Raw genomic sequence first — 72,089 nt, 5'->3', positions numbered from 1 at the left:
TAGCAACTGAGTCCCACTCTCTGGCAATATGACAGGCGCCACACTGGATTCCTTCTCCAGCTGTTGACTACTCTGTGGAAGGAGCCACCTCAGAGCAAAGCCCCACACTACTCTTACAGTTCACAACAGCTGTGGGTTGATCCTGAGGCCAGTGCTGACAGACGTGCACAGAAGTGTCTCCCTGGACCTCTTGACCCAGGGCTTATTCTAAAGAAGCAGGTTCCCCTTCCTCAAAGTGGGGTAAGTTTCCAGGATGCTTTGCTCTTTTGTCTGTGTTGTGGTCCATTTCTCCAACTGTACCTTCTAATTATTCTGTTGGTTCCTTCTGGATTCCTGAAGATCTAGAAAAAAAGAGTTCTTTTTTTCCTTTTTGACCAGTTGTTATTTTTTAGGTGTCTGGATTCCAGATTTCTGAGAGACTTCATTTTGCTCCTGAGCATTACTCCACCACTTTGTTTCTCCCCCAATTTTTTAATACTTATCAATTATTTCTGGCCGTGTTTTATAGATTATGATTCCAAGGTCAGCTACGTCAAAATATCTTGGGGAATTATTGAATCCTTCCTGAGTCCCTTCCTAGAATTCTGCATTCAATTTTCTGATGATGGGTTCCTGGCCATTCTTTTCTTAAAAGACTCCCAGATATTTGGGTACACTTAGGAATGAAAACTTCTCCTGTAAATGGCAGTGATATTACACTCAGCTATCACCACAAGCACTTATTAAGAAAAGAAAGCCCCTAGGAAGAAATTTGATGAAGATGAAGATGATTAAGCAGAAGGAAAGTAAAAAAGTTGAGTAGTAAAGCTCCAATCAGTTTAAGTTTTGTAGAGGCTTTGAGGGATTTCTCTACTTTTAACATTGCTTCTTTCTATTCTAGTGCCCTTTTTATTCCTGCTGGCTATGTTTAAGTCATATTATTCTAATCATACTTTGTCAAATAAACACAATTACTAAATTGAAGCTGAACATCTTCCTCTGGTCTTCAAATATGATTCCAATATATATTTCCAGTCATTTTCACTACATTTGTTAGAGTCCTCTCAGATTCATCTACTGACCTACCTTTATCTTATTTATGCATTCTTAAATTCTACTCTGCTTGTAATACACTATCTTATCCTTTCATATCCGTCTTAAAGACTCAGAACTAATATGATCTTTTAATTTCTAGAACTGGCCACTCTAGCCCATGCTCCATTCTTCCAAAAAACTTATAAAGAATTTTATAATCCATTGGTCATGTATATTTTTTGTGGTCTCATATTTGAGTTCTTATTTGTTTCTTCTTTATTACATGTAAGGTCATTCTTATTGTGAACACATCTATTATATAGATTTGTATTCTTCACAGCTTGACTTTATTCTTTCATGGAATCATGCTCAGCAGATAATTATTACAAGAAAAAAAATAGTATTTAGATTCTAGAGCTTGCAAAGGGATTCCAGGATTAGTTTAACTGTTTAACAATTCATTTCTGCCTCACAAGTAAGAAGTTTGTCCTCTCATCTACAGCTATAACCACTCATATACAATTTCAATCAGCCATTCCCCATACCATTCCGTACAAATACATACTTGAACTAAATGCATTCTATTTACCAAGAACAGGTTATTTTAGAAGAAAATAGCCACCAGCCCCAACCTATCACTTTCTTTTAAACATGAGGCTACCCCAAATACTAACTATATTAAATTTAGGGCTTACTACAGTTCTGCCTTAAATGTTGTACTCTCACATCTAGAAAAATTCTGAATACTTTAACAATATTCTCTTGGACAGACTGGCATTTTTTTGTGTTTTAATTATCTACTTTCTCAGCAACCTGAAGTTTATCCCATGGATTCATACTGCACAGAGTCTCACAGAATGTTGAACAAGAGGTGGGTTGGGCTTACTGGACATTGAATAATGAGAAGAACATCTCTTTGTATAAATGAAGGTTCAAGTTTTTTTCATAAACAGTACAGGAATTTGGAAGACATTTCAAGCAAGTTTGCAAGGATCTTTGAAGTTTTTTTCATATGCAATCACAGATAGTTTCTATATCACCTCCATGATATATTAGCTTTGCTGCCTTGTAGGGAGCAATGAATTTTTCTGAGTCTCCGTTTCCTTGTCATTGTTAGGGTTAATGAAATATGGCCTTTTGCTTTCAACACTTGAGCATTTACATTTACTGTATAAATTCTTAGTATTTAATGAAGAATAGTTTGGGAATGTGTTGATGTTTATTCTCATACAGCACACTAGCAGATTATTTGGGACACTGTTAAAAAGTCTTTTTCGAATAAACTATAAGCTTCACGTTTGCCAGTATATGTTATATAATTAAAAATATTATGTCAATTTTAGGAATATGCATACTTTCTACTACCCTGATTTTAAGATAAATAAAATATTAAAATTCAGCAGATTAATGTGCATTACTCTTGTATTTGCTATTTCAATTTTAGTTTCCTTAGTGTGAATAGCTGTAATAGGATATATAATTAAAACATGGTTATTATTTTCTACTTTAGAAGTAACTACTGTCAAAAATAAAAATGTGTTTTTAAAATTTTTTGATTAATTTTATTGATACATTTTAGGTATATAATATGATGACATTCATCATTGGAAATTGGCTCCTTTACATAATGTCTCTTGGTTCTTAATTTTTCCCCATTCCCCTGCCCTCCCTTCAACCCCTTCATCTCTCCTTATTTTTAAAGACTTTGTTTCCATTTTTTTAATTTTCTCATATTAATTCCATTCCTTTCTTTCCTTTCCCCTACTCCTCCCACTTCCCCTTCCCCTTTGCCCCTTTTTTTCCTATTTCACATTATCTATTATATCTTTTAGTCCTTGTTTACACTTTCAGTTTCTCACACTAGAGAAACTATTCAGTATTTACACATGTGTGTCCTATTTATTTCACTTAAGAGTATCACCTCAATGTGCATCCATTTAACTATAAATGTCTCTAATTTATCAAAAATATGTTTTAATATTTGGAAACATGAATAAAAATTGAATTATAGCACATATTTTTAAATATGCAGAAGTTTTCTTGTTAAAGAAGTGAGACTCCCCTAGAGAGTATAAAGTTCAGATTATTGTTTCTGTTTAAATAAATTACATATTTGTTAGAAATATATTGAAGAAAAAATAGTATAATTTTAGCAATGCAATTGTATATATATTCTTCCCTTAGTTCTGAGCAATTTTTATGCTTTTGATGCAGCTTGATTTGGAGAGTTGCCTAAGTTCATTTTTCATTTAGACTTTTAAAGGCTTTTTTTTAAATTTTCAGCTTCATTGATGTATAACTGATAAATCAGAATTGTATAGATATTTAAGGTGTACAACATGATGAGTCACTCTACGAAAACATTGTGAAATGAGAATCACAACAAATGAGTTAACATATTTGACACCTTATATAATGACTACATTAGTCAGGGTTTTCCAGAAGAACAAAACCAATAAAATAGATATAATTACAAGAGAGGATCAATTAGATTGAATTACATGAGCAGAGACTGAATTGTCCCACAATGGCCACTGTTTGCTGCCTGGGAATTTTGAGGAAACTGGTAGCTGCTTAGATCAAGAAGCTGGAAGGCTCAAAACAAGAGGAACAATTGATGCAGCCCCCCTTGGAAGCTTCAGGCCCGAAAGCCTCTTGGAGAGCTGCTGGTGCAAGACCATTTCGAAGGCTGAGGAAACTGGAGTCTGATGTCCATGGGAAGCACTGGAAAATGCTCTTGTTGAAGACGGTCAGTTGTTCATGTACAAGCTTCTCCTCTTCTTTGTTCTGAAATCAGCCTCATGGATGGTGCTGTCCCTGTTCAGGGTGGGCCTTCCCCACTCAGTTCCCTGAGCCACTTGCCAATCTTCTCTGGAAATGCTCTCTCAGACATAGCCACAAGAGTGCTTTACCCGCCTTCTAGGCATCCTCCAATCCAGTCAAGTTGATTAACCAAAATTAATCACTCTCAGTAGCTTTTCTTCCCTTATACTGCACTGAACCCAGGGAACACTGAGCTATATGCTCAGCTTTCTCTTTTTAAAAAATTTTCTTTTGAGATATGTCCTAAGTTTCCCAGGCTGACCTCACATTTGCAATCCTCCTGGCTCAGCTCCCTAAGCAGCTGGGAGTACAGGTAAATTCCACTGTGCTTGGCCACAGTAACCTTTTTTGTATATGTAGTAACCCCACTTAAAATCTACTTGGTAAATCTCAAGTATACAGCACAGTACCATTAATCTAAATTCTTAATCTGATTTATACTTCCCTCCATTGTGGCCCTAAAAGTCTGCAGTATTTCTGTCACAAGCCACTTCAAATTATTTCTTTCAGCTTTATGTTTTCAATGCAAAGCATCTCTAGCAAAGAGTGGATGTTTAATACGTATTTAATAAAGAAATAAATAAGTTCATTTATAAATAAAATGAAATAAATGTTTAAGGATGAAAAAATACAAGAAACTTTTGCTTTTCACTTTTTCCACATTGAAAAATGTGATGAAAACTTACTAAAAGCATCTACTGCAGCAAAGCCCTTCTTTTGTTCTTTCTTTTTTCCTTCCTTCTTTCTTTTCTTTCAGTTTTTAAGAAAAAACACAATTGATAGACAAGGAATTGAAGGAAAGGAGAGATAGCTACTCATCAAGATAATGAGAGAATGTCATTTAAGCATAAACACTGCTAAAGAGAGGCAAGGAGGGGAAAGCAGTAAGTGTTGGCGTGAACAGAGCATTGCAGACAGAGTGAGGAGAAAATCCCATAGCATGGGGAAGAGTGAAGCCCATGCATGACAGCAGGCACATGTGCTCTATGACCATAGAGTCCACAGGCGATCAGGATATAAAGAGTGGTTTCCAGCTACTTCACCACTGGGAGAGGACACCTGGGATGACAAGGAGCAACACTGTATGGTGAGAGTCAGAATGTGAGGGAGATATTAGCAGGGCAAACAAGAAATGTATTAAGCCCTGTGCCTGTTACAGTGAAGCAGGACAGCATTTTCTTCCTGCTACTCTGTTGAATAGGGCAACATTATAATAACTAGCAATGAAACGACTAGCAATGAAATGACTGGCAATGAAAAGGAAGAAGAGTCCAATTATCACGCTGCATTATTTATAACCAAAGTTACTTTTAAAATGATATTTAGGAAACAATTTCATGTTTAGGAAAATTAAAAAAAGAAATAGTGAGGTAAACTAAAAATTGAATAAAGCTGTTGTCTTAGTCACTTTCCTTGTTGCTGAGACATAATACCTTAAAAATTAAGGAAAAGAGATCTATTTGGGCTCATAGGTTTTAGAGGTTTCCATCAAGATGGCCAGGAAGGAGAGTGAGAAGGAAGGAGCCAGGGGCGCCCTCACAGTGACCTGTCTCTTTGAGCACCTTCCAACAGCACACTCAGCTGCTGCACCAACTGGTGAATGATTCCTCTGGTGAATGCAGCACCCCCATGGTTCAGTCATGTTCCACAAGCCCTGCCTCTGAGCCGGTGAAGCCTTTGGGGGACATTCTTGATTTAAACCATAACAATTGGGTTTATGATCTAAGTTAACATTGAATCAAGTGTTTTCATTCACAATTCTTTCCCTCCCACTTCCTCTCTTTCATTTGCCATTCCTTTTTCCATTTATATCCACAATTACTGACTGCCACGAGGATGCAATAAAAAACAAGCCAAACATTGTTCACACCTGCATTATGGGATCATAGTCAAATAGAAAAAAAATTGTACTTGTCAATAGATGAATGGGATGATCAGATGGGAGAGGAAATTGACATAATATAAAGGTGGAAAGATGAGTTTTCATTTCTTCCTCCTATTCTTTCTCCTCCTCCTCCTCTTCTTCCTCCTCCTTCTCCTTCCCCTTCTTCTTCTTCTTCTTCCTCCTCTTCCTTTTCTTAACACTTGGGATTGAAGCCAAAGCCTTAGGCATGTCAGGCAAGCACTTTACCACTGTTCCCTAGCCCAAAAACTTTTGTAATACCATCCTTGATGATACTCTCTTTCAACTGCAACAGCTTCTGGTTACTGACGACCCTTTATTCAAACTGCTTTTATAAACAAATCTCCTTTCCAGCAGAAAGCTTAGTCGCTTCCCTCTCCTCCTTCCATCTGCTCCTCACCAGATGTTAGATAGATGTGTAAATGGAAAGTTTGATCAGATGTTCTCCTTATGTGTTCTGCTAAATTATGAAAGATTTAACAGTTGGTTTAAAACTTAGACAAAATCAACTAAAAGTATAAAGAATGAACAGGAAGGAGGAAAATTCATCTATGGTAAATACTGCCCCATCTAGTCTAGGTTCACATTAATTGAGCCATTCCCAGTTGTTTATGTGCCTAATTTAGACCCTGGACAGGTGAAGTTTTCACAGCAAGGATAGAAAGAACTGTATAGCCACATTAAATGTTCTTTTTTTCTTGTTGGTAATTGAGATAAATTTGGAACACAAAACACTAAAAGAATCCTAATATTGTCTAACCATTAACCTCTAGGCTTTATTTAAAGATACTGTGCAAATAGTATAGCATTATACTTCCAAAGATTGGTCAGGCCACTTTTCTCTTGTTTGTAAGGGACTCATACATTGATTAGAATCTGTGGACTGTGCTGAGCTGAGAATAGCTTAAGAGCAATCACTTTTGGAGCAAGCTGGCTGTTTGAGAACTAACTTAGAAACCAAATCTTTCTTTTCTCCTCTTTTGCCATGATGCTGAAGCCAAATACTGGTGATTTTTATTAACGAAAATACATTCACTATTTTTGAAATTAACTATTCTAGTTTAGAATTGCAATCAACACACTTCTAAGAACTTCAGTGTTAATGTGCTCTCAAAGCAAGTGGGATTTTCACTGATAGAGTAAATGTGTTATTCATTTGTTACCCTGAGAAAGTTGATGTAATAATGTAAATCCTGAAACATTTCATTGATGCTAGACTCTATCATTGGTTATTTTGGAATTATTTGGAGGAAATATATAATTAAAGAAATCTAGGGATTCTTTTTTTAACTTTAGTTCTCTGATAAGGTAAAATTTTCTGAACATGAGCATGGAAGCTGGAGGTTGCCTGTCCAAATGTTAGAATTAATAAATGATTCAGCAAGAATCTTGTGGTTTTTCAGTTCTCCCCAATATAATTTACTCTGATCCAACATAACTCCATTCTGAAGCCACTGTGTATTTTTTAATTTCCTGTCTGTGTCTGACATTGTTGAACAATATACAGTTCGTTCTGTTTCAAAGTTATAGTGGTTTTATAATGAACATATTTTTCTTAACATGGTTATTAAGATTTACTCATACTGACAATTAGATCTAGAATGTTAATTCTTTCTACCAGAATTAGTTTCCATTTCATAAATACACCACCACTTATTTATCCATTTTCATATTTGTGGAAAATTCAGTTGTTTTCTGTCCCTGTGGTAACTTTATTCGTACCCTTTAATTAGAAAGCTGTTTCTCTTACCTTTTTTCATGATTAGTGGTATATTTGCAGTCAGTTCTCTCCTATTATTTTCTATCTTCTTTTCGTTTGGTTGGTTGTGTGGTTTTTTTTTTTCATTGTTTTTGTTTGTTTGTGGTACTGGGCATTGAATCCAGGTATTTATATGGAGATCTATTCCCAGATTTATTACATTATTTTATTTTACTTTTTGACTTTGAGACAGGATTTCACTAAGCCAGTAATTGCCTAGGCTGAGCTCCAATTTTCAGTCCTCCTATTTTAGCCTCCCAAAGTGCTGGGATTACAGGCTCATGCCTTCATACCCAGATGTGTCTTTTTTTTTTTTTCAACTCATGAGTTTTCTTAGACAGTACTTGACCTTTCCTTCTTTTATCAAATTTATAAATTTTCTTTATTTATTGTATGTCTTTTTACTAACTGAAGGTTATGCAATCTATTTCTATCCTCTAATGAGTATAATTTTCTAGCCTATATAATTGAATTCAACCTAATGTTTATCAACATTCTGCTCATCTTTTGAAGAACAAATGGACTGGCCCTCTGGTTAAGCACATTTTGACTTGAGTCACTTCGACGAGTATCATCTTCTCTAACAGTATCATCTGGTACTTTAAGCTCCTGTTTTTAATGCTCCAGGTTAGTTGTAAAGTTCATCCATCACAATTTTCATAAGTGCTTTATCTTTGCTTCTTGCACAACACCTTGTCTTGCTGAGTTTATTTCCTTTTTTTTTTTTTTTTTGCACAAATACATGTGTGGTTGCTATGTAACTGGATTTATATGAGTAGTAAGTAGGTGGGCTGTTTTTGCTTTGGCTGTAATTATAATTTATAAGATGCTGGATTCCACATTGGCAGTTGAAGCAGATTGAAGATAGTGTTGCGCTGGCCATATTTCTTGCTTTTAAAAAGACTCTTCTCAAGTCAAATTGTTCCTTTTTTGAAGATAATCTGTGCTTGTATGATGCTACTTTTTCATTTTTTTTTCAGGTTATACATTTCCCTATAACATATTCAGGTTTTATATTATTGGTTAAAACTCTTGACTTTCCAGTATGTATGATTTCAACATTTTTGGAATATTCTCTTTCCCTTCTTATTCTTTCTTCTCCTCCCCTTTAAACCATTTATTTTATCCACATTGTTACTTCTCATTTTAAATTACATGACTTTTCTTTCCTATTGTTCATCTATATTCGTATGTACTGAATCATGATTATTTTTCTCATTTCTCTTTTTACCCTTGAGAGTTTAATTGCAATTATGTATTTTTATTTCTCCAAGTTTATTTTCTAACCTTACTTCTTTTTTACCCTTCTTTAAAAGATTCCTTTGCCAGTTCTAATTTTGCTATCATCTCTCAGTACTTTACATGTTTTGTTGCCTTTTTAAATAGGTCTTGTATGAAACTGCTAGGAATCTAAAACTCTAGGCTATTAGGCCGATTACCTCTCACTCATTAGGATAATTTCATTGCGTTTCTTAATTTTTTTAAACAAATGTGATCTAATGTTCTCTTGTCAAAGTTTTTAAGATATAGAGTGAATATATTGCTTTTTTAAAATAATAGGTAATCCAGGATTTTCCACACATTAGGACCTGTTTTAAAAATAATCCCTTTAAAATGTTAGTGTAAGTGCTTTTATGTAAGTTTGAACCATATTCTTTTATCTAGTGTTAAGGTAGGTTTTCATTCAGTTTTTCATTTCTTTACCCCATTTTTCTATCACACTTAGATCAAAATTTACATATCCTTTTCCCAATTGGTCATGACAATCTTAATCCAGGTTCTTGAACCTGTATCAGAATCTGATATGATCTTTATAAAGCATAGTGATCACGTTACCAAACAATTTTACCCCTGTGTTGAAACAGCTTTAATAAGATTGCTGTTATTCCTCAGATAAAGCTAAAAATCTTAAAGTGTTTTTATGTATTTATCCATTTCTTTCTACTACTTACCCCTCCTCCTTACTAATATCTTTCTAATTCATCACACACTCTACAGTTCACCTGTGTTTGACTTCTAATTTCTTGATTAACAAATTCTCTTTCTTATGGATCTTTAAACAGCTATTACTACTTCACAGATTATTTATTCCCTTTCCTTTTCTAAGATAACTTTTACTGATTCTGGTCCTTGGCATTATATAAATTTCACTAGCATGGAGTTTTTATAACCCATGTGCATTTTTCTTAAAAGTTACTCCTTACCATTATAATAACCTATTCAATTGTTTGTCTTTATTGTGAAATTATAAACTCCATGAGGGCAGGAAGAATGTCCATATCATGCTTACTACTATATAACCAGTGCCAACAAACTTTCTATATGAAGCATCTGTAAAATTACTATTTTTTGTACCAGGGTTCGAACTCAGGACCTTGTGCTTGTGAGGCAGGCGCCGGAACCACTGAGCTAAATCCTTGGCCCTACTATTTGTTTTATGAAACAAATAAGTGCACATATTGAATAAGTGAATGAATGGTAGTTTTAACTTTTTTTCTGGTTTTTTAGTTGTGATTCAACAGATACTATTAAATCTAATTATACTCATAAGGCCATGAAATTCCAAACCAATTTTATGTATACAGTTGATTACCTTAAATATAAAATATACTAAATTCATATGAATTTTTATGGCTACTGCTTGGATAATAAAGACTATATTATCTATAGAATTCTAGATTCTTGTCTCAGAAATGACTGCTTCTTGTGGTCAGAATTTGACCAACTCTAGAATTTTAAGGATCTTTAAATTATATAATCTTCTTGACCCTTTGTCTAAATTTGCACTGATCCTATGCCCAGATCTTGCCAATAAACTTTTTTTTTGACCATAGCAATGGAGAACCTGAAACCATGTTAATATTTCATTGTACCAAGTTTAATTTTAAGGATAATATATGAATATGGACAAGAGAAGTGGGCCCCCTCACTGAGAAAAGCTAAAAGAAATTCTCCCTGAAGAGTATTAAAGTCATCCTAGATAGAAGATGTGAAGGAGGAAGATGTTACATACATGATCCTCACCTGGCCCTGGTATGTCACCGCAGGCAGAAATCCTGAAATGAAACATCAGATGCCACCTTCACGCTGCCTTACCAATGGGTATCTGTGCATGAGCTGTCAAGAGCTCTTGACCTAAGGTTGTAGGAGGAAAGAAAGCAAATAAACATCAGTGTTCATCTACATATAGTTAATAGTGGGAGAGGTACTGGTATTCTTCTTTGTATTCAATTATTCTACAATAGATATTAAGATATACAATGTGCTGTAACTTGAATATTAAATATATTTCTCTTCCCTATGTATATATAGTTGACTGATTTCATAAGGAAAGATGTTTTTCTTTATATTTTTCAATATTGTTTTATGTTCATATTTAAAGAAGTGAATTTTCTCTATGTATACACTTTTCCCAGTTCCATAAAAAATAAAATAAAATAAAACAAAACAAATCTGTAGCTGAATCTTGCCATAAAATAGCTTGGAATACAGGCAGCAGCATGTTTGTATATTTTTTACTCCTTGAACTTGTTCAGATAAAATAGTCTTTAATTTAGAATTTTAAATTTCACTCTGCTCTAACCTGTGTTAATTAAAAAAATAAAGACTTAATTGATGATTAGTAGGGTTCTTTCAGCTCCATATGTTATTAGAAAGCTGTATTTAAAATGTTACCTTTTTTGTAATGGACAAAAGTCTAATGCTTAAGTTTCTATAGAATTTGGAACAGTCATATTACACAAAAAGCTAGACATCTAAATATAGTGACATATGCTGTCGAAAGACTGAATCATTACTATTATAATACCCCTATCATACTAATCAAAAAGCTAGACATTTGAATATAGAGATGTATGCAGTTAAGAAATTGTTTCATTCCTATTCCAATAACCCTAATATATTTGTCAAGATTGTACAGATGATTTGTTGCTGAAGTTCTCCGACCACAAGGTACCAGCTAATACTACATAGGATGGTTGTTGATTTGTTCTTTCATAGAATTGTATGTATTTTACACTGGGTTCTTCATTGATTTTAAAAAGAACACAAGAATGAATCTGATGTACTTTTTATATTACAGGAATCCATCTGTTTTCTAAACATTGTCTGTATGAAAAGTGCTTTTAATTCAATAAACAAGTGCAGTTCCATCATAAGATTCAATGTAAAAGGGGCAATAATACAATAATAAATCAATACTGGGTTAATTTGAGGAATGGAACTTGAGTAGCACTACCAAATCAGCCCTAGAATTTAGATTTACAATGTGTGTGTTAGTGCCTGCATGATTCTCAAGTTTGTTAAAAATAAAACAAATTGATATTTTCTGCATTTATTTTAGCTAATTTCCACTGAGATTAATTTTCATAAACAAAGCACAAGATATTGGGCCTTGGATGAGAATTGTTTATAATATTTCTGGAATTAGTTAAATTGATGATAATGAATGTCCTCGATACAAATGTTTTGCTGCAGAGAGCACTCTTGTTAATTTCATTATCACTTCAGCAATTTCAAGGAGTTCATAAAACTAACATATAGTATGATTATGGATACGGCAATATTTTTAAAAGTGATGTCAGATGCCATTAGAAGGATATCTGATCATTTCATAGCCAATGTCCCCCAAATCTGTGAGCTCCGATATGCACAAAAGTCTTGTGAAAGAAAAAAATAACTTTTATTCCAAATTTCACAAGTTCCGTAGTGATTATGATCACATGTTCTGGAGAAATCTATATATAGTATTCCTTAACACATTAACACAGCGTCTGTCTAAATAAATGTTCACTCTTTAAATATTGTTAATTTAGCCCAATGTACTATAATAACAGGCTTCTTTTGGAAATCAGTATTTTTCATACTACTTGTTTCTTGGTCTTCATATTATGTCTATTTTCCAGTGGTTAAAATACTTAAAACTTCTGAGTGTAAAATAATGGTACAATATTTTAATTTTTGTGTAAATGCTTTCGTTATTTCTCTTCAAGGAAATCTGCCTAAAATGTGCTCCTAGGCACTGAAAGCATCCTGGAGTGTTTCTAAACTCTTATTTGGACATTGCTTTTGCTGCACAACTTTGTGGAAAAGTCTGACATACACTTCTCCTCATTGGATTTAAAGGTAACATTTGCAAAGTAAAAGAGTAAATAAATTTCTCTTTACTTCTTTATCAGGGAGCCTGAAATCTATATTGATTTTTACCACAATTGAGTTTCATGGCCTACGATAGTAAATTCATCTGTGGGCCATACCTGGTGCACATCTTTGCACATAGCCAGTTTAACTGACAACAAGCCTGCTCTGGAGACCCCAAGAGCTACAGTCTCTGACTTGGGGATTTCCATCCCCTGTCATCTCAAATGTCATTGCAGAAACATTCATCACAAGTCTCTGTCACCGGATAAATAATGGGCCTCTGTGATAGCTGCTGAAATGTACACAGTTTCACTGCTTGGGTGACAGGTCCTGCTGTTGGCTACTTGAGATTATGGAGAAGTTTGCCCTTGTCAAATGCTAAATGAGGAAGACATGAGCTTGCTTCTGAAATGCACTGTGTGTGCCCACTGAGGCTGCCAGGTGAGTGAAGGATGGTATCAAAATGAGAGCTCCCAGGACTGTGATGACATTTTTAGAAAAAAAAAAAATGAACAAAACATGGCCATCTTTCCTCTAGGAGTGTGTTACTGTTGAAAAAAATCTTTCATAGGCTGCTGTTAAGGATTTGGTGCTTTAAAGTTACACTTTCATGGAGAGAATAATTCCATGAAATGATAAAGGGCTTTTCTCCTTTATACTTCTGATCTTGAATGGAAAGAGAAGACTTAGGATTTCATACCATAATAATTGTCTCCCATTGAACAATATTGGGATGCTTTATTTTAATTGTTTAATAGGTTTTGTTGTAAATGTTAAATGGCTTGCATTAATGAAGCCGTGTAGCTTGAGCTGTCAGTATCAGGTCCAGGAATTATAACCATCATGTGTATTCAGAGATGTATCTTAAGGCTCAACAGGCAAGCGATATTGTCACATGTCCTGTTAAGAATGGAAGGACATCAGGTGAAATAGAGGATCCCCCAAATCATGATGTCCTTCAGGATCCCACTTGGCTATTGTCTCCTTTCTTTTATGATGCAACAGCTATTTTCAGGCTCTCATCACACCTCCCAGTCTATCTCATTATATCTATATTCACATGACGTGAACTTCCTAATTAATATGTGGAATAAAAGTATTGCCTAGGGAAATGAAGTCATGAAAATAGGAACTAAGGTAGGTTTTACCAAATTCATAAACTATTTTGTGTCATCCTTTTCTAACTGAGCTTTATGATGCTAGTTAAGGATAGTTAGCTGCCTTTATCATGGCTCCTCTTTGGTCTATTTTGTCTTTGGTTAACTTTCATTTCGGACCTGGAATCTGTTCCATCAATATTAACCACACTCTGATTTTTCTTCTTGTTTCTGACAAAATTCTAACTAATGTAATCTCAACATGACCAGAAACTCACTTAAGAATTAAATTTGAAAGCCAATACACTTCCTATAAACTAAACTTTTTGATTTGATATTTAACATTAACATTACATTTTGTAAGTCGTAAGTTAACTCTAAATCAAGGTCCTAAAAAGACATTATCTACCCCTCCAAAATTTAATCAGGCTTCAAATGGTACTAATAAATTTTGACCAAAATTTTAAAAATATGAAAAATTGGGACTTTCTCTCCCATTAAATTGTCTCAAAACTTAAGTACCCTTTTCATTCAGTGACCCTATTCCAGAATAAATGCTCATTAATTTGTCAGTTAATATGAAAGTATTTGGCCTTGGGTCATCCTGCAGTAAGGAAGACAGATTTTCTGTACTTTAGCAGGAAATTAATAAATGATGTGCTTTCAGAAAAGAACCCAGTTTTCCAAAATCACACTTCTGTAAATTGTCTGCCATTTAGCTTAGAAAGAATACACAAAAGGAAAGCTTTCTATATTCATGTCCAATAAGAAGTTTTGTACTTGTGAAAACAGAATCTACTTGGCTTCTACATCTTCAGAATTCCTTTGGGAATTTGGGAGTTTGGCCAAAGCATGATGTTTAAAACTATTCTTGCAGATAGTTCTTTTAATAGTCCCTGAGTTTAAGTTTTATTGCTTTTAAACAGTCATCAATTTTTCATATCACAAGGAGTATAATTATTTGTGCATTGCTATACTGGAAACTCTTCAGTGGATTTTTATAAAAATATCATTATTATTCATACTTGTCAACTAGAAAACTGTATTTTTAAACCTTTTTTTTAGCTGAAAGAGATGGAAGCTAAAATCTATGTCAAAAGAATAATATTTCATAATAAATTGCTTAAGTGGAAAACAGAAAACTTATCTATCTTGAATGTGTTCTATTTTTATTGTTTGCATTAAATGAAAGTGTATCTTACTAAGGTGGATTATTTTTGTCACTTTCTTCCCTGCACTGGCCAGATGTGCTAGTAAAATAAATCAACTTATAGCTAAGTTAGATACTATTAGTAGCACACTCAAAACTCTGGGGAAGTTTGAGCTTATTCTATCCCCAAGGAACAAGAAATCTGATTATATTTAAGGACATGATTTCTATTTTAGATGTACCACTCTGCTAGTGAAAGCTGTTAGAGAAATAGGAGCATAAATGGAGCAAATCTGTATCAGTGTCTCATGGGTCACTGAGCAAAAGTCTGCATGACCTGTGCTCAACCTCTTTTTGAAGTGTGTTATGATTGGGTGATGAAAGCTCTTTCTTATTGCCTGGAAATAGCTTCTCTCCACCAATGGTCAGAAATGATCTAGGGTGGGATTCAGAGAAAGGAGATTTATGGAAAGTACTTAACCTGAATCTAGATGAACAGGGAGAACCCTAAGGTCTCACCTGAGAACCAGTCTTTACCCAATACATTGCTAGGCAATGCTCAGAAGTTGTACTTCAGATATTCTCATCCCTTAAAAATTGAACTGGTAAAAATGTACTCATTGACTTAGAATGTAAACTTCATGTTAGAAATACATACATGTATAATAGATACATATAGACACACAAATACATAAATGATGATGTTCTACAAAATGCTACAAAAGCATCCAATTTACCCGTAATCTTCAACAGTTAAGATGCCAAGGTAGTTACTGCAAAGCTATAGCTGATTTTATGAAAGACCTTACTTTTCTAAGCACCAGCATCTCCACTGCCTTTCAAGTCACTCAATGCTTCTTTGGTATTTTTTTCTTAATTTCAGCAGAAACTTGGAGTAAATTTCTAATTAAAGTAGTGTTGGAAATATGAAGCAAGCAGAGTGAAATAAAATTAGCTAATGATTCTTAATTTTGGTTGCATACTGGGAATAACCCGGAGAGATTTAAAAATAAGTCCCACTCCCCAAGATTCTAAGAAATTGATATGGGTGTAACCTGAATTTGGGAATTTTAAACATTTCCTATGTGTCTGTTAACATGAGTCAAAACTGTGAACTACTGAGTTAAAGGTTGAATGGGATCACAAATCACCAATTAGTCTTGACACAAAGCAGCAATATTTTTGCCTGATTGAATGTAAAACATGGATATAATACAGATCATGTATGGAAATGTTCTTTATGCTATGGGATTCGTAACTCTTGTCAGGCATCAAAATGGAAGAATTCTCAGAATGGAAGATGCGTTAGAATTCTCTGGTTTCTGAATGTAGTCATTATTTATAGTAAGATTTGATATAAAATTTGTCATATTATTTGGAAGCAGTAATGCTCTCCCTTTTCTGTACAAATTTGTCATTTTCAATGGCTATAAAAATGAACTTGAAGACTAATAGAGTAAAAGTGAGTTTCAAAGTTAACATGAACTTATTAGACATTGTTGTAGTAGGTCATGAACAAAGCTTTCCCAGACAAAATTTTGAAGTCCATTCTAGGTTCAAAAATTATGGTTAGATTTTGGAGGTAAACATCAACATTGAGAATCCTAGTTCTTGGGGATTTGGGTATTTTAAATAAGCATTTATGGCTCTGAAATTCATTTCTCCTTCTTCACTCATAAAAGCAATGATAATTAATTCAACAGTTACTTTAAAGAGGATACGATGCTTGTGATACTGAAATAGAAAAGTACCAACCTGATTTTGTGAAAATAAGTCTTCTAGGGAAAAATGAAATAGATCAGATTGTTTGGTTTCTTCCTAGATTTTTTATTGATTCATTTCCTAGGGTCAGTTATGCTTTAAAAACAAACAGATGTTTTGTCCTTATGCATAGCCTTTGTCATAAAGTTATAATAGGATGACAACATATGCATAGAGTGGGTAAGTGGTAATATGAAGAACTTGACCTTGCCACAGAGTAGACTCTAACATCTAAAAAGGATTTTATTATTTTATTTTATCTTGTTTTATTTTATTATTTTGTCCTCAACTTATTCTTCATCAGAACTCTATTAGAAGATAGTAGACAGGAATATGTGGGAAAAAATGAAAGCAGTTCTATGTGGGAAATTCATAGCAGTGAATGCCCATATTAGGACAACAGAGAAAACTCAGTTAAATAACTTAATGCAGAATCTCAAGCTCCTAGAAAAGGAAGAGCATAACAAATCCAAAGCTCATACAAGAAAGGAAATTATAAAGATCCAAGCAGAAATCAATGCAATGGAGACTAAGAGAACGATACAAAAAAATCAATGAATCAAAGAGTTGTTTTTTTGAAAAAAATAAATAAAGTTGATAAACCTATAGCCAACCTTATTAAAAAAAAGGAAAGAAAAGGCTGAAATACATGCAATTAAGAATATAAAAGGGGAAGCCATAACAAATCCAGCAGAAATCCAGAGAATCATCAATACCTACTTTGAGAACCTGTACTCCAATAAAATGGAAAACACAGAAGAAATGGATGGATTCCTGGATACATATGAATTGCCAAAATTAAATGAAGAAGATATAGAAATTCTAAACACCCCAATTACAATGAGTGAAATTGAAAATGTAATAAAAACTTACCAAAAAAGAAAAGCCCAAGTCCTAATGCCTTCACTGCTGAATTCTACAAGACATTTAAAGAAGAACTATCACCATTACTCTTTAAACTCATCAAGAAAATTGAAAGGGAAGCAAGACTTCCAAATTCATTCCTGGAAGCAAGTGATACTTTGATTCCAAAACCAGGGAAAGACTCAGCCCAAAAAGAGAACTACAGACCAATCTCCCTAATGAACATAGATGCAAAAATCCTAAACAAGATACTGGCAAACAGAATACAGAGTGTCATCAAGAAGATCATACACCCTGACCAAGTCGGATTTATCCTAGGGATGCAAGGATGGTTCAACATCCGTAAATCAATAAATGTAATATACTGTATTAACAGAGTCAAGGACAAAAAGCACATAATCATCTCAATAGATGCAGAAAAAGCATTTGACAAAATCCAACACCCATTCTTGATAAAAACGCTACAGAAAATTGGAATAGGAGGTCTTTATCTAAACCTGATTAAGGCTATCTATGAAAAACCAACAGCCAACATCATACTAAATGGTCAAAACCTGAAAACTTTCTCACTAAAATCAGGAACAAGACAAGGATGCCCACTATCATCACTCCTGTTCAATATTGTTCTGGAAACAGCCATAGCAATTAGATAAGAGAAATAAAAGGAATCAAGATAGGAAAGGAAGAAGTGAAACTGTCATTATTTGCTGATCATATGATACTTTACATAGAAGACCCAAAAAACTCAGTCAAAAGTCTTGTAGACCTAATTGACCGATTCAGTAGAGTAGCTGGAAACAAGGTTAACACTCAAAAAACAATTGCCTTTTTATATGCAAAGAGCAGACCCATTGAGAGAGAAATTTGGGAAATAATTCCTTTTATAGTAGCATCTAAAAAAATGAAATATCTAGGAATCAGTCTAACAAAGGAAGCAAAAGACCTTTACACTGAAAACTACAGCACTCTGAAGAAGGAGATTGAAGAGGATATAAGAAAATGGAAAGATAGCCCTTGTTCCTGGATAGGAAGAACCAATATATTGAAAATGGCCATACTTCCAAAACTACTATATAGATTCAATGCAATGCCAATTGAAATTCGAACAATATACTTCACAGAACTAGAGAAAACAATACAAAAATTTATTTGGAACCAGAAGAGACCTAGACTAGCTAAAGCAATTCTAAGCAGCAGAGACATGCCTGGGGGTATCACAATCCCCAACTTGAAACTATACTACAAAGCTACTGTGATAAAATCAGCATGGTACTGGCAAAGGAACAGACCCGAGGATCAGTGGAATAGATTAGAAGATGCAGAAACAACTCCAGACATGCTCAGCCACCTCATCTTTGACAAAGGAGCCAACCACCATCATTTGAGGAAAGATAGCCTATTTAATAAATGGTGTTGGAAAAACTGGAATTCAACCTGCCAGAGATTAAAACTAGATCCATACCTATCACCATGCACTAAACTAAGATAGCAGTGGATTAAAGATCTAAATATTAAGACAGAAACACTAAACTTGCTTGAAGATAAGTTAGGTAGAACTCTTGAAGACATTGGCATAGGAAAAGACTTCATGAACAAAACCTCAGCAGCACTGGAACTAGCAGAAAGAATCCACAACTGGGATCTCATCTTATTAAAAAGCTTCTGCACTGCCAAAGAAATCACCAACAGAGCTAACAGACAACCTACAATGTGGGAAAAAAATTTTAGCAGCTGTACCTCAGACAAAGGACTACTATCTAGAATATATAAAGAACTGAAAAAAATCAGACCCCCCAAATTCAAAGACCCAATTCAAAAATGGGCATCTGAAATGAACAGACATTTCTCAGACAAAGAAGTAAAAACAGCAAATAAATATATGAAAAAATGTTCAACATCACTGGTCATTTGAGAGATGCAGATGAAAGCAACACTGAGATTCCACCTCACCCCACAAAGAATGGCTGCTATCAAGAAATTAACCAATAACAAATGCTGGCAAGGGTGTGGAGAGAAAGGAACCCTTCTCCATTGTTGGTGGGAATGTAGATTGGTGCAACCACTGTGAAAATCAGTATGGAGATACCTCAAAGAACTAGGACTACAGGTCCCATTTAACCCAGCTATTCCCCTACTGGGAATCTTCCCCAAAGAATTAAAAGAATCATACCACAGAGATATATGTCCACCTATGATTAGAGCAGCACAATTTGTAATATTTAAAGCTTGGAAACAGCCCAAGTGCCCATCGACTGGAAACTGGATAAAGAAGATGTGTTTTTTTATAAAATGGAGTACTACTCAGCCATAAAGAATGAGAAACTAGAGACATTTATAGCTAAATGGATGCATATTGAGGCCATACTCTTAAGTGAAATAAATAGGACACACATGTGTAAATACCTAATAGTTTCTCTGGTGTGAGAAACTGAAAGTGTAAATAGGATGAAAATGATTAAAATCAATAATTGATAATTTGAAATAAGAAAAGGTCCAAGGGTTTGGGGATGGTGGAAGGGAAAGGGGAAAGGGAAGAAGGGAAAGAAAAAAATTATGAGAAAAAAAAATGGAATCAAACTCTGTGTAGATAGGGAAAGGTTCAGGGGGTGAAGGGTGCACAGGTAATGGGAGAAAAAATAAAAAATAAGATACATCATATTCTGGTACAAACACCCAATGATAAATGTAAATGTATTTTATACCTAAAATGTACCAATAAATATATATATATATTTTTTAAAAAAGAAGATAGTAGCTTCAGACATCAGATGACAAACTGAAGTTCAAACAGTTTACGACATTTTCAAAAGTTACACAGTTATTCATTGCTGAAGTCAGGAATTTGATCTAATTCTGTGTAATTTCAAACTTTTTTATTACAATATATTTTTGTGGTAAGAGATTATAGAAACCACCAGAAAGCCTTCAGTCTAAACGTTTTAAAACATGCTATGGTTTTCATGCTTGCCTGCAAATTACATAAAGAAAGGAAACAAGTTTGGAAAAAAAAAGTTACATGAAGTTTACAAATTGAAACATAGTCAAAATAAATTCCTGGTGTTTCATGGTTATTTTGAGTTGGTGACAGAACACCATAGACCATGGCTTAAACAATAGGCATACATTTTTCACATTTCTGGAAGCTGGAATCAGCATGCCAGCATGGGTAGCTTTTTGATGGCTGCTGTCCTCCTTACACAGTGAAGAGGGAGTTTGGGTCTGTCATCTCCTTATTAGGGTGTTAATTCCCTCATGCGCTCCCCTCAATGGCCTCATCTAAATCTACTTACCTCCAAAATCACTGATTCCAAAAACCATCAGGCTTCAACATATGCATTCTGAAGGGAAACAAACTTTCAGCCCATAGCATAGTCTAGAGTGTACGCAAATACTTTGCCACCAACTGTCATTAATCCAAAATTGAGATATCAAGTGCTTCTTGAGAAGAGGGGGAAAGAGCCAATGGCCATACAGGTAATAAATACAGTAAACTATAGGCCATGATGCATGTATGCTTATATACAATAAGTTCCACTGCTGCAGGACTTAGACTCAGGAACATCTATTTTTTATAACTTTTGCATTTTGTTTTCATGACACTTTCCCTTTAAATATTTGAACAATTCTTCCATGATACTCTCCTTTCCATGTCATAGACTACTTTTAGTTGTTAAAACAAGTCACTTTAGTGTCCTGTTTTAACTTCCAGCCTCATTTAGGCAGGATTTCTTTTGCTTCTAACCTGAGGAATTCTTTTTTAAACTCAGTCTGTACCAAAGATGGGAATTCCTTCCAGTAGCCAAGACTTTGGGATTATATTTGGAGGCACAGAATTCTTTGTACCTTCACATTTATACTTTTAAGATGGCTATTTCATACTATATAAAGGTCCTTATAACTTCATAGAACACCTGTTTCTGATTCTTTAAAAGATGCAAAGCAATCTATATTTATATTTTCATCTTTCAATATTATAAAACAAAACAAAATAAAGTTGAAAGCAATTTCCAATGTAATCAGGCTAAAAATTTCAATAAATAGAAGTCTAAGCTTCTACCTGTGGTCCAATGAACCAAAGAAGTTTTATGAACATCACAAAATAAATAAAGACAGAATTAAAATGTGAATTCAAAGCTGCTGATTTCCTTACCAACACTCATTGCATTAATTTCTAATGACGTTTGAAAAATCTACCTCACAAAGTTGTAGAGAGGGCAAATAGTAACAGGTCCAGTACCTCTTAATTCAGTGGTTGTCTTGCCAGAAATATCAGATGCATTGCTCTTGTGGTAACTAATTCCCTCTCATCTCACTAATGATAGAATCTCATTCTACTTTACCAAATAGATTATACTTTTGGTTGTTTTTCATTTCTTTCATATTCCTTTCCCTGTTTGACTCTTGTGGCAAGTGATCTTGAAATCTTTCCCTCATGAAACAACCAGTTCATTGACAAACACTGTGGATTCTGTAATATCAGGGAGCTTGTATCGCTATCCCTTTCTCATTGCTACTGCCAGACTGAGTATTTACACACAAATCAGCTATCAACTGTTTTCATCCTCCCAGGAATTGGAAGGCTGAGGAACCTAGAGTGCAAAAGTTGGTTTAAGCCTGTAGGCTGTGGTTATTACAATGTAATTCAGAAAACTTTTTGTCCTTTCCATCCCTGTATCCTTAGCTGGGAAACATGAATAATAGCAACAGTTATGTTCTAAATCTCAAAATAACAAAATGAGTGTACCAAAAGAGCAAGGTAGCCAGAACTAATAGCAGTTAGACCTAGAGGTCAAAGTATCTGCTTGGATTCTAATTTCTGCATATTCTTTAAATATTTTAAGAGAGTTTCTTAACTTTTTAAAATTTCATTTTGTTCTGTAAAATAAATATAATACCATTAATAATTTCATGGGATTTTAGTGGAAATTCACTTAGTCAAATTTTAAGCATTTTGTAAACAACAATTACTCAGCAGGTAGTAGGTATTGTTAAGTGATTTATAAACTTTATAGCATTATAAAACAGCAACATATTTTTAGCTCTGGATCCCAGATTTAAAGACATAAAGCCTAGACTCTATATTATGGCATAATGTGATATTTAATATATTATACTATTTTTGCCTAATTTGTAGTGGACCTTTAATTAATTAATTAATTAATTAATTAATTTATTTATTTTTGGTACTGGGATTCAAACTATGGACCTTGCGCTTGCAAGGCAGGCAGCGGAACCATTGAGCTAAATCACCAGCCCTATATTTATTAATTTTAAATTTTATTTTATTGGTACATTTGAGGTACACAATATAATGAGGCTCATCATTGGAAATTTGCACCTTTACATAATCTCTCTTGGTTCTTATTTTTCCTCTTTCCCCTGCCCTCCCTTCAACCTCTCCATCCATCCCTATTTACAAAGACTTTGTTTCCATTTTTCCATTTTCTCATATTAATTCCATTCCCTTCTTTCCTTTTCCCTACCCCTCCCACTTCTGCTTCCCCTTTGCCCCTTTTCTTCCTATTTCACATTATCTATTACACCTTTTAGTCCTTCTTTACACTTTCTGTTTCTCACACTAGAGAAATTATTTGCTATTTATGCATGTGTGTCTTATTTTACTTCACTTAAGTGTATCACCTCAATGTGCATCTATTTAGCTAAAATCATCTCTAATTTCTCATTTTTTATGGCTGAGTAGTGCTCCATTTTATAAAAAACCACATTTTCTTTATCCAGTCTCCAGTTGATGGGCAATTGGGCTACTTCCAACTTTTAGCTATTACAAATTGTGCTGCTATGAACATGGGTGCACATATATCACTGTGGTATGATTCTTTTAATTCTTTGGGGAAGATACCCACAGGGAAGAGCTGGGTCAAATGGGACCTCTAGTCCTAATTCTTTGAGGTATTTTCTCAATGGTTTCCACAGTGGTTGCACCAGTCTATACCCTCACCAGCAGTGGAGCAGGGTTCCTCTTTCCTCACAGCCCCGCCAGCATTTGTTATTGGTTGATTTCATGATAGCAGCCATTCTTTCAGGGGTGAGGTGAAATCTCAGTGTTGTTTTCATTTTCATCTCTCGAATGACCAGTGATGTTGAACATTTTTTCATGTATTTATTTGCTATATCTACTTCTCTGTCTGAGAAATGTCTGTTCATTTCAGATGCCCATTTTTGGATTGGGTCTTTAAATTTGGGAAGTCTGAATTTTTATGTTCTATATAGATTCTAGATAGTAGACTTTTCTCTGAGGAACAGCAGGTGAAAGTTTTTTTCCCACATTGTGGGTTGTCTCTTTACACTGCTGGTGGTTTCTCTTGCTGTGCAGAAGCTTTTCAGTAAGAAGAGATCCCACTTGTTGATTGTTTGTGCTAGTTCATGGGCAACTGAGGTTTTGTTCATAAAATCCTTTCCCACACCTCTGTCTTCAAGCGCTCTATCTAACCTCTGTTCCAGCCGGTTTAGTGCTTCAATTTTAATATTTAGATATTTAATCCACTTTGATTTTAGTTTAGTGCATAGTGAGAGATACAGGTCTAGTTTCAATCTTTGACAAGTTGAACCCAATTTTTCTAGCACCATTTATTAAAGAGGCTATCTTTCCTCCATTGAGGGTGTTTGGCTCCTTTATCAAAGATGAGATGGCTGAGTGTGTCTGGCATTTCTGCGTCTTCTAATCTGTTCCACTGGTCCTCACATCTGTTTCTTTTCCAGTACCATGCTGTTTTTATCACAGTAGCTTTGAAGTATAGTTTCAAGTTGGGGGTTGTGATGCCCCCTGCCATGTCTCTGTTACCTAGAATTGCTTTTGCTATTCTGGGTCTCTTCTTGTTTCAAATGAATTTTTGGATTGTTTTCTCAAGGTCCATGAGGTATTCAGCTGGGATTACAATTGGGATTCCATTGAATCTATATAGCAGTTGGAAGTATGGCCATTTTCAGTATGTTGACTCTTTCTACCCATGAGCAAGGGATGTCTTTCCATTTTCTGATATCATCTTCAATCTCTCTTTTCAGAGTGCTATATTTTTCAGAGAAGAGGTCTTTGATTTCTTTTTTTTAGGTTGATTCCTAGGTATTTCAGATTTTTGTATGCTATTGCAAAAGGAATTGTTTGCCCTATTTCTGTCTCAGTGAGTTCATATAGAGGAAAGCTATTGATTTTTGTGTGTTGACGTTGTATCCAGCTACTTTACTGAATTTGGTAATTAAGCCTAGAAGACCTTTGGTGGTGTTCTTGAGGTCTTCTATATAGTGTATCACGTCATCTGTAAATAATGACAATTTGACTTCTTCATTTCCTATATTTATTTATTTTATTTCTTTCTCTTGTCTAATTGCTGTGGCTAATGTTTCCAAAACATTATTGAATGGGAGGGGTGATAGTGGACCTCCTTGTCTTTTTCCTGATTTTAGTGTGAAGGATTTCAGTTTTTGACCATTTAGTATGATATTGGCTGTTGGTTTTTCATAGATAGCTTTTATGAGATTGAGGTAGAGACCATCTACTCTAAGTTTTTGTAGAGTTTTTATCATAAATGTGTGTTGGATTTTGACAAATGCTTTTTCTGCATCTATTGAGATGATCATACAGTTTTGTCCTTTGCTATATTGATATAGTGTATTACATTTATTGGTTTATGTATGTTGAATCACCCTGCCTCGCTGAGATGAATCTCACTTGGTCATGGTGCATGATCTTCTTGATGATCTTCTGCATTCTGTTTGGCATTATCTTATTAAGGATTTTCGCATCTATGTTCATTAGTGAGATTGGCCTATAGTTCTCTTTTTTGGTTGGGTCTTTCTCTGCTTTAGGAATTAAGGTGATGCTTACTTCCAGGAATGAATTCAGGAGTATTGCTTCCCTTTCAATTTCATTGAAGAGTTTAAACAGTAGGGGCAGTAGTTCTCTGTAAATGTCTTGTGGAATTCAGCAGTGAAACCATCAGGACCTGGGCTTTTCTTGGTTGGCAAGTTTTTAATTACGTTTTCAATTTCATTGACTGATATTGGGATGTTTAGAATTTTTAGGTCTTCTTCGTTCAATCTTGGTAACTCACACATACCTAGGAATCTGTCCATTTCTTCTGTCTTTTCCATCTTATTGGCGTATAGGTTCTTGAAGTAGGAATTGATGATCCTCTGGATTTCTGCTGGTTCCATTTTAATGTCACTGTTTTAATTCGTAATTGCATGTATTTGGGCCTTTTCTTTCCTTTTTCTGACAAGGTTGGCTAAGGGTTTGTCAATTTTGTTTATTCTTTCGAAGAACCAACTCTTGGCTTCATTAATTTTTTGTATCATTCTCTTAGTCTCCATTGAATTGATTTCTGCTCTGATCTTTATATTTTCCTCCCTTTTATGAGCTTTGGGTTTGTCCTGGTTTTCTTTTTCTAGAAGCTTGAGTTTCAGCATCAGATTGTTTAATTGGGCTTGCTCTGTTTTCCTCATATGAATATTCACTGCTATGAATTTCCCTCATAAGACTGCTTTCATTGTGTCCCATAGATTCCAATATGTTATATTCTCCTTGTCTTTTAATTGAAGGAACTGTCTGATTTCTTCTTTAATTTCCTCTGTGACCCATTTGTTATTCAGAAGTGTGCTGTTCAATTTCCATGTGTTCATGAATTTTTTGTGATTTCTTTTGCTATTGGTCTCCAATTTCATTGCACTATGGTCTGGTAATATACAGGGGATAACTTCAATCCCTTTGGACATGCTTAAACATGTTCCATGAGCAAGTATGTGGTCTAATTTGGAGCAACGACCCATGTGCAGCTGAGAAGAACGTGTATTCTGATTTTGTGGGTGGAACACTCTGTAAACATCTGTTAAGTTCATTTGTTCAAGAGTTCAACTGAGTTCTAGTATTTCATTACTTATTTTTTTGTGTACTTGATCTATTTGTGACAGTGGGCTATTAAGGTCCCCCACTACTATTGTATTAGTGCATATATGGCTTTTCATGTCTGTTAGTATTTGTTTTATATAGATGGAGGCAGTAGCGTTTGGTGCATACATATTTATGATTGTCATCTCTTCCTTTTGGATTGTTCCTTTTACAAGGATATAGTGTCCTTCTTCATCTGTCTTAATCAGTGTTGGTTTGAAATACACTTGATTTGAAAAAAGGGTAGCTACTCCTGCTTTTTGGGGGGTTCTTGTTGCATGGAGTATTGTTTTCCACCCTTTAACTTTCAGTCTATGAGTTTCTCTTTGAATTAAGTGTGATTCTTGTATGGAGCATATTGTTGGATTTTGCTTCTTGACCCATTCTGCAAGTCTATTTCTTTTGATGGGTGAATTGAAACCATTAACTTTGATGGTTATAACTGATACATAGTGACTTATCATTGTCATGATTTTTTCTTTTTGTTGGATTCTTCTCCTTTACATTTAATTTCTTGTCACACCTGATCTATTCAATCTGTTGTGCATCTTGGGGTTGTGATCCTCATTGTATTTTCCTAGGATACTGTCCAAACTTTTTTGGAGTGCTGGTTTGGTATTCATGAAGTTCCTAACGTGCTCTTTGTCATGAAATTATCTTATTTCTCCATCAATTTTGAAGGAGAGTTTTGCAGCATACATCAATCTGGGTTGGAGGCTATTTTCCTTTAGGGCTTGAAATATGTTACTCCAAGCTTTTCTTGCCTTGAGGGTTTGCATTGAGAAGTCTGCTGTGATTCTGATTTGCTTTCCTTTGTATGTGATTTGCTCCTTTTCTCTAAGTGCTTGTAGAACTTTGTGCTTCTGTTGGGTTTCAGGAATCTTAACTACTTTGTGCCTATGTGTAGATTTTTTTCTGATCAAGGTTAGCTGGAGTCCTTTATGCCTCACTTATCTGTATGTCAAGTTCTTTTCCCCTGCTTGGGAAATTTTCTGCCATTACTTCTGTGAACAGGTTTTTTATGTCATCTGTACTCTCTGTTTCTTCATTGACTCCAATCAGTCTTATGTTATTCTTCTTTGCATCATCTAGCAGCTGCTGGATTGATTTGTCATGATCCCTTACAATTTTGAAGCAATTTTTCTTTTCCTGGTCTCTAATTGCAATCTTATCTTTTGTATCTGAAATTCTGTCCTCACATTGGCTCATTCTGTTGTGTAGACTTTCAATGGAGTTTTTCATCTCCTGGAAATCTGTTTGCATCTGATTTATGGATTTCATTTGTTTCTTATTTTGGGATTCCATCATGTTCCTAAATTCCTCTCTAGATTTATTAATCATGTCTTGCTCTATGACCACAATCTCTGCTGCTATCTGATAAATTATTTCTGATTTTATTATGTACAAATCCTCTTTAGTTGCCTGTTCAGTGGGTCCAGGTGGTTGAGTATCAGAGTATTCCATCTCATTTCCCTTTGGAGTTGCTTTAGTTGATCTGGAAGTCTGTTTTTGAGACTTGTTTATGTGTCTTCTCTTTTTGAAGATGGGGCTGGCGGCGCTGGTTGTGTGTGTGCTTTTGGCACCTGCGCGGCTTACCTCCTCTGTACTGGGAGTGGTGGTATGGTGGCCTGGAAGCCTCTTCCTCTCAGTGGGTATTTAATTTAATCAAAGGCAAATCAATGGTTTGATTGATTTTAACAATATAAACAATAGTTACTCAAAATTTATTTAGTAAAATTTAGGAAATAAATGTCTAATAAAACTAGCAAAAATACTAATGTTTACATTATACATTGTTTATAATTTTTATATTGTGGAATCTTGGTTTGAGCAAATAGTAGATATTTGACCTAATCCAAAACCAAGGAAATTGTTACTTAAAATATTTTTAAAACAGTATTTACATATTATATTTTTATATCTTTAAGAAAAAACACTCAAAAATTATACTTGTTTAGAAATGTAATAAAAAGTCAGAACAATAGGGTATAAAACAAGTTCACCAATTAATCAAAATTGAAAGGCGTATCATGTGCCTTTCATAGCAGAAATGAAAAAACAAACTAACGACAGTTTTTGATGTGATGAACCAGTGCCCTCGCCAGCTTAGATTACTTGTCATCCATGAACTGATATCTTTGTTTCTTTAAGCCAAAAAATGTAAATTGCTTTAATCTTTCTTGTGTTCCTAAGTATTTTTTGAGAAAAGACTTGAGTAAAAAACTTTTCAATGCTAGCATTTCTTAGCTCTTTTCCCCTCTATTTCAAAAGCAAACTGCCTGCACCATTATTTGTGTCAATCACCTAGTCTTCCCATTTTCATTTTCTGCAGCTCCTAATGCTCCCTCCTGGTGGTGCTGTTCAGGGCACCTGGGAGGGAAGAAGTGCTATTTCCCAGTGTCAAGCTGCCAGTCCACATGCTGGCTGGAGTCACTGAGGACTCCATTCCACCGTAGGATCGAATATCATCATTTCATACACACATCATCTACCTGAGCAACTCCCAACAGGTGATAATGTACCCCTGAAAAAGGCAGATTGGGAGAGAAAGAGAAAGATGTTGAAGGAGAGAATTTAATGAATTTAGCTCATTTTCTAGGCTATTATACAGTAACATTCTTCATTTTATGAACAGAAAGTTTTTAAACATTATTGCCAATTTACAACAACTTCTCTCCTAATAGCTGGAACAAAATTTTCAATTTGCCCTAATTAAAATATTACTTTGGGGGAATGAGTTTTTCCCTTTTCATATTTAAACTGAACATTAAAAACAGTTAAATCTCTTTAAATGGCCTTTGAATTGCATTTCTATGTATCAGAACTTTTAACTCTTTTTGCCTGAGGAGAAAGAAACTCAATGAACATAACATCAAAGTGGAATAGAAGGTGATTTTTCCATAATAAATATTTTGGCTATTACAGAGTTTATATTTAAGTACAAGCATTATGAGTTCTACCAATAGGGAATGCTAGATGAGAAATTTTTTGCTTTTAAATAGCTATGTAAATGGCAACCTGAAGTATGGAAAAACTATGTGATTATAAATAATGTTCCAAGAATTAGAAGATATATTTGCAGGTAAACTATTTAAATACAAAAGACTATAAATGAAAAGATATGGCAAACCATAGCATATAGAAGGGGAAACCAAACTGGGAGTCCATTTCCAAGCACACTAGTTATCAGGAACCATAGATACTCCTTATAATAAGAAATTTGGTTTGGTTTATTAAATTTCTCCTTTATTTAATTAATACTTTTTGGTTACAATTCAAAGTCAAAAACTTCTGAGCAAGGATTATTTTACAGTAGTTTTGTTATTATAACGCATCTTCATTTTATAATATGGAAGAATGAAGAGGAATTCAGAAATATATTATCTTTCTGGATAGTATTTTCAATATAAACTCTGAAAAGTCCTAGGTAGGGATCATTTACATTGAAGACCATAGTGCTATGCTGGCATATTGAAAATGCATATCAATTTTATTATGAGACAGGCACTTCATGTAGGATAAGTAGAAAAGAATGAAAAAACATTTTGAATTTTTAAAAACCTTTTTTGATAGTCTCTATTGTGCTAATTTTCCCCTTTCTTAACATCTCCCAGTAAATGTATGGTGCTATTTCAGCAACTAGAAAATTCACAGAAAAACTATCATTTTTGCTATTTTTCCAAAGTTTAAACACTCAAAAAAGACAACATAGTCCTTCTTGTTCATAAATGCATACCATCATTATATAGAACTAGATATATACATTTTAAACATTATTAAAATAAAATTTATTTCATATTTTGAATATAGAAGTTTTAGATATCAAATCTCTAGTCAATTATCAAGGCAATGGTTTCTATAGAAAAAAAAATCAATTATTTTCCCAGGAAGAGAAGCAGAGGAGAATTGGCATTTGTTATGAATTTAAAAGGCACCATGTATGGCTTAATATTTTACATGAGAAATCTATGGCTCATATGAGAGGTAATGACTGGGTAGAGAGATGCCTAGGAGAATGCTTGTGTTTGGGTGATATTGAGGAGGTTCTCATGGCCAGTGTGTCTGGTCTCTGTTCCCTTCCTCTCTACTTTTAGAGCCCACAAGGTAAGAAGCTCTCCTGTACCATGATGTTTCTGCTTTGGAGCCAAATTACAATGGGCTGAAATCTCTGAAACTTTGAGGCAAAATAAATCTGTCCTTTAGGTTGTGTATGTTAGGTATTTTGCTCCAGTGACAGAAAGCTGACCAACAGAGCTTGTGTTCCTGAAGTAGCTTTGTGATAACAGCAAGGACTGTGTGTGTTTAAGGGCAGAAAACATTGGACCTAATCGTAGGACTCACTTCACTACTATTTCCCGGCGAGGACAGACTTCATACAATCAAGCAGATTTCAAAAGTAGTTTAATTGTTTGTCAATTTTATCTTCAGTATGTTGAACATTGTGGTTGATGCATGATAGAAATTTGTGCAAAAGTCTTTTGGGTTGTTATGGAGAGGAGGCAATGAAAATACTCTCAAGCAGAAACTTATAGTGTAGTATAAAATGAGAAAGAAATGTGGAAGTGGGAGGATGGGCGAGGCAAGCAGCTCCATGAGAACCAGTGAAAAGCCACTAGGGCTAAGAGCCTTATTACTCACTGTCACGTGGCCATTGTCCACATTCTTCACCTCCATTCCACTCAAGTATAAAAGAATGGTTCCTCGAGTGTCAGGCATCCACAGGATTTTTATATACTCTTTCACTGACATGACAGTAAGTGCTTTATGTGTCATTAATATAATAACCAGTGTTCAGTGTAACAAGAACAGAGCTCAGCAGCCTTTCCCTTCATCTCATTTCATGCACATAGCAACTCAGAGGTAGATGTTCTACTTTTACCCTTTGAGAACAAAGGAACAAAGGCTCAAGATGCTGAAATTTCTGAGGTCAAACTGCTAGTGAGTGAGGACCTGGCATTGGAAGGCTGGGAGGACTGACGGAGAGTTTTCACTCCTAAGAACTCCTGGAGTATTCTGCATACATTGTGTGCTCTGCATAAATTGGTTTCATTGGTTAAAAATAGACAGACAGGGGAAGAATGGGTCTGTTCTAAATCTGAAAAATATGTTGAGTCCATAACAAATATTTGGTTTCTTTAAGATATTAGGGGGAATTTTAATTTGCTATATGATAGGCATTAAACTTCCAAGGGATATAGGAACAATGTATTTTGCTTTTCTTAAAATTATTTGAGCATATGACTCCTGTTTAAAAGTTTAAAAATATTAATTTATTCATTTTCTTGATTATTTTCTACTTACGTCCTGCTTCTCCCAAATGTTTAAGCCTTACATCATATCTAACCTCAGGCCATTCCTTTCTATGCTAAAACATATGTAAGATAATTGGGAGATATTTTTATAAAAATAATTACTATAGCACTGTGATATTTTGATTTTGTTATCTTATATTGAGACTGGCTTTTCTTTGAAAGCCAAAGTTGTATAATTCCAGTGTCTTCCCCATCCCCAGGTACTTTTTGATCAAATTTTCCTATTAGCTAAAACCAAGTATTACTTTGAAGTGAAAAAAATATTCTCAATGTGAATTTTTTGAAGGCTACAATGATATTTCATTATTTCTCTGTGAAAATAGTAGAATTTCATTGAATATTTTCTGGTCATGACTCTTCATCCCCAACTTGATTCAATATCCCTGTGAACAGTTATGTCCAGCTTATATTTATTTCATCCTTTACATAATTAAAAAAATTTACCAGGTATTCACCTCTGAGTTTTAGTTACCAGAGCTCATCTCAAGTTAGACTTTCCTGTGGCTTTCCACTTGGCAAAGAAAAGGAACTGGGATTTTTTTTTCTCTTGAAGAGTGTGTTTCATAACTCTATATTTTTCTGATTGTGACAAATAACAATTTGAGATATCACAGCATCTGGTCACACTAGGAAGTCCAGAGAGAGGAGATTATAGCTATCTGGTTTGGGCATGACAGGTCTTGATGCTGGGAGTGGGGAGAGAATATCAACTTCAGGCAGTGGTGTAAATAGGGTGGTGTGGTCACACTACTTACAAACACAGAAGAGAACAAAGCCACAAGTATTTGCCCCTGTGCCTTCAGCTAATTCCACCTGCTCACCCTGGGATGGCCCTTGCACAGTAGCCCTGGTTCATGTTACTTCGCTTTACATCTGTAACTTTCTAACCTCTTCCACATTTTGGTACTTACTGACCTTTGTTGACATAGGTTTGTCCTGCTGTCTGCACACCTTTCCTTGAGTCTCTGAGAAATTATTTTTATTTCCTGCTTCTAATCCTAGTCCAGACCTAGCTTTTTTCTTGAGGCTTGAGCCATTCACAGATTTAATAAATCACATCACAGTGTTTCTAAAAATCATCAGTTTATAGCTTTCTGTGTTTAATGGTTTGTGTTATTTGACTAAATTTTTATCTTCTCTATTATGTTTCTCTAAATTCTGTTCTGTTTTTTTTTCATTTGTATAGTGTCTGAATAAATTCTAACCACTTTTATGTTTTCTGGCTTCACTAGCTATGTTTATGCTGGTAAAATGGTAAGTAGATGTCCATGTACTAAAAACCATACATCTTTTAAGAACACCTTGTTTGTTAAAGAAGAGATATTCTTCATTGGCCAAGATAGTTGAATGAAAACTGATTCAGAATCAAGTGTGGAAACTTTCAGTAAGGAAAAATTAGCTGTGATAGTATAGCAGAGAAATGTATTTCCTTACATGGTTGATAACAAAGGATGTCTGTTTTACTTTGTGTAGCTCATAAACTCATTCTGAAAGTAATTTCAGAAGACTTTTCAAAAGGTAGCATCATCAGAAAAATCAGTGATTAGATTTCAGAATCTTTATGGATGAATGATAATATGCTTATTTATATATGTAAATCATTTCCAGAAATGTATAAATTACTTATGAGAAATCTGCTAAAAATAAATGAACACAGATATCACTATATAAATGACATCCATTTACATGTGATGGGGATTTTTCACCAGACTATGGTCAGAAGCTGCATTTCTAGCCAATCTCATGCCTTGGCTTGGTAATGGTTGCAGGGAAAGTAGTGAGGTGAAAGAATACCAAAAATGGAGACCTCAGCCCAGAAAGAGCAATATTTTCTGATGCTTGGGGCTGGTCTCATTGTTACCACTACTTCCAGTTTGGCTCCTGCTGATCACTAGCAAAGACACCTGACACTGTTGTACTTTCAATTTGGGGAAATATTTTGAAATTTGGGCAGAAAGTTATACCTGAAGTTGTACCTCATCTTATTCCAGCAAAGTGAGAAGATGTCAGTGCATGTTTGTTGAATCAAATTGAACAATTCTGGCTGCAATTAGTATTATATGATTGAAAAGACAAAGCTTGTGGCAATGGCTGGTATGTGCAAATAGCTTACTATATACTACTAGTGTGTATGAAAGAGACACCTAAATTAATGACCTCTAAAACTTCCAATCCTGAGATAGCTGACAGTGAGATATGTCCTTCCAAAACTTATAAATATAATGAGTGAGAGCAGAGCAAATTGTCACTATTCTCCAGGCACTATTTTCGAGAAGTTTCAAACCATGTAACTTCCTGGTGAGCCTGTCTTGCCTGTAAATATTTACCTATAATTTAGGATAATACTGGCTATCTGGTAAATGATGGCAACCCCTCAACAATGGACAATCTTGTAGAATCAAAGCGGGGCTTTTTGGGCCCTTGCAAGTTGCAATGTCTCCTTCTGAACATGAAATTGGAAAACAACCTGGGAAAATATGGTAAATCAAGGTTATTACCAAAGAAATGTAAGTTATAACTTACAAGTCCATAGCACTAAGTATTGGGTGTATTCTAGATGTTTTTAGCTTACATTTCTGTCAAGTATTTTCTCATGATGGTTGTTTTCTAAGAGAAATCAGGATGTGCCCGCCAAATTCCCAAATGAGATGGAAAATATAAATGGTTAGCATCTTTAATATAAAAAAAAGGAGGCAAGGGATCTCAGGTAACAAAGTAGAAACCAAATAATGTCCAATGTAGTCCTTACTATTCAAAACTATCTTGTATCCCTCCTGAAAAATTTCAGCAACACTCTCAAATATCTGCTCTAATTTTGGAAGAGTCCAGAAACTTCTTTGAAGTGCTAGGTAACGTGTATTGGTAGACATGGTTATTAGGCAATGTTTTCTTGAGTAAAAATTGAAGAATTTGACTAAAAAAAGAAAACTTTTAGTATTGATTTTTCACTCTTAAAATTTTATAGCACTTATTAACTGGCTCTTAAAAATGCTCTTTTCCCTTCTTTTTGGGGGAGACTTTATGAAACAAAACTGTAATTTTCTCTAAGGTAAATATCAATATTATCTATTTATCTTCACTTTTTATGTCTCTCTTCTATTTTTTTTTTTTTTTTGAACTCAGATTTTGTGCTTGTGAAGCAGGCGGCTAAACCACTGAGCTAAATCCCCAGCTTTCTTCTCCTATTTTAACCATGACTTGTGGTCATCCACTTTCTCCAGGCTCACTAAGTCCCTGACTAAAACAGTTATCTTTGGAAGCAGTCCCCACCCTATTTCTGGACTATGCATATGATGTTGCGCTTTCTCTCTCTCTCTCTCTCTCTCTCTCTTTCTTTTTGAGGCAGGGTCTCACTATGCATTTCAGGCTGGCTTTGAACTCCTTATGTAGCCCATACTGGCCTCGAACTGGCACCAATACTCCTGCCTCAGCCTTGTGAGTGCTGGGATTACAGGTGTGCATCACCACACCCAGCTTGCTTCTTTTTCTTTCTTTTACATGTTTTCTATTTCCACTTTTCCACTGACGGTGTCCACCTTCAGGTTTACATCTCAACTTTTTCAAATATTTGCAGAATAGCATCATAACAGTCAGCCTCAAAGGCAGTACCATCGATCAACATATCCTGGTAATTTCTCTTCACATGGCACCAGAGCTTGCCTGGGTGATCAATAGAATATAGCAGAAGTGATAGAGTATCAGTACCAAGCTTCCTTGGTTCAAAAAGACTACAGATTTTATTTCTGTTTTGGTCTCCATTTCCCTCTTGGAGGGTGGGGAGTTATTCACTCTGAGGAAGGTAGGTTGCCAGGCTATAAGGAAATTCATTCAGGCCATCAATGGAGATGACCATGAGGTGAGAAATGGTGGCCTTTGAGTAACAGCTGGAAAGAAAAGGAAGCCTGCCAGCAATAATTAAGTGAGCTTGGACTCCAGTTCTCCTGTCTTGGACACCTGAAGACACCTGCCTTGAGAAGACGGGAGTTTTGGCTGTAAACCAAGATTGGTTTGCAAGATTGATTTGATTGCTTACAAAGGGCATTCATTTAGACCACCCAACTGTGCTGTCCTCAAATGCCCAATTCTCAGAAACTGGGACAACAGGGGAAATAAATGTCTGTGTTTGGAAGATGCTACGTTTTTGAGGGTAATTTGTAACACAGCAATAGATAATTAATACAGGTGTTTTATGTACTTCTGATATGAAATACACCTCACTACCGAGCTTTCCTTCTCTGAAAGGCTTAGAGTTATGCTACATTTGTACATGTTAGAGTCAATGATCTAGATTTGACACTTAGGTTTTGTAAAACTCCCCAGAAGCAACATTTCCTACCCATCATGTTGGCTCAGAATATTAGGCCAATTTCTGCTTTTATCCCATTGTGGAGGAAGGGAAGCTGAACTATGTGACACTAATGTATCCTCAAAAACTGTCTCCACTTAAACAGTATTTGGGGGAGCAAGTCACACTTATACAACCAAGATTTTGCCTGATTCATTTGGATCAGATCCTATTTTTCTCTACCCCTCCTACCATAGCAAAGGACAATATTCTAGAAATATAGTTCATTCTTGTTTAGATCCAATAAAGTCATTGCAGGAACTGAACTAGTGATTATTAAACCATTGCTCTTAGGAGAAATTCAACCTATCCATCCACAAATTTGTTTTATGTGTGTTTCTGTTTAAAGAAACAGTATTTAATATAGACCATTGGTTATTAACTTTGGCCAACTGTACTGTGACTCAGCCTGAACAAGGCTATGTAGTGTATCAGTATTTTCTTCTGCATGGCCCAGCATGATCTTCTTGCACTTATGAATGCTGGACAGCAGTTCAGCACTGTACGTGAGGGTTATTGTCAATACCAAAATCACTGATAGAAAAGCTCAAATGAACAACAACATGGCATGAACTATATGCAGAAAAGGCACTTGTTGATACTATAGGAGCTGAAAGAAGGCAGAGCACTATCATATTTGGACTCATACAGAAATGGGCATGTTGCATAACACATTTCTCCGTACACCCACAAATGATGGCTACAGTGTCTCCAACATTGATTTGGGCTTAAAATAAATTTCAGCAAGTCAAACAAATTGCAAATACAGAATCCATGAATAATGAGAATCAGCTATATTTATTTGGCCATTCACCCCTTTTTGGCGGTAAATATGTCAGAGTCTTGGCCATGAAAGTACTCACTCTCTCAAGTTGGAAATACGAAAAGTTAGAAAGGCTGCTGTACTGAACTGGTCCTGTCCACTTTTAGTTAACTTCAATACCTACAGTTGTACAGCATCAGCCTGATTTAGATGGTGGGGTATTAACTACTTTGAAGTGGGACAGGCGGGACCTGAGAACTTAGCTATTGTACATTGTCACATTGTACATCTGAAAGAGGTTCCTTTTAACCAGTTTACCCGCCCAGCCTTTCCTTAAGGTTTCAAACACCTCCAATTGCCAAGGTCCTGATATCAGTTACTCTGAGAGTGATACAATAATATAGATTTTTCCTAAAGTGATTTTATCTTTTCTCACTACATCAAAACCTTCTCCAGTAACCACCTTAATACCGACTTGGAAACTTAGTCACTAATCTCATTATACTTGTCTGACCATAAAATCACATGAAGCTCTCTTCTTTCCTTCTTTTTTTCTTTAGATTCTTTCTAATATATTTATCTATCTCTATCAATCTCTATAATATATATCTATATCTATCGATCTATATTATATATAATATAGATCGATAGATATAGAGATATATCACAATTTCTAATCATAAACTTTCTATTCCAATCAAAAACTTTCAGAACTTGGAAAAGTATAAAGAAAATAAAGAAAGATACTTAGCTGGGGATAGTGACACACACATATAATAACAACACTCTGGGAGGCTGAGGTAGGAGGATAACAAGTTCAAGTCCAGCTGGGGAAATTTAGCAACTTATATAGAACTTGACTCAAAATTTTTAAATTACTTTAAAAGGGCTGAGGGTATAGCTGAATGTGCAGGACCTGGACTTAATCATTAGTATAAAAAAGGAAAGAAAGAAGGAAAGAAAGAAGGAAAGAAAGAAGGAAGGAAAGAAAGAAAAGAAAGAAAGAAAGAAAGAAAGAAAGAGAAGAAAGAAAGAGAGATTGAAAGTTTTCCTTGGATCCATTTGGACCCAGGCTTTTAAGGGAAATGAACTATTGGAAAAACTCAGCTTAAAATAATTTTTGTATAATAATTAAAGTACCCTAAAGGAATTATAGTGGAACAATTAGTTGAAAGTGTGTCCTGTGGTCCTGTGTTGCTAATACGGAAGTTGTGAAAACTTTCAAAAAATACTCAATGATGTGTTCATTGCTGGTACCTGCTTGGTTTTACCAGAAGACATCAACAAAAGACATTAGTAACTACATCAAAATTATCACTGGAGTGACAGGAATTGTAAGGCACACTTACACAGGTAGTGTTAGATGAATTTTTATTATAAGAAAACTGAAATATAAAAATAGAAACAAAAACAAGCCAAAAGGGTAGCAAGAAATTGATGAACTTGGACTGCTATTCCATTGTAATGCTGCATTATTTTATTTCATATAAATAAAAAATAATATTGCCTCAACCATATTAAAGATAATTCTTTCAAGCTAGAAACAAAATATAACCTGAGAATCATCTTGAATACTGATGGAATGATACCTCAATTGTTCAGGCTCACATAAACATATTTTTGCCTCTAAGAAAGATCTTGGGTTTTTAAATTTTAAAAATAACATATTTTCTTTCTCGGTAATATATATTTCTTTTATATTCATACTCTGATATAGGTTGAATGTGTCCCCTCTAAAATTCAGATGTTGGAACTTAACAGCTGCTGTGACTGTGTTAAGTGGTGGGATCTTTAGTGAAGAAGTAATCAGGCCATGCGGGCTTCTCCCTCACCAATGGGATTAAGGTCTTTATAAAAGAGGCTTCACATAGTATTCTCCTTCTGAGGACACAGTGTTTCTCTCCTCCTTCTAAAGGACTCGGCAGTAAGGTTCTATCCTCTATTCAGAGTAGCCCTCAAGCACACACCACTGAACCTTCTTGCACCCTGATCTTAGACTTCCCAGACTCCAGAAGTGTAAGAAAGCAAATACTCTCAGATATTCTGATGTAATCAGCATAACATGGACTGCAATGCTGCCTTTGTTTGCACTTCACTTACTCATTTAAATTTCTTTTGAACATCCTCTTTCTGTGGTCTGCTAGTGCTACTTTTCTAAAGATTATTTAAATGTGCTACATTGATATTTTCTTGGTTTCAGAGTCTTGCCATTCATGAATCCCCTTCTTCTAGTTTGTGATCATGTATTACTCAGCTTTTTATCCTGTAACACAGTATTTTGGAAGAAAGGCTTATTTTTGCTTATAGTTTCAGTGGTTTCAGTCCATGGCCAGCTGATTCTATTGCCATAGGCCTGAGATGAAGGAGCACATAATGCCAGAAGGTCATAGTAGAACAAGGTTGTTCACCTTGTGACAGCTTGGGAGGCAAAGAGGATAGGGAAGGAGCAGAATGGAACGGGCCTACGACCACATACTGGATCCAAGGTCATGCCGCTATGATCTGTTCCCTTCAACTAAACCCTGTCCCTTATTTCCATCACCTCTCAATAATGCCCTCAAATTATAAGCTCATCAATAAATTAGTCCACTTGACAAAGAGTTTTCATGATTCAATCAGCACCCCAAAAGTCCTCAGCTGGCAGTCAAGCCTTTATTTGGCACATGAGTTTTGGAGAACATTTCAAATTCAAATCATAACATATAAATAGTCCAAATTTGTGGCTATAAAACTCTGGTGTCTCTCCGAATCTTCCATAGAGTTTTTCCAAAAAAAAGCCACCACGGCTGTATCTGAGCATGTCAAAGTACATATGAGTTAGATCTTAAAAGAGATGGAAGAGTGTGAATTACAAGTGCATCATCAGGAGAACCTACAGTGAGCTTTGCCATCTTTAGCCTTATGTCCATAAGAAGGACATTTTCACAAAAGTTTTGCTGCCTATGGCTGCATGGATTTTTAACTCTGATATTGTTATTTCCAGTGGTCAGCTTTCAACCCAGGGCTTTTCACATTTGAGGAAAGGGCTCTAACCACTGAGCTACAGTCTCAGCCTTACTCTGAATACTAAGGGTATTAATCATGCCAGTCCAAATTTCTACTGTTAGTATCTAAATTTATGCTTTTCTATTAATTATAGTTTCCTTGCTCCGTTCTGATAGCTGTTAAATCATCTTGAATTTCCAGGTAAGAACACTCATTTACAAGGCTATTAAAAGAATAAGTATGAATTAGTTAATATAATACTTTGGTTGGCATCTTATAGATTAGGTAGAAGCATTTTAATTTTATTTAGTAGGAAAATAAGTTAGATGAAAGCTGATATTGATAAGAGAATTACAGGATGTGAAACAGAATATTAATATGATTCTTTTACCTTGACTTATGTTTTTGGACGCTCCTTATTCTGTCTCTGTACATAGCTAATCTATTAACACTGAGGAACCACAGTTACTTAGTATAATATCATAATTCTCAGCTTAGGTTAATTCAACCTTGCCTTTTTTTTAATACAAAGCAGCAAAAAAATCAAAATATTATATATGAAAAATGTTCATAGTCTATTGTTCCATCATAAACACAGTCTTTATCAAAAAACTCAAGCAATTTATTTATACGTTTTCAAATTGCATAAAATAGGTTGGGAGCTTAATGTGATTGCCATTAAAACAAATCAATAATGAAACTCTCCAAAACAGTGAAGCAATCAAACACAGCTGAATAACATTAATTGGAAATCATGGTATATTTTATAAATCAAAGATGGCAAATCAATATCAAAGTTGAAGGTGTGCCTGTGGTGAGCTGTCTTGGTTGCATTTTCCTGACAGGTGACCACATAATATTGACTGGGAAGAAGCTTACACTGAATAGATGGGAGAAACTGTTGTCTATACCTTTCAATGCTTGTACCCACGAAGAAGATGGGAACTTAATGAATTACTCTTCTTATGTGCACAGAATTACATAAGGAAGCAAGAACTACTTAAGTGACAGGAGTGGCATTATTAAATTAAAGGCTTACTATATGTGAGGTGATATGAAAATGAAAATAAAAGACTATATCACAAATTATAGAGTCTTTGAAGTCAAACATGTCTTAGGGGCTGTAGTTCAACACTCTCATTGTGCAGATGTGGAAAGAGAGAGGCAGAGTTGGGAAGACATGTGCTTACGCTGAAACAACAGGTGATATCTGGATCTAAGAACCAATACAATATCTTCTTCTTTCTGATGTATATTTGTAACACCTAGGAATTACATGTTCATACATATAAAATTAATATAATGCTTGTACTGCAAAAGATGTATAGTGAGTTTGTTTTCTGAGATTTAGACTCTATTTTCCTAGGAAAAATCCTTTACTTATTAAAGGTAGATTTCCAGAGAAGTATATAAAAGTTTTCGTGTCAAAAAAATCTTTCCTTCTGTATTTGGAAAGAACAGTGGTGAACAGTTTTGGGGTCATGTAATTTTAAGAAGAAATAATTATAATTTAAATTGCTTTAGTATAAATTTCAATGGTAACTGTGAATAAATTTGTTTGTGTTTTCTAGAGTAACATCCCATAGTGTGGGCACATACATCTCAGTACCCCAAAATTTAAAATTTTGCAAGTATGAAGTACAAGACTGGAATTGTGTTTTAAGGAACCCTGGTTTACTTGAGTGTATATTAGTGTTACTAACATTCTGGTGCCCAAATGAATATTTCAATATTCTTGGCATGATATATGGTATCTTTTATTACCCAAAAAAAGCAGTGGTACTTACATGTATCTGTTGGTATTCAGATGAACTATTTCCTTTGACTGTCATTCAATATGTTTCACTGCCATCTTCTAACAAATATTGTAATTCACCATGGAGAAATTTAGACTTCTAATATTTCCATTCACAAATTCTAACTAGCATTGGTTTACCTCCTAACTTAATTCTTACTGACTCTATCAGTTTCCTATTGCTTTGTAACAAACTACCCCATACCAGTGACTTTTGTAACTCATGATTTCGTAGCTTCTGCAATTCTGGTCAGTCACACTGGATAATTCTTCTTCTAATCTCAATCAAGTACACTCACACAGATACAGCCACCTGCAAGTCACTTGGAAAGCTCAGTTGCTGGAGATTGTTTGGAAATAGGCTGTGGCAGCAGAAGTCACCGGGCCACGTGTTTCCCACCAAGCCAAAGGCCAGCCTTGACTTTGTCACAGAGAGGTGGAGGCAAGATTCAGAGAATATAAATAGAGGGAAATGTCACTGTGGAATAACTTTTAAGACTCTGCTTCATCATAATGAAAATTTTCAAAGGGTCAATAATGGTGATATGCCCATATCAGATTCAAAAGGTGAAGAAACAAGTTTTATCTCTTGGTACAAAGACCTGAGAATCACATCACATGAGCACAAATGCAGGAATGAAAATAATCCATTTATCAGCTTTCCAATCTACCACATGTGGTTACTGCTCAGGATTAAGCAGTTGCCTAAGTAGAATGTCATAAAATCAAGTAACTTGATCAAAGTCCCACACTAAGACAGTTTTAGAGAAAGATTCAAGTCTAAATATGTTTAGCTCCAAAGGCCTTGGACTCATCACTTATTGGAGACTTTAAATAGATGTCATCCCCTTCTTTTATTTCCTCTGCATTATGCTAGTTGAACTCATTATCTCTCCCTGCTTATAATCTTCTAAGTGATTTTTCTTGTTTTTCCCCTACTTGTAACACATTTTCCATAAAGCAATCTGATGGATATTTTAAGATGTGAGCCGAGTTTTGCTATTTTCCCAATTAAAACCTTTTAATGACTTGTAGTTCTACACTGATAATAAAAATCAAAACCTGAAATGTTAGCTTATTAAGATCTTACAAAATCATTTTACTTGTTCTGTACCCCAAATATGCATCATTCTATTCATTATAGAATTAACTACCCTTGAGCCACACTGGCCTATTCATTTTTTCTTCAATACGTTGAGCTTGTTCCTCTTGAAAGCTTATGTAGTTGCTCCTTGAGCTATGAATGCAGAAAGGAAGACTTTTCCTTCTTTGTATGATTTGGCTATTTCTCACTACTCAGGCTCATTATCAGTAACACCATAGAAAGGAACTTACTGACCACTTTCTGTAAAGTAGATATGTTTATTCCCTGTATCCTTCTGACATTCAGTTTAATCAATTAATGTGGGGGTAGAGGTCAGAGGGGTGGTGTCAAAACAGAACACATTCAGATTTGAAATTATCTTGCATTTTCATTTAGTTTTAGATGATATATTTCCTTTACACCCTTATAAACCAAATGACAGCAGAGGCCTTGTCTATCATAATCACTGCCGTACTCTTAATGAGTGCATAATGCTTGGCACAATATTTGGTAAATTACAAAATGACATGCTCCAATGCTTGAAAAAGCCTCGGGAAACAACACAAGGCTCTTTGTATATCTTTTGCAGCTTCCAGTGATAAACCTGAACCCAACAATTCCAAACCTCATCCTCCTGAATTGTTCTTTTATCAAAGTCCACATATGCTTGCTGTACATGGCTCTGAAAGGATTGAAGCATCCATCGTCAGGGTGCACAGGCCAGGTGTCATTTCAGCAGTGTCTACACAACCAAATGGGCATTTCTGGTCCTCATTTGAAACCCACTTTCTCTAACACTTAAATAACTGACATCAAACAACTATCAGTTATTACAAAAGGGACGATAAAGGATGGAGAAAATTCAAGATGTGAATGATTGAGAGAACTAAATATTGACAGAACAAACAAGAGAACCATGAATTTGGTGAAACAGAAGACAAATGTCATTGACTTGCTTTGATTAATCCTGTTGTTGTTTTTTTTAACTTGGGAAAGACAAAAATATAAGCTATGTCTGGAGTATTTTTGTCATCCCTGCCTGAATATACAGGCAGCTGTGTTTTAGATGATTTATGAATATTTTTAAACACAGCTTGTGTAAAGGACTTCACTCCCAGTGGAATAAAGTATACTTGACTGCAGAGTTATAACTAGAAAAACTGGCAAGCATAAAGTTATGGGGATTAAGGAAGGTGTCCTAGATTTTGGAACATGTACACCAAATAGGACAGACTTATAATTATCTAGAGAATTGGTAGGGAAAAAATAACTTGCTAAACTATAAAGTATACTACTTTTCTCTCCAAGCTGCTCATCAAGGTACATATATTTTTTAACGTTTTGTGGGCACTACAGGAAAATGTCATTCTTGAGAATGCTTATGTTTGAATATTGACATTTTCAGAGTATTTGTAATATATCAAAGTATCTTAAAGGAGTCTGTTTATTTTAGACACTGAGTAAAAGAGTTTATCTTTCTCTGTTGAATTTTCAGATGAGAAATTCAGAATACTTTATATGCTACTTATTATATACTATGAGCAGATACATATATATTTTGATTTTTTTATTAGAATGGTAATATTGCTGCTTCAAAACCTATTCAAATCATTATATAACTACATCCATAAGGTTAGTAATAAAGGATTTTAAAATTATATTAGCTGTACTAATTACATGTATTTGCATCCCTGAATTTTGCAGCTATTGAGATATAACTATACATTCAAATAGACTGAGAATATTTATGAATCTACATTATTTACTCTATCATTCAAAACAGATGTGTTTATTGAATATATATTAGGTAAAGGGAACTAGGTAACTATAGAAAATGGAAAATAAGATGATTCCCCTCTTTTAAAGCAATTAAAATTATACCTTAGTAAAGACAATATCCATTCAGAAATAAGTAAAATAGAAGATACCCAAGAGTGTAAAATATAGACCTTAAATGGGTAAAATACATGATTGTGAGTTTGAACCCAATAAAGCTTTGACAAACAGTGTGTACAAACTGTTATTTACGGAATTGCAGTCTCAAGGTGGGCACCTTGGAAGCTGCACCACAGTTAGGCACAGGAACAGCTATGCCATTCTGTCCTCTGCCATTTACTTTGTCTGAACAGCCTGCTTCTGTTTGGTCAAAACAGAAGACTCTACTGGTATGAAGTATTTGATCATTACTTCTGCTTCCAGATGGGTGGTTTCGATTAGAAAAAATATCCTTCAAAGATAAGCAAACCTTGGAACTAGAGATGCAGGGCTCCTAGCTACTTCACAAATCTAGGAGATAAAAGTTCTTCTGGATAAAACTGAGTAGGTTGTGTTTTAATAATCATCATGGATAACTTTTAAGACTTGAAACATGTATCTAGAATATGCAAACCTATTCACATTTCTAGTCTTTAAAAACAAAAACAAAATGCCAAAATATGACTAGCCTTTGTTATGATGTCTTTCTAACAACCCTAAATTATTAGACATAGAAAAGGGAAGTTGTGACAGTTGTGGTGGAGTATTAACTTGATTGGTTTTGTACTCTGCTCAGGGGGATGGTAGATTCCCCCTCTGAGCGTGTGGTGGAGGCATAGCCTTGTCACTATGTTTGATCGCTGGTCCCTTCCTCTCTTTCCCTCTCCCCCGATCTTCTTCCCAGCTGCCATGAATATCTGAACATTTTTGCTCTTCTATATTCTTCTGCCACATTTCTTCTTTGGAGCCAATTAACTACAGAACGAATCCCTCAATCCATGAGCCAAATTAAAGCTCTGATCCTTCATGTTGTGCATATCAGGTATTATGTTCAGCAACAGTTAAGCTGGCTTAGATACAATGAAAGGGGCTTCTAGGTAAGATGGTGGAATAGAGTTATGCTTCACATGAGTCTCTGAATGGAAGAAATTATAGTGACAAAGGCGAAACAAAAAGTCCAAGGAAAATAAAGAGGAAGAGCTCTAGAAAAGGGTCATAAGAAAGCTCACTATATGGAAAGACAGGAAGACAGCCCAGGGCAAAGTATGAACAGTTTGCAGCTCCAAAACTGGCTCCATAGGGGAAGAAGAGCACAATGTCCCAAGCACAAAGTAAGCCAAGAGACAGCTGGCAGCTCCAATGATAAGAAATAGATCAAGAGTCCTAGCTACAGAAGAAACCCACAGTGTTACAGGCTTTCAATTAGTGGAGTGGTTTGATGTGAAAGTGACTTCTATATGGCAGGCTGGATTTAAAGAAGACATCCATTGCTGGCACACCATACTTTGGAGTGCTGGAGCCAAGAGCCTTCTTGAGAGAGGGCCTGTTATTTGGGACTGAGCTACTCTGAGGACTGGAAATCTCAGAAAATGCCTCTGCTAGGTAGGAGGTGGCCACAAGAAGCTGTTGTGAGACAGCCGAGTTAGTAGCAGGCTCAGTGAGGAGTTTCAGAAGTAGGGAGCTCGAGTTGTGGCAAGTAAGGCAGTTGGAGTCACCACCCTCTGTAGTCAGGAGCGAGATCCGATCCACCTGGTTTACTGAGGAGGTTATGTGTGGAGCACACCCACACAAAGATGCCCAGCGGATTGCTCAGTTCTGGTCGCTGCCCCTCTCCAGAGCTCCGAGGTCTTTAGGTTTCTTCCTCTCTCTCTCTGTCTCTCTCTCTCTCTCTCTCTCATTTTGTTTTTTGAGACAGGGTCTCACTCTGTATTTCAGGCTGGCCTCAAACTCATGGTGATCCTCCTGCCTTGTCCTCCTGAGTGCTGGGATCACAGGTGTGCACCACCACTCCCAGCAAAGCTTCCTCCATTCTCTGCTATGTTATGGGATGTTTCTCTGCTTGGACATAAGCCACACCCTCAGGTGCACACATTGAGGGGCCACTGAAGCAAATGCCCAGCTATCTGGTTAACATGTAACAAAGCGATTTGGGGCTAGCAGTGGCTCTGGGTAGACATAAAGAAAACAAAGCCTCAAAGGTGAATGTAGCCCTGTGGCAGACATCTGATTTACCAGTCTTGGAACCTGCTTAGTGGGGAAGATGCTTAACCTGCAGATGAAACTAATCTGGTGGGAGCAAAAGAAGACCTACATTGAGTCCCAGTAGTGGCTCACCCCTCTCCATGCTTGGTAGAACCCAATATTAGAGGACTGGGAAAGATGTTCTTTTACTTTGCTTTTACCTAATTTTATTTACTTACTTTTTATCGCTATAAATGAATTTTTAAATCTCTTGCTCATCTTTTTCCCATTTTCTTTTCCTTTTCTAAGTCCTGCTGGTTCTTTATTACCTTTCCATTCCTCCTTTTAAAATATTTATTTGGTTATTATTTTTACCTTTAATTTTTATCTTCTTAGTTTATTCTTTTATTTTTGCCACTTTCTTTTTATTGATATTGGTGGTTAGTTGTTGGTTTTAATTGATTTTTACTGTATTTCAATATCTGATTTGTCTGCATGGTTGTTGTCTTTGGGGTTTGGTTTTTTCCTTTTCAGTGGTACTGCAGATCCAGCTCTTAAGACAGGGCTGCTTAATAAGAAGACTTTGACATAAAATAGAAAAGATAGCCATCCCAACTGTTGTACAAATCTCAGAACAGAAACTCAATAAGCATGAAAAAGTAAGACAAAAAAACCTGAAATTGCAAAATGATGGAAAGGAATCAAATTTACGCACTGAATTCAAAGTATTGATTTTTTTTACAAATGATTAATGGCTTCAAAGAGGATGCAACTAAATACCTGAATGAATTAAGGAAGACAGTAGAACATATGAAAGAACAATTCAATAAAGGGATAAAGATTGTGAATAAATCAAACAGAATTCTTGGAAGATAAAAGGTCCGTAAGATAAATTAAAATCTCAGTTGAAACCCTCACAAACAGACTATATCAAGTGCATGAATATTAGGGCTTTAAGACAAGGTTGATGAATTATCACATTCAGACCATTATGAGGAAAACATCATGAATAAACATACAGGACCTCTGGGACATGATTAAGAAATAAAAACTGAAAAATAAGTTTAGCTGAAGAAACTGAAAGTACAAGACAATGAATAAAAACCTATTCAATGAAATTAAGAGCAGAAAATTTCCCAAATGTTGGGAACAATATAGAAATCCAGGTGCAGGAAGCATTTAGAACCCCAAATAAACATCCCAGAGCACCTATCCACTATATATTATAGTTAAATGGCCAAAAGTACAAACTAATAAATTATATTGAAAATTACAACAGAGAAGCAATGAAGTCACTAATAAAGGCAAACTGTCAGAATAACAGCAGATTTCTCAGCAGAAAATTCAAAGGCCAAGGTGGGTATGGAATGATGCACTTCAAGGCTGGAAAATAATAACAGCCAGGCAATTCAGGATCATTCAGAATCAAAGGTAAAACACAGACATAGGAAGATCAGCATAAACTAGAGAACCACGTGAACATTAAATCAGCATTGCAGAAGATAATTAAAGTAATCCTACATGAAGAAAACAAAGCAAGACAAGCACAGTCACAAATCTTGGAAATGAATACATTTTATGTGAAGAGAAGACAAACACATGAGTATTAGGCAAGAATCAACATGATTAGTTCAGTAAACAATAAAACCAATGAGATGTATAAAGGAGAAAGAAACACAGATCATTCAAACCAACCAGAAGAAAAACAAGAAAGTGACGGGGACTAACAATAACCCTAAATGTATACTAAATGCTTTGAGTTCTCCAAGTAAAAGGCACAAGCAAAATGATTGGATTAAAAACAAGACTCAGCTATTTGTCACCAGCAAGAGATTCATATCATCACCACAGATGGTAACACCCAGAGATTGCACAGTGCACTTTCAGTGGGCAGCAGGGCACTGAAATTAAAAAAAAAAAAAAATTCCTCCAATCAAGTGAAAACAGACACACCACAGAATTTATAGGATAAAATAAAAAGAGTTATAGCAGGAAAATTTATAGCCATAAGCACCTACATTAGATAAACTGAAGTCTCAAATAAGTAAATTAATAATGCATCTTAAGACATTGGAAAAATCAAAACAGTACAAATCAAACCCCAAGTCAGTAGAAGGAAGGAAGTAATAAGTATTAATGTAGAAATAAATGAAATAGAGACTAAAAGAGCAATACACAATAAAGCAAATAATTGGATCTTTCAAAAAAATAAAATTGACAAACCCTTATCCAAAATAACCAAAGAAAGAGATAGAACACCTGAATAAAAAAAATTGCAAATGAAAAAGGTATATGAGGATAGATACCACTGAAATCCAGAGGATCATTGGATAATATGAAATATTATAGGCTTATAATAATAAATTGGAAAATGCAGAAGAAATGAACATATTTCTGTGTACATACAGACTATTAAATTGGAGGAGGACGGAGATAAACAGGAAAGCAAAGTAAATATTTGAAGAAATAATGTTTCAAAGTTTTCTGTATTTATTGACAATTATCAAACCAAAGATACAAGAAGCTAAGAAAATACCAAATTAGATACACGTCAAAGACACCAGATCAATGTTATGTTCAAACAACTAAAAACAAACCACTAAGAGAAAAATCTTGAAGCCAAATAGAAAAAAAAAGATAAATTATAGAGGAACATGAGAGTCACAACAGAGTTGAATTTGGGACATCTTTAAAGTGTTAAGGAACAACAACCAAAAATCCACTCAGAATTTTATATTCAGTGAAATATCCTCTGGAAATGAAGGAGAAATAGTCTCATCAGAGAAAAATACGAGGAGCTCATTGTCAGAAAATCTTTTTCACAAAATTTTTAAAGGAAGTTCTTCACAGAAGCAATAGGTGCCTTACTGAAGTTTTAATATTCATAAAGAAATTAAATGCATTGGAAAATAGAATAAATGATGGCAAAAGTAAACTTCATTTAGTCTTCATATTTCTAATTTCTCTGAAACGTAACTGAGTATGGATAGTAAAAATAATAGCAAAGAGTCATATGTTCATTCAAACTGTTCATACAAAGTAATAAGGGGATACTATGAGGAACTCTATGTCCATAAACTACATTTATTGAAAAAAGATCAGGACTTTGAAAGAGAAAATATACCAAAACTAAGTCAAGAAATAAATAGTATAAACAAATATGTGTCATAAAGAAATTTACATGACTGTTTAAAAAACTTTTAAAAATTGAAAAGAAAAAAATAAACCCTAAATGATTTAACTGGAGAAGCAAATTATTCTCAACTCATTATGTCAGGATGTAGTTATCATAATACCAAAACTAGATAAAAATATTAACACAAAGATACAGACTATAATCCCTTATGAATATAGTCAACAACAATATTATATGCAAGTAGACTCTATCCCCGGAATTTGAAACTGTTTCGTCATTCAAAAGATCCAAGGGTTTGGGAATGGTGGGAGGGGAAGCGGAAAGGGAAGAAGGGAAAGGAAAAACTATGAGAAAAGAAAAATGGAATCAAACTCTGTGTAAATAGGGAAGGGTGGAGGGGGTGAAGGGTGCACAGGTAATGGGAGAAAAAATAAGAACTAAGATACATCATGTTCTGGTACAAACACCCAATGATAAATGTAAATGTATTTTATACTTAAAATGTACCAATAAATATATATATATAAAAATCAATTAATTTGGGCTGGGTGTATAACTCAGTGGTTGACTGCTTGCCTAGAATGCACAAGAGCTTGGATTTCATCCCTCATACTATAAAACTACACAATTAATATCTTATAGTTTTGATATAATAAAATATAATACAATCATATAATCAAAAAGCCTAGAGAAGTGAATGGAAAAAGTAGTTTAATAATTTAAGATAGTCAAAAACATGTCTATTGTAGGAAAAACATGTTTGGAGGATGCAGCAGTTTTACACCTGGACAAAATCAGCTCTTTTCTCATCCCCGGGGATGCCCACTTATCTATCTTTGATTCCTAAGATAAAGTTCATTGGTCCACAAACCAATTACCTGCTGATTTATGAGATGTTGTTTAAAGTCCCAAACTCCCACGTAGACACCTAGAACTGGTGTATTTGCTCATGGTTTTTAAATTGTCTAATACTTTTAGCCAGTCCAATTTGGCTACATGACTGGCAGGTCATCAGAGACTCTGCTGGGAATGACTACTCTTAGTTCTCCTGAGGCCAAGATTCACTGCACAAATTCTAGATGTCTAATCTGGAAACAAGGTGCATGTTGTGTGAATAAAAAGGACCCTGAAAAATTGCTCTTTGATGTCTCTCAACCTTTGCTGTTTGCCTGTACTTTTCTCTTCTGCTTCACCATATACTTCGTTTCTATGAAAAGTCTTCCCTATGTTCTGTGATAGTCTTGTAGTCTCTTCAAATACCAAACCTGAGTAATCTTTTACAAGAGGATTTCCTTAATATGATAGCAGACACCTTTAAACTCTATCACTAGCATCACATTCAATGGTGACAGACTGAATTGCCTCAAAGTTGGCAACAAGAGAAGAATGTGTTCTTACCTTTGTTTCAAAATTCAACTAGAAGTCCTACCTAACTGCAGTTAGGTTAGGGGAAAATGAAAGAATGCAACTTAAAAAGTTAGAAACAAAACTGGCTCCAGTGACATGCAATATAACTGGCTATGTGGAAAATACCAAAGTATAAAAATGTCTCCAAAAGTAATTAACATGTTTAGCAAGGTCATAGAATATAAAGTTGATAAACTAAAGGTCAAAAAATGAAAACTGATTTGAAAAGAATTTTGACTGGACATTGTTTAGATTATAACACAAAGAACTGTAATACATAATTCCTGTACTCCCTAGTTATTAAGATTCTTTTAGCAATTCTTATATTATGTGCCTATTAGAATTAAAGAAATAAGTAAATAAATTATTGACATTGAAAACCAAGTTTGTCACATTTAGAGACATAAGTTACTAGTAAGAAATTTTTAAGCACTCAAATCCTGAGGTACCCATTAGAGGTTAGATACTTATTTTTATTTTTCTTAGTACATTTTGCAGTACATAATGATCACATTCACTGTGGGGAGTTAGCACATGTACATAACATGTACATAAAGTACATAAATTCTTTTTACACTCCCTTTCCTTACTTTCATTCCCCTTCCTCCATCTCACGGTCTCTTTTCCTTTATAATAGAAATGCAAGCATATAATACATATAGATACATATATGAACAGAGATATGTACATGCATGGGATCATATGCAGGCATATTTTTGTACTGTATATTAAGAAAGCCAAATATCAGTTACACCCTAGTAAAATGAACTATTAGTCAGATCTTGGTTCCTAAAATCATTCTCTAATTAAAGAAATAAAGCATCCTTGGAGAATTTATGATCTCCAGGGCTGGAAGGAAAAACACAAGAGGAACATTAGGCATCTTAGGTCCAAGAAAGTAAAGAGTTTCTCCTAAAAGAGCCACTGCATGTTGAAAATGCACACAGACCAAACTGAAAGGCATTCCCAATGACCAAGGCTCTTGCAGGTTGAGCAGTAAGTTCATAATATTATTATATGATACCCTAAGACTAAAACCAAATACGTAGAAGCCAGTTGTAACATCAATAAAGTTTAAGCAGAGATCTCTCTTAGAGAAACTTCCAATTAACAAATATAGAAGAGGGCTAGGGATTTAGCTCAGTGGTTCTGCCGCCTGCCCTGCAAGTGCAAGGACCCGAGTTCAATCCCTGGTACCAAAAAAATAAAAAGCAAAAACCAAAAAACCAAAAAACCCCGCCAAAAAACAAAACCAAAAAACAAATGTAGAAGAAATGAAAGAAATAGAAAATCAGCATTGGACAATTACAAAGTAATAATTGCTGTTGGCATGATGTATTGATGGATGTTAATATTTGTTGCTAAAAATTAATTAGAAACAAGATATTTGTGTGATGTAAAGGTACTTCCTTCCAAATGATTCTTTATTGCAAAGAAAACAGTTAATAACTTCAAGCGGGAAAACATAGATCATCCATGGAAACCAAGGTTAAATTCACCATAGCTAAGCATCAGGTAACACTTGATACCATACAAGAAGGAACAAATCATGTATGTGGTTGGTATTTCCTGTGCAGAATTCAATCTAATCATGAGAAAATATCAACCAAATCCTTACTGAGGACCTCCTACAAAAAGTTGACCAATAACCTTCAAGAGTGCCAGTTATATGAAATACAAAGAAAGATTGTCACAGATTGGAGGAGTCTAAGAGAACACAACATTGAATACTATGCAAACTATGTGGTTAGGTTGCTAGAAATAAAAACACAAAAAGATATGAGGAGAAAAAACTTGGAAAATAAAAATAAATTCTATATCATGGTTAATAATAATATATTAATGTTTTATTAGTTTTGCCTACCAATTTTGTGCAGAAGCAGTATGATGTTTACATTAGATTTCTCTATATTGATTTTCATCTTCTCTTTGAGTTTAAAATTATTTCAAAATGAAGATATAAGAAATAGTCTTTAATCAGATTTGTAAATTAAAGTGGTAATATTTTATAAATAAAACCATAAAAGCAAACATATTTCCAAATTATTGTTTGAAATGTCACAGAGAAATTTCTGCTTTTACCTTTTCTTACCAGAGTGACAACAGATAAAAATGTCTAGACAGTGTGTGTGTATGTGCGTGTGTGTGTGTTTGTGTGTGTGTGTACCAATTACAAGCAATGTGATTCTGAACATATTGATGCTTGACCCTCAATTTTCTCATATTTTAATTGGTAACGTGAAGGCTGCTCTATTAATTTATTTTCTTGTTATTCATGGCTGAACACAGCTCCAGACTGAAACAAAGGGGAAGTCTGTGACTACATGTGGAGTAAGAGATTTATAGACCCCCGGGATGTTTCTCTTTTCCTCTCTCTCTTTCTCTCTCTCTCTCTCTCCTGATATTCTGGAAAATGGCTTGATTTTCACAAATCAGCTCACACTACATTTTTGCAAAGATGACTTCTGATAGCTCTTGATTCAACAGTTAAGAGCCACATGGTTGAAAGGGGAACAATTTCTCAAAAGGAATACAGGTTCCAGAAGAATGCCAGACAAAAAGATTAGAATCTCTTGACCTAAATAAAACCATATATATTTTCATAGAATACTCAGCTGAATGAAAAATTGATCCAGTGAAGTAGCACAAAACAATTAGAAATGGAATTTTTGTGACAATTTAACAATGAGATTTATATGTAATAAATTTAATGCTAAACGAGACATTCTTTAAAAAATAAACCAAAAATATCACTTGCAAATGCTCACAGAATAATTTAAAACTGTTCTAATGTTGAATTTATGTAACTATTTCTAGAGGAAGACAGATCCTTTGCTCCAATACAAAAATTAAACAACAACAAAGGCATCTACTTGCTAAAGTTAACTGCAAGCATAATATTTTTCTTAAAGAAATAATTTGCTCCTGTAGTTACTTATTCTTAGTACCAAAGTACAGTGCTGTGTATGCTAGGCCAGATTCATTTTTATCTACTGAATCTATTTGAATTAGTAAATGTTGCTAATATTGTAACAGAAGCTATTATTGGTGCCTCCCCCTATTTTTTGACTTTTAAAAACATTGAATTTTTCCTGCAACTTTTTCTCTGAATTTTAAAAATATTAGCCAGAATTGAATATTATCTTGATGAGAGTAAAACAAAACAAAACAACTATAACAAAACTAAATATAGAAGTAAAAATAAAAAAGGAAAGAAGAAAACCCTGAATTTAGTTTGTGCCACTACCAATTACAAGCAATGTGATCCTGAACATGCGAATACTTGACCCTCAATTTTCTCATGTTTTAATTGGAATAAGAACGTTGCTCTATTAACTTATTTTAATTCTTATTAGTGTCAAGTGGGGCAATATAATAGGAAAAGGGCAAATAGGATATAAAGAAAAAACACAGATTAATACCCTCAGGAACTTAGCTAGCAAAATTCTTTTATCCTCCTAAATTGCAAATGGAGGCATTTGGTGGTGAAAGATAAGAGCCATCCTTGAAGGAAAAGGTTTCTTCTCACTAGGACAGGAGAATCTTCTATGTGAAATTTATCCTGGAAAAGTACTCCACCCCTACTTCTTTCAAATGACAGAGGTTATATGTTTCACCTGGTGCAATCCATCAGGACAGCTGCAGAAAGTAATTTACAAAAATGTTGTAGCAGTCATTTATTTATCGATTTTTTTCAGACGTGTTAGTCGAAACCATTCAAATATTTAGGTACCTCAAATATCAGCTGTTCATGAGGCCTCACGGACCAGCTCTATTTTAACCTTGTGTTAACTGGTATAAAAACCAGCTCTTTTCTGCCTCTGCCAGTCTGCCACGTGTTTTAGAGGTTTTTGGATATTAAAGGAAATTATTGTGGTAAGAAAAAGGTTGTGGATGGGAGTAATGTCGGATGTAATATTACATGTCCCCACAAGGTAGCATCTTTTAGACACACACACACACACACACACACACACACACAATGTTTTTTCCTCAAATTCTTCTTAGACCATAGCAAAGTAGCCTTGCTTTCTGGCTAACCCATGCCTCCATTAATTATTTAATCACACCCCTCTTTTCTACTTCTTCTCATGGTTTCTCTTTTGAACTATCAAATTTCTTTTCTATATAGTTCCTGAATTGTAAATAACTTGCCCTTTCCTTAGGAAAATGGGGTACCCATGCCAACTCTATGCCTTTTGCTTTTGCATTTATTTTGTACAGGTATCATTCTCAAAAAGGTCTTTGTTGCCAAATAATTATTTGGCCAGATTCTAAGAGTATAATTTTTTTCACATTATCACATCAACTCAAGTATATTGGCTTTCGCCTCCACCACAGCCTCCTTGAGCCTTTTCTTGGATATTTATAAGGAGTTGCCAGCCTTTTTCATCTTGTTTTCACTTTTCAAATAGCTAACAAAGTCTACCAAAGCACAAGATCCATAGGCTTTTTTCTAGTTACAGTAAGGCTGTGTTTTTGCTGCACATGCATAACTGTGTGCTTTTTAAGCTTTGGAGATAGTTTAGAAAGCAACTTCCTGAACACCTCCCATAGTGTAGGTAGTGTGATTGCATCTGTTGGGTTTCTAGACCTTTTATTCTAATGTAGCTGGGAACATATGAAAGCATTAGAGTGTTTTACATATACATATGTATCACTACTGGCTTAAGCTCATATTTATCTCTAGTTAGAACCACTTATGTTTCTTGGGTTCAAACTGTTTTTAGTAAAATTTCCTCAAATATGCTCTTGCTTCACGTTTGATATTTTGAGCTTGCTTTATCTCCATTGAATGTCATGTCATATCCCCTATTCATTTAGGCTTGATAAAATGTTTTTGTATTATTTTTAAATTTACATTCAGTAAAATTTATTTTTTGGTATATAGTTCTGAATCTTTATATGTAAGTAGACTCTGGTAACTGCTATCACAGAAAAAAAAAATTCCATTATCTCAGAGAATTCCCTCAGCTATTGAGATTCTTCCCCACCCTAATCCTTGACAACCCCTGATTTGTGCTCCCTCTTATAATTTTACCTTTTCCAGAATACATGAAATCACATGTTGCAATATTTTGAAATGAGATTATCTTTCACTTGATATTATATATTTGAGATTTATTCATAAGTGAACAGGGTAAATTAACAGTCCTTTATTTATTGCTGAATAATATTCCACTTTGAATTTTCCACAGTACGTGCATTTACCCAGAGAATATTTGAGTTGTTTCTAGTTTTTTCTTATGAATAAAGTTGGCATACCAGTATTTTTATGAAAAAATCTTTTCATTTCTCTAGGATAAATATTTAGGAGTGGGATTGTTGGGTCATATAAAAACTAAGCTTGATTTTATTTGAAACTAAACAAAAATAGAATGCCACATTTCCTATGTGGTTGCATAGCTGACCTTTCCTTCAAATTTCTTGTCTTATTTAATATCTACATAGTTTTCTTTTATCTTAGTGAGAAAAAAAATTGCAGCTCTTCTCTAAATTTGTCTTTAGGCAATTAATATATCCTAAGGGAGACTTGACCTTGGTTTTAAAATGGCTGAACTTATTTGATGTTGGAATATTTAAAAAAATACATTCAGATATGTTTTCTTTGTTCACTCTTTTTATAATTTCTAACTTTGCCAATATTACGCTGAAATAACACACTCTTAACTCTCATGTCCCATCATCTGCCTTGCAAGTAAAGTAAGTAGATTGATTTGCCTCTTACATTATAGAGTAAAACTTGAATAATGCCACTCCCAAATAAATTCTTGAAACAAAAATGATATCCATAAATGTAAGGTCTTTAGCTTGTATGTAGTGGCCTTCATGTACTCCACATCAATGATACAGTACATGAATGAAGGCTGTGCAAAAGGAAATTGGAAAATATTTAAGATCTACCTTGGTTCAAATATAGCTATGTTTTTAGTAATTTGATTAAATTATTTCTAAATGTTAGATAGATTGTATAATAATGTTTATAAAAAAATTTTAAAGCTACTCCCTGGCTTTGATTATAAGTAGCTGTGACAGACACCTTACTGCTAAAAATGTTGTCCTTTTGATTGGTGTCCTAATAAACCCAGCAGGAAGAGGTTTCCTAACACCTTCCTCCTATGAATACTTCAAACGTAATCCTGGTAAAGGCAGTCACCTAATGAGCACCTGGTTTATCTATCCTGCAAACCAAGATGCCAACTCTCAATTTCAGGCAGGGTCCTTTCTGGTCAGGGATTTACCTGGAAAATGCCTTAGAGTATGTTCATCCAAGGCTATGCAAACACAGAGAAAGAGAAAGATTATAAGGTGACTTACAGAACCTTGTGTAACATAATAAGTCTATCCTAATTTATAAAGTACATCTAATTAAAAATACAAATGAGGACCCATGTGTTATCCTCACAGTGAACATGGTGAATGGTAGCTAGGTATGTCTAAAGCTTTAGTTTTGCTCCCAAAACTATGCTTTCCTGAATTTGACATCTGTCTTACTGCTTAAGACTTATACCCCACGTTATTCCAGTCCATGATACTCCAGAATAGTAATTTCTAACTTGGGGATTATTAGTACTCACTATCCTAACTTCCAATGTATAATTTCCCACAGTTTTCCTATTAAGTCTCCATGCTTCTTCATTGCACTTTTGCTCTTAGTTAATATATTCAGTGAATGTGACCTCCTAATGACTTAACTCTTAAAGGTTTGTAGTATTACCAAGGTAGCAGAACCTTATGGTTATGTCAGGTGCTATGCTGAACTCCTCACGTCCAGTCTTGTCTGCAGAGGAAGTATAACTAGCTTAGTTATCTTCTGATATCTCAATATCTGGTAATGTGCTTCCCCCCCCCAATTTTTTTTTTTTTTTTTTTTTTGGTACCGGGGATCGCACTTGGGACCTTGCGCTTGCAAGGCAGGCGCCAGGAACCACTGAGCCAAATCCCTGGCCCTGTTTTTTTTTTTTTTTTTTTTGGTACCAGGGATCGAACTCGGGTCCTTGTGCTTGTGCAGCAGGCGGTGAAACCAGTGAGCTAAATCCCCTCTAAATTTTTACTTTATTTGGTTTAGATATCATATATTTATATTTTAAAAGGCAAGGATTGAACTAATGTACCTGTTTCCTCTTTTGTCCCAACAAAGTGGTTGTCATATTTTACAAATAAACACATACAATGCCAAGTTCAGCAAGAATTTCCTGTTAACGATGCTTCAGAGAGCTCTGCATGACGGCCTGCATGACCGTTCACATTGGTTTTATATTCGCTGGAAAGATTGGGAATCCTGGTATTCTCTGAGCTTTGGTTTACATTTTTCCTTGAGAGAAGAACAGTGGCAAGAAGACTGGGCATTTATACTCTCTCTTACTAGTCCGCCTGGAGCAAGTTTGGAACAGACACACATTTTTGTACTTGCACATATTCTTAGACGACCAATTATAGTTTATGGAGTCAAGTATTATAAGAGTTTTCGGGGAGAAACTTTAGGATATACTCGGTTTCAAGGGGTTTATCTGCCTTTGTTGTGGGAACAGTTTTTGTTGGAAGAGTCCTATTCCTCTTGGCTATACAAGGGGCCACTTCTCTGCTTTGGTTGCCATGGAAAATGATGGCTATGGTAACTGAGGGGCTGGTGCTAACCTGAACACGGATGATGATGATGTCGTCTTCACATTTTTGCCTCTGCTTGACAGTGAAAGGAAATTACTCCACGTGCATTTTTTATCTGCTCAGGAGCTAGGTAATGAGGAAGAGCAAGAGAAACTGCTCAGGGAGTGGCTGGATTACTGTGTGACTGAAGGGGGCGCTCTGGTTGCCATTCAGAAATGCTCTAGGCGGCGAGATCACCCCTGGTCACACAGATGGTAGAAAAATGGCTTGACCGTTACCAGCAGATCTGGCCTTTCACATCCCTGTCTGGTGGAGAGGAAGATGAAGATGATGAAGATGAATGAAAAAGACCAAGGAGAAGACCAAGGCATCAGAGCTGTGATGATTTTCAAAGTGTGGTGCTTCAAGCAGAATGTACAATGTGGAATGAAACAAGCCTGGGAGGGTTTCTTCAAATATTTTTTGGATCCACACCTAGTGGAGGTAATGCATCTGCTGCATGAACAGACTGAGAACTTTGGTTGAACTAGTTTGTAAAAAACCCCCAAAACTAATTTTATTAAGCCAACCTTTTTTCCTTTCAAATCGTAAATCTGTCTATAAATGTAACACTTGGTTGTGTAAGAAATTGTGTAATAGGAAAAGTTGTACCAGCATCTTCATATTATTGAGAAATTTTTTTGCAGCATGAATGCTTATGAAAAGCACATGGCAGACAACTCTTATTCCTTTGAGATAATTCCCTTCCTTAGAACCTGGCATTCTATTTTCACCTTAAAAGATCCATTTTACATTAAGTCTCAGATTTGGAAACTTTGTACAAACTATCCACAGTAAAACAAAATAAACAAGCTTTCATTTTAATTTAGTTCCTGTTGTGCCCTGTAAAATAAAACCAAACATTTTAGGGAAAAACTACAAGAAAAGCTGATAGTTTTTTATTGAGTAAACTTCACATAGGCATTTTTTTTTTTGTCTACTTTTTCTGATTTGCCCCTTTCAGTATTTAGGTATTTGTTTATTTGTTTGGAAGAATACCCTAAAAAGAGGGCTGTTATTCCAGACTCTGGGCAGTGGTCATTTGTGTGTATTTACTCCCTGGATGGAAAGGGAACAGACTAGCTTGTCACTGAATGGATTGTGTCCATCCGAAATGGAGTTCATCCAAAATGTTCTACTCCCAAATTGCCAGGGAGAGGATGTTTGGATTCTTTCCATTATTTATCATACAGTACCTCTGCTCTAAGCAAATGCTGTTAGAAGTGCATGTCTTTGCTTGGGCTGTTTGGGAATACCAGTTCAGTACAGAATAAAGATTTTAAAAATGCAAAAAAAAAAAAAAAAAAAAAGAATTTCCTGTTAACATGTCTCAAATGTTACATAGGACATTATATACCCACTCTTTGGGAGATTCATGCCTGGACTCCTGTCCTGCATATAAAAATCCACAGATGCCCAATCCCATATATAAATTGGCATAGCAATTTTTTAAAAAAATATTTTGATCTGGAAATATTTGGTTGGTTGAATCCACTGGTACTGAATCCTCAGATGAGAGCTTGCTCTACTACAAAAATATTTATTTACCTGGAATTCCAAGTGTCCTGTATGTTATTTTTCAACTCTATCAGAATGGTCATGATTGTTTTTTATTAACTCCTTTGGTTACTTTTTGTAACAGTATAGAGCATATTTAATTTTGTTCAATGAAAAAATACTTTTATTTCTCACTTTGTAAGATGTAAATATTTATACTCTATCCACTTTCCTTTTCACTATTTTCCTGCTCTTGTTTCTATGTTTGTAATATTTGGTAGACAATATTACCATATGCAATAGTTCGTTATTGGAATTACATAACATTCACTTCAGAGATGAGTTGTAGGTGTTGATTGTACTGGACTTCTTGAAATTGTTGTGTTTCATCAGCTGAAATAGTTTCTAATGCCATTTTTTCTCCCTTGGTTCACTCTCATATCATCAGATATTCTCAAATCTTCTACAGTTTGACTTCTTGGGACCCTTCTGTGCTGTAACTGCATACAGAATTTATTCCATTTAATGTTTTCCTGGATTCAACTTATTGCAGGGATCTAGATCCTCATTCTTTGGTTATTTGTTTCTCTAGAACCAAAGAGCTTCACTTTCAAGTCACTCTCCAGAGTTTGTTGTGGGTGCTTTGTGAAGATCTTGCATGTCTGAAAACAGCTGAATTCTTTCTTCATACCTGATTATTTCGGGGTACTGGGAATTGAACTCAGAACCTCGTGCTTGACAGGCAGATGCGGCACCACTGAGCTACATCCCTGGACCTCTTCGTGCACGATTGATAGTTTAGGTGAGAATAGAATTCTAAATTAAAGTCAGTTTCCTTGAGAGTTGGGGGAATTGCTCTCTTGTCTTCTGGCATTCAGCTTTGCTATTGACACTCAGGCTGTTCTAGTTTCCTTCCTGTGTCCGTATTTCCTTATCTATTTTTTCAATGTATGTAATTTCTTTATACCAATTCTGAAGCTCTACATTGTTGTAGCTACATGCATATTTCCCCCATTTGTTGTGCTGAGTGGGTTCTTTCAACTTAGAAATGTATATCTTAACTGAGAGAAAATGTCTTACATATTTGTATGGTTCTTTTCAAAACATCAGTTGCTCCGGACTTTCTAAAAAACTTATTAATTTTTATTAGGCCTTTTGAATTGAGTCTTTATGCCCTTTACTTTTTTTCATATTTTCTAATTTCTTTCTGTCTGTTTTCACCTCTTTAGGAGAGGCATCAACTTTATTCTAATATTGCTATTGATTTTCCCCAACACTTTATCATAAAAATTTTCCAACCAATAGAGTTAAAAGAAATTTATAGTGCAACCCATGCATCCACCACCTAGATCCTATTTATTTAATTTTAAATTTTCATACTTTTTTTTATGTATATATTTTTCTGAAAAACTTGTCAGTGAGTGAGCCATTTCCTTTTAATTAGATTTTGTTTTAAAGATGTGCAGCAGTTTTCATATTTCTTCATTTGGAGTAATTTTAGCCTTCTATTTCTATCTTTTTTACTTAAAAGAATTTCCTAAATATCTCTTCAGTCTTACTAATTCACATTTGAGATTAAGTAGATAAATACTAACTTGACAACTGTACTTCAGTGGATTGAGCTGGTGAGCAGGTTGGCTCTGATTTTGAGTTTTTGGGTAGAGAGCAGTGTTCACTTGAGAAATTCTAAATATCAGGCTCAGTATTCAATTCCTTGTCTAATTGGGAATACACTTGTGCAGCGTCCTGCCCATCAGCAGACGTGTATGTATGGACACGTGTCCTGGAGCGTGTATGTGCCTCTGCAGTGTGTCTAGGATGTTGGATCCTGGGGTGGGTTAGTTGACTTTCATAGTATAATCTAATTTTGCTTTTTTGCTGCCCACTGGATTACAGAGCTGGAGATGTTATGGTTCTGACAGGCTGAGTCATATTCTTCTCATCATTCTTGTCTAAGTCTTCTCAGATTTTGGTTTCCTTAGGCAGGCATCTTTGATTTTTGTTTTCTTTTTTTCCTCTTTTTCTCTCTCCTGGTCTTTCTATTATCATGTTTAAGTCTTTACATTCCTTAGCTATAAGTTAGTTTTGCTAGAAAGAAGATCCAAATGTGGAACTTTTCTGTGTTGCAAATCTCGCCTTTTGGCTGCAAGCTGTAACCTTGGGTTTCATACTTATTGCCATACCTTTGCAGAAATGCCAAATATTTATTTCCAGAAGACAAATGAGAAATGTAAGGGTCAAAATTTCCTAGGTACAGATATTAGTTGTGCCATCTCTTTCAAATGTTTTTATAAATTTAAAAAATAACTGAGAAGATTTTTTAAATACTGCTATTAATAGATTTTTTTAAAAAAAGTATGCAGCAATACATTCACAATGGCCTCTGCTTCCTTACCTTATGAGTGTTTTAAATTTGTCTTTAATGCACTTGTACTTCTCCCTTTATATTGTTAGGTATTTAAGAATCTATGTGTTGTCCATTTTCTTGGGATAGTTAAATGCAAATTTGTCACCATGCTGTGATTTGATTCAGGGGAACAGATTTGATTCTACACTTTAGATAAGGATATAGTACTTTGAATATGTAATAGGAATTCTACTTCTCTCACTCTAGCGTTCTTTCTAGACATTTAAGTTATTCATAGCCACTATTCCCACAACACTTAATGTAATTGTAACTATTGGTAAGTTATATAAATTATTAACATCAAAGATAGTGATTCCCTGGCACACAATTCCAACTTTCTGCAAAAAAAAACCCCAAAACAAAACTTACTGAGGCTTGGATAAATTAAAGAAATTCAATTGTTAATATGGTCACTAGAAATTTAATCTCTTTACGATGTTTTCCCTTTCTTTCCTTTCTCCTTCTAGTTCCCAAAAATATTGTAGAAAGTGAAACTCTGTGGAGATTTCAGGAGTTCAAACGTGTTATAACCCAGCGAGGTCCATTCCTCTCAATCTTTTCCCCACTGTTTTAAGTTCTGAAGCAGCAAATCTGGCTCTCACCAACACCATGAAATTATTGCAGTTAAATCAGCCAGGCATCAGAGACAGGATTCATAACACACGAACTTATTGAATTCAAAAAGAGGAATGATGAAGATAAATTGTGAAATGCCTAAATGAAATTAAAAATTATTACTTCCTCAGAATTCAGAGGGTGACTGGCTGTAGTACACAATATCCAGTTAACAGCTCTAGGAATTAAAGGTATCTATCTAACTGATAAAGATGAATGTCTTACTTCTGTGGATACAACTTGGGCAGTTTAGAATAAGTATGGTAATAATTGATCTTTCTGTATGAAGTGTGAGTGTTCAATGATGCTTGATTTATAGTATCAACTTCCTGCCTCTGGCACTGATAGATTGTCCTGATGCTTCTAATAAAAACATGGTCAAGCCTTCAATTGCACATAGCAAGTGCTGCAAAAGCAGCTGAATGGAAATGGTGGAGGGAGACTACCACACCATTCTAACCATTTCTGCCATGTATGCTGACAACATAAAGAAATCATTCCTGATTAACAAGATTTGAATTACTCTGTCACAATAAAAGAATGGAGGAGGGGAACTCGAGCTCCATTTTTGCAGAAGCTGCCTGGTTACCTCATTGGGAATGAAGCACATTCTGAAAAATTATTAATATCTATATTGACATTCCGATTGAAAGTAGTTTTTCAGCAGGCTTAAATGTAATTCAGTAGCAACTCTATTGCCTATTGACCTCCTATTTTAAAGAAATATTTCAATTAATAATGTCATATCTGTCTGTAGTCAGAATATATTTATGAAATTATGCTTCAGTTGAGTCTCAATTGTTCCAAATAGAAGAGTTTGACTGGTTTTGTGGAACAGGGTCATTATGACTAGTTTGCAAAGGTAAAAAAATAACGTTAAATACTTAAATAGGTCAGCGTACACTGGTAGAATATCCTTTTAAAATTTTTTTATTTTTTGGTACCGGGGATCGAACTCAAGTCCTTGCACTTGGACAGCAATAATATTCTTTTATTGATGCCCAGAGTTACTACAAGACAACATTTAATTTTCTAAAACACATTTAAAGCATAGCAACTTCTAATGAGCTTTTATCTTTTGTTCAACATTCAAGTCATTTTTGGAGTTTCTTCTCTTATTGAATAAATATTTATTTGTTCCTAAAGTGAAAGGGTAACTCATAGACTGACAAATCTTATGAACAGGTATTTCAATAGAAGAACGATTGTGAGTTTGAAAAATAGAAACTTGAACTGAGTTTCTGTTGGAAATGCAATCCCTAATTTCATAGCTTTCTTAAAGTCAGAGCTGTCAGTGTAATCAGCTATATATCAATGTAAATTTTCTATCATTTGTGTTTCAACTTTTTAATAATAGTGTCCCCAAACTGAGGGAGTGTTACATGAATTTGAACTGAACTTAATGAAGATATTTATTTATATTAGTATAGGAATACAAGGACTTTGATCATCTGATAGTGAAGAGTTGACGTGAAAGAAAACATGCTTTTCTGTACATGTGTGTTTGGCTATATAAGTGCATTAGTTTTTGTAGGTAAAAAATCAGATATATTCCATAAAACTTCACAAAGTAAGCACAATCATGTAAAATCACCCATAGTAAAATCTGAACCTTATTTTTCCTAGAATCTCCTAGTTTTTCCCTTTTGGCAATTTCTTCTCTAACAATTCTTCTGACCTCTTTATGGCAGAATGAGTTTTGTCTTTTTAAAAAGACAAGTAGGACTATGTAGTATTCATTGTATTGTGTGTATATAACGCATACTTCTGTTCAATATTGTTAAGATTCATTCATCTTTTCACATATAGTTATCTTTGCTATATGATATTCCATTGTATGGATACATTCATTTATTTACTCATTCAACTGTGGATAGAGCATTTGGAAAAGTATTTATTTTTGGAATTTTAACTATTCTCATGAATGTGTAATAGCATTTCTGTTGGTTTAGTTTGTATTTATCTGTGTATGGACATGTTTTCATAAGTTTAGTAGATTTTGAGTAACCTAGTTACTAGTGTCTTTTGCTTATTTTTTCTAGTCAGTTGTCTTTATAAAATAAATTTATACTTCTTCAAACTTTCTGACTCATATATATAATATACATTATATATTATATATATGGTTGAAATATTTTAAATATCTTCTTCCAGTTGGTAGGTTACCTAACTTTTCCCTTATTTCTTATGATAAATGGAAATTATTAAATTTAACATAGTACAAATGCAGAGAAATTAATTAACAGGAGATCTGTAACCTTTTTTTTTTTTCCTCTATTGGGAACTACCTGTCAGAAGGTTGACGGTAATCAAATGTCTTTGTAAATAAGCTAATTATCGCATTCCAGAACCTTTAAAATAGTAACATTCACTGGGAAAGATAAATACTGTAAATATTCACAACACGATTTTGTGGTAGGATACACTTGGTCTCTCTGACTACATGTTGAAAACCAACATGGATATTAAAGACTTATGACTCATGGTATCATTGGCTAAATGATGAGGACTATGATTATAGAAGATAAAAGAGGAAATTAAAACCAAGGAAGTACCTGTGTCTGAATAACGTTTCTACATACTTTCTAGAGGGATAAAGGTATTTTGAGAACTTCCCGAGACTTCTCCAAGAAAATTAATCTCTTTAAAAAATAATAGCATTTCATGCAAAATGTTATAACGATGTCTCTTTGTCCCCTATATATGTCCCTTGATTTTCTTCTTTCCATGAATTCTGTATCACTGTAGGGGTAGTGGGTCAATGTTTGATAGTGATATATTCAGGACATTTTAAGAAAACACTGAATAAACAATAAAAATTAATGTAACCTGAGACTATTGATTTAATATAAGGTGACACTGAATGTGATAGGAGTTCAGGAAATGAGAAAATCAGCAGGATTTCAAAATTGGAAAAGATTCAGGGAATAAAACAGTAAGATTTTATCAACAATGAACTTGGGTAACTAAAACTGATTATGAAATAGAGTATGGAAGGTTTAAAAAGTAGGCAGAAGTGTTGACCATTGGGAAATACAACCTATTCAGTTGCTTTCAATCAGGACTCAGCTTAAATCATTATAGGAAGGCTGCAATTGGATATTTTTCTTCTTTATTTTTGATAATGAATGAAGAGGAGAAAAGATTTGGAAATCCCATTTTTCTCTTACTAAAGGAATGTATACTCTTACATTATTTAAAATAGTTTTTAAATTTTGAACTTTTAAGTTTATACATAATGTTTGTCTTAGTGGGGATGATTGTTTCTAAAAGAGAATATTCAATATGTATTATTTTGGCTTCACTTGTTTCATTAACTAAAGATATACTAGTGAATCATTATTCTATATGGCCTTTCCTATTTCAGATATGCAGAAATATTGCTAACAGGTTTTGATGGTAATTTGATAAGATACAAAGTTTGAACTCAAAGAAAACTGAGAAATATTTGCCTTGACATATATTATATTATTTATTTTTAATATTTTATTTTTATATATTTTAAAATAAATATACTACTTATTTTTAATATATTATAGTATTTGTTTTTAATATTTGACTTGGATTTTTTTGCTGAGAAATGAATATATTTTAATTCGTGGCTGAGCTACTGACTTTTAAATTGGTGAAATTCTTTGCAGTTTTTTTAAAGCAAAGCATATTTATACATAAAACCATTTGATTTTTTGAGACAGGGTCTCACTGTGTAGTTCAGGCTGTCCTCCTGCCTCAGCCTCCAGAGTTCTGGAATTACAGGCATGCTACACCATTTTCAGGTGTAACATTTTTATATAATAAAGAAAACCCTATTTTCGTGTCTAATGGAATCTCCAATTCGTATGGAAGTTAAATCAAGAAAGCTTACAGGTACTGTCACAGTTTTTCAAATAATATTTTGTGATATATATTTAGTTTTCCAAAAATGTACTTTGATGAAGGCCTAGAAATTCCACCAGAATCGCTTAAGTCATTATCTCAGCCTGGGAGATATTTTGGGCAGGAGGAACTAATTACCTCCCTATATCGTAAAGAAACTGTGTTATGGCTCCTGAATAGCACTTTTGTGCAAAATCGCAACCCAATGAATCCGCCAGGGTGAGTCAGCCACAAAACACACCTTCTGACAATTAAATCTGTGAGTAGACTTGCTTACTATTACCAATCTGGATGCAGGAGGTTGTATAACAAAGTTACTGATTTTTAAAAATTTTAGTGTCTTATGAGCTATTTTCTGATAATAAAAAGTTTAGCTGATTTTTAAAAACTATGTATCAGACTATAAAAATGTGTTATTAATTATATGTACATGATTCTAATGTATTCATATGGGAAATATTCAAATGGTGCAAAATTAACTTTATTGCTTTCTCCAAATTTGGGTTTATTTCATACAGAGAGCAACTTTTAATTATTTCTATTGTTACATGTTTTAGGGCTCACCATTGTAATGACAAAAATAATATACCTCCACTTTTATTTCTGAGTTTATAAAATGAGGGATTCATATTTCTTACAAAATCTTCCTGCTCTTTCCTCTGACCACCTGATTATGATAGGTGTATAATTTTAGTTCATTCTTTTAAGTTACATTTATAATATTAGAAAATACACTCGGATTTATATTTCTCAATTCATTATCTGATGCTTTAGTCTGGATCAGAAATAAATTAGTAGGCCAACACTTCTTTTTGCTTCTTTTCTTTTTTGTCGGTTTTGAAATGCTTCCAAAGGATCACAATATTAATCATTTGCATTCTCTTTAAGTCAAGCGTTCAATGTTTTGTTGATGGAATGACTTTGTGAAGTAAAAAGCAATAAAAAGTCCTTCAAAGTTTATGGTTATACTATTATTCACTGTAGATTTTTCATTTCACCATTCGACTACATCATTGCTTTCAATATCTTTTAATTTATACTCAGAGTAAATCTCTTACCTTATCACATGAGGACCCTTTACACTAGCAGGAGTAAGGCGAACTCTTTAATATTTGAGGGCTGACACCTAGTCGAGACAGTTTTTGTTCATATTTATCACACATAAAATTTACTTTGGGAATTGAATTCTAAATTTAAGTTGCAAATTCAGACTGGGAACATATCTTTCCAAAAACATATTAGCAGCTGAGAAGAAAGCACACACTGGATTAAGATTTCTATTTCCTATTTCTGAAAGGGAGTGAACAAATGACTTCACGATGCCCATTGTTTCTTCCAGAAATAATAATTTAAAAATAGTAAAAAACAAAACAAAACCCAAAAACATAAAACGCCTGTTATTATTTCATATGTATGCATATGTGTGTTTTTGGTCTGTTCAGGCTGCTGTAATGAAAATACTGTAGATTGGGTGCTTTTAAAGCTAATACATGCTTCTTAGAGTTCTCAAGGCTAAGAAGTTCTAGATCAAATACCTACTGAGGGCTCACTTTCTGGTTCATACCTGTCCATCTTTGGCCATGTCTTAATATGGCAAAAGGAGTGAGAAGTCTCATGGGGTTTTCCTTCAAATGCAGGAATCCTATCAGACATTATCACCGCCTCCCAAAAGATCCACCTTCTAATACTATTACCTTGGGGATTAAGTTTCAACATCTGAATTTTTTCAGGAAACAAACCTCAGATCACAACTTGCGTGAGTATTGGATTATGTGTATCTGTGTGTTTGTGTACAACAATAGGACAGGGATTAGCCTCTTTGTCACTGACTAATTGTGGAGCAAAGAAGAGTTTTTAATTGTTGAAAAATTTGCCTGTTTATTTCATCTGTGAAAATAAATTTGGGTTCCAAGAGCTGTATTTTCAGTAACTATGGGAACAGCGGGCCAGGAGAATGAGGTTTTTCCTGGGACTACTACCAGGTGGTTACTTTTATGGATCCTTTATATTTACATGTTGAGGCATAAATAGTAACAGTAATGTCATCACATATTTTGCAGTCACACAGCTTGAACATTTACTCAGTCTGCTGCTTTATAGCTATGCCACCCTTTTACTCTACGCCTCAAAGATGCCACCTGAGAAATGGCTACGGAAGGAAGTGACTGCATTAGGAAGTGACTGTATCAGGAAGTGAAAATAGTAACACTACAGGGCACATTATAAATTCACAATATTGTCAATTATTTTTGTTTGAAACAGATAATAAACTAGTAAGAATGACTGACTTCCTCTTGTCATGTTCAATTATTTTATTATATAAAACTATAATAGTGATTTTCTTAGCAATGTGTCATCCCCTCAACAATTCTAATCTGGAAATGCAAATCAATTTATTGAAATTAAACTTCAAATAATGTATTCTCTAGGACTACTTTAAACAAAGACAATTACATTGCTTTTTGTAAACAAGCCCTGTCCTCTCCTCTCCTCTCTCCTCCCCTCTGGGCCCACCCAGTCTCACCTCACCTCCCTCTCTCCTGCTTTTAAGTTCAAATTCTTCTTGCATGGTATCTAATTGAAAACCATGCAGGAGTAGTAGAGTTTAGTAATCAAGAGGTTAGACTTTAAGGAAATACTTATCTTGATTTGAGTTTTCAAGTGGGCTTACTAGTTTGCTAACCTAAATTATTAAACTTTTTATGACTCAAATTCTTTATGCATAATTTGTACTGATCTTATAGAATGGTTACAAAGATTAAATTAAATAATGCACGAAATAAACTTAATATTCTACTTTACACATATAATACATATAAAATGATAGTTTTAAATTTGTTAATAGAAACAGCCAAACTACTGTATCTAAGTTACTATAAAATGCTCAGATGAAGCTGAAAAGGAAATGTGTGTGAAATGTTTTAGCGTTCAATGCGTTTTAGTTTCACAGGAAGAATATGGCTCTTGCCTGAAAAGAAAGGCTTTAAAATTTATAATATGCAACTCTCTCAGGTGAATTACTCTACCTTCTCCATGCCAACACATTCTAGCTCTAATAAACTGGATAAAGGTTACATTAAATGAACCAGAGGATCGATTGTATGAAGAGAATTTCTGACTACAGTAAGGAATTTTATCCAATTGTAAGCCATCCAGTAGTGAAATTCTAATGTGTCCCATGAAGGAGATGTGAAAGTGTAGACTCTGAAAAGTATTTAATCAGAAATCTATCAATTTCATTCAAAATTCAAGTGAAATAAAGAATCCTTGATTTTCCTCTCAACATTACAATACTGGTTTATTTGTGTGTAGTTTTTGGTTTTTTTTTTTTTAACAGTGTTGTTAGGTCAAATTTAACAGCTATGATTGCTAAATACAGCAACAATAAATGGCATCAAAATTCTTATTTAGAAGATACAGTTATATTGCATATGCATTATAGTACAAATAAGCAAGCACTAAGGTAATGTTATTTTCTTCTTTATATTTAAACATACTGTGGCCTGAAATATAAAATTCATATGTTGAAATCTGATTTCCACCATGATAATATTAAGAGGTGAGGGCTTTGGGAATTGATTGGATCATGAGGATGCTGCCCTCATAAATGGGATTTGTGTTTTTATATAAAAAGAGAAAAAGAGAGAGAGAAAGAGAAAGGGAGGGAGGGGGAGAGAGAGAGAGAGAGAGAGAGAGAGAGAGAGAGAGAGAGAGAGACTCCAGAGAGCTGGATGAGCCATTACTCCATGTGAAGGTGCAGTGGGAAGTGTCATCTATGAGAAAAGCAGCCCCCACCAGACACCACAGGTGCCTTGTTTAAGGACTTCTCTGTCTTTAGAAGTGAGAAAACATTTGTTATTTATAAGTCACATTTCCTAAGGTAATTTTTTGCAAGAGTTCCAACAAACTAATACAACTTGTGATTACATTTATTATAGTAATGAATTAGATGTCTCAAAGAAGTTTATTTATAGGAAAGAGAACAATATAATTAACAAATTCAATTGTACCTAAAAAATGTGAATAGAAAGTGAGAATCAGATTCATTTATCTACCTTTGCCTATTTATGCACAAATACCTGCAGAATGAATTAATCTGTTAAAGGCTGTCATTTAATTAAAATATAAATAAGAAGTAAACCTCACACATATATAAAGGAACATTTGCTGTAATATTTTTGCTTAAATTCTTTTATTGGTACATTTTAGGTATACAATATGTTTACATTTATCATTGGGTGCTCGTACCTGTACATGATGTATCTTGGTTCTTGTTTTTTCCCCATTCCATGTGCTCCCTTCCTCCCCTCCACCCTTCCCTATTTATAAAGACTTTTAATTGAATATTTTTATACAAATTGTACTGAAAAATTTTATTGTTTCATTTTTGTTTGTTCAGGGCTGTGACTGAACCAAGAGCAGAGTCTCACCCATGCTATCGCCAAGGAACCACTGAGCTACCTCCTCAGGCCTGAACTGCAAAACTTGAAATAAATATTTTATAAACCATTATTGAACTTAACATTATTACAAAGTAAAATCTATGCAATCCCCATCATAATAAATGCTCTGCAGAATTATTAAAGAAAAACAGTGTTTTCTAGCTGTAAATACCCTGAATATAATGTGTATAGTTTGTTTTTTTTTTGAACAAGAAAGAACTTTGAGGACTTGTAGAATTTGGTGATCAGAGCCCATGACATCAGTTAATGGTGATTGCTTACTCCAACAGGTAGAAAACAGTAGGATAACTTGCTTCTCTTGGACAGCATGACACTGCCTGAGCTGGCTGCCCCATGGATGTCTCCATTACTGGAGACTGAGTTTCTGATCTAGCAGTCCTCTCAATGTTATGGTACCCCAGACTCCTGC

This window comes from Heterocephalus glaber, unplaced genomic scaffold (genome assembly GCF_053883595.1).
Source record: "Heterocephalus glaber isolate CG9 unplaced genomic scaffold, H.glaber_assembly_v1.0 deba00000331, whole genome shotgun sequence".
Taxonomy (NCBI): domain Eukaryota; kingdom Metazoa; phylum Chordata; class Mammalia; order Rodentia; family Bathyergidae; genus Heterocephalus; species Heterocephalus glaber.
The sequence above is the reverse complement of the archived record's forward strand: the minus strand, read 5'-3'. Positions refer to the sequence as shown.